This window comes from Hemiscyllium ocellatum, chromosome 20 (genome assembly GCF_020745735.1).
Source record: "Hemiscyllium ocellatum isolate sHemOce1 chromosome 20, sHemOce1.pat.X.cur, whole genome shotgun sequence".
Taxonomy (NCBI): Eukaryota; Metazoa; Chordata; class Chondrichthyes; order Orectolobiformes; family Hemiscylliidae; genus Hemiscyllium; species Hemiscyllium ocellatum.
In genome coordinates, this window is record NC_083420.1 from 75,281,164 (window position 1) to 75,353,252 (window position 72,089).

A 72,089-nucleotide genomic window follows, 5' to 3' on the forward strand; every position below is an offset into this window, starting at 1 on the left:
CACTCATTCCGTCAGCGTCACCCTGAACCCCTCACAATCACTCCATCACCATCACACTGAACCCATCACACTCACTCCATCACCGCCGTCCTGACCCCCTCACACTCACTCCATCAACATCACCCAGACCCCCTCACACTACTCCATCACCATCACATTGATCGTCTCACACTCACTCTATCACTGTCTCCCCGACCCCCTCGCACTCATGCTACCACCGTCACCCTAACCCCCTCACACTCACGCCATCTCAGTCACCCTGACCCCCTCACGTTCACTCCATCACGGTCACCCTGACCACCTCACACTCACTCCATCACTATCACCCTGACCCCCTCACACTAACTCGGTCACCGTCACCCTGACCCCATCGCACTCACTCCATCACCGTCACAGTGATCACCTCACAATCACTACCTACCTATCAAACAGATACCCTTACACTCACTCCATCACTAATACTCTGACCCCCTCACACTCACTTCATCACCATCACCCTGACCCCCACACACTCACTCAATCAATGACACCCTGACCCCCTCACACTCACTCCATCACCTTCAAACTGATCCCCTCACTCTCACTCCATCACAGTCTCCCTGACTCCCTCACACTCACTCCATCACCGTCACCCTGAACCCTTCACACTCACACCATCAATGTCACCCTGACCCCCTCACGCTCACTCCATCCCCAACACCTTGACCCCCTCACACTCACTCTATCACCATCACACTGAACCACTCACACTCAATCCATTACCCTCACCCTCATCCTGACCGCCTCACACTCACTCCATCATCGTCACCCTGACCGCCTCAAACTCACTCCATGACACTCACCCTGAACCCATCACACTCGCTCCATCACCATCACAATGAACTCCTCACACTCACTCCATCACTGTCACAGTGACCCCCTCACACTCACTCAATCATTACCACCCTGACTCCCGCACAGTCACTTCATCACCATCTTCCCGACCCCCTCACACTCACTCCATTTCCCTCACCCTGACTGCCTCACACTCCCTCTGTCACCATCACACTTTCCCCCTCACACTCACAACATCACTGTCACCCTGATACCCTCACACTCACTCCATCACTGCCACCCTGACCCACTCACAGTCACTCCATGACACTCACCCTAAACCCCTCACACTCACTCTATCACCGTCACCCTGACCCCCTCACACTCACTACATCACCGTCACACTGATCGCCTCACACTCACGCCATCACCGTCAACCTGACCCACTCACATTCACTCCATCTCCATCACACTAAACCCCTCACACACTCTCCATCGCTGTCACACTGATTCCCCTCACATTCACTCCATCATTGCCACCATGACCCCCTCACTCTCACTCCATCTCCGTCACCCTGACTCCCTCACACTCACTCCATCATAGTCACTCTGACCTTCTCGCACTCACTTTCATACTGACCCCCTCACATCTACTATGTAACACACTGCCCCGCACACTCCACCACCATCACACACATTGCCCCACCACACCCCCACCGTCATGCTCACCACCATACAATTCTCCATCACACCCACACTGCACCACACCACCCCCACCGTCACGCTCGCCCCCACACACTCCACCACCATCACACACACTGCCCCATACCAACCTCACCATCACGCTCACCCCCACACACTCCACCACCATCACACACTGACCCACACCACCATCACCATCACACTCACCACCACACACTCCACCACCATCACACACTGCCCCACACTACCCCCACTGTCATGCTCACCATCACACACTCCACTACCATCACACACACTGACCCACAACACCCCCACCGTCACCCTGACCCCCCACACTCCACCACCCTCACACACACTGCCTCAAACCACCCTTAACATCACTCACACACCCACACATTCCAACATCATCATGCACACTACCCCAAACCACCGTCATCGCCACGCTCACCTCCACACACAACCACTCTCACACGCACTGCCGCACACCACCCTCACCATCACGCTCACCCCCACACACTCCACCACCCTCACACACAGTGCCCCACAACACCCTCATCGCCAAGCTCACCCCCCCACACACACCACCCTCACACGCACTGCCCCACACCACCACTGCCATCACGCTCACCTGGACACACGCCACCACCATCACACACACACTGCCCCACACCACCCCCAACATCACGCTCACCCCGACACGCTCCAGCTTCCTCACACACAATATCCCACACCACCCTCACAGTCACGCTCACACCCACACACTCAACCACCCTCACACACACTGACCCACACCACCACCATTGTCTGGCTGACCCCCACGCTCTCCACCACCATCACACACACTGCCCCATTCCACCCCCACGGTCACACTCACCCCACACAATCCACCACGTTGTCACACAAATCACCACACCACTCTCACCGTCATGCTCACCCCCACAAACTCCACAACCCTCACACGCACTGCGCCACACTACCCCCAAACACTCTACCATAACACTCTCACACACTGCCCCTCACCACCCACACGGTCACGCTCACCCCCACACATTGCACCAAACCCTCACACATTGCTCCACACCACCCACACCTTTCCGCTCACCCCCACACAGTCCACCACCCTCACACACACTGCTCCACACCTACCTACCGTCACGCTCACACCCACGCACTCCACCACCATCTCGCACACACTGCCTCACACCACCTCCAGTGTCACGCTCACCCCAACAAACTCCATGACCCTCACACACAGTGCCCTGCACAACCGCTACTGTCACGCTGACCCCCACGCTCTCCACCACCATCACACACACTGCCCCACACAACCCCCACACTCACGCTCACCCCCACACAATCCACCAAACTGTCACACAGTTCCCACACTCCCTCCACAGTCACACTCATCCCCACACACTCCACCACCCTCACACTCACTGCCCCACACCACCCCCACAGTCACACTCACCCCCACACACTTCACCACACTGTCACACAGTTCCCCACACTACCCCCACCATCACACTCACCCCCACATACTCCAACACCATCACACACACTGCCCCACACCACCCCCACAGTCACACTCACCCCCACATACTCCACCACCAACACACACACTGCCCCACGCGACCCCCACGGTCACGCTCACCCCCACACATTCCACCACCATCACACACAGTTCCCCACACCACCACCACCGTCATGCTCACCCCCACACTCTCCACTAAACCCTCCCACATTGCCCCACACCACCCCCACTGTCACGCTCACCACCACACAATCCACCACACTGTCACACAGTTTCCCACACTACCCTCACAGTCACACTTACCCCCACACACTCCACCATACTCTCTCACACTTCCCTACACCACGCCCAATGTCACACTCACCCCCACACACTCCACCACCCTCACGCACATTGCCCCACAACACCCCCACCGTCACACTCACACCTACAAACTCCACCACCCTCACATGCACTGCTCCACACCACCCCCACTGTCATGCTCACCCCCGCGCTCTCCACCACCATAACACAAACAGTGTCCCACACTACACTCACCCTCATGCTCTCAACCACCATCACACACCGTACCCCACACCACCCTCACCTTCACGCTCACCCCCACAGATTCCATGACCCCCACACACTGTGCCCCACACTATCCCCACTGTCACGCTCACCCCCACACAATCCACCACCATCACACACACTGCCCCACACCACCCCCACAGTTCCACTCACCCCCAAAATACCACCATCATCACAAACACTGCACCACACAACGCCACAGTCACACTCACCCCCTCACACTCCATCACACTCACATACACTGCCCCACACCACCCTCACAGCCACGCTCATACTCACGATCTCCACCACCATCACACACACGGCCTCTCACCACCCCCACGGTCAGGCTCAGCACCACACATTCCACCACCATCACACCCAGTGCCCCACACCACCCTCACTGTCACATTCACACCCATACACTTCATGACCCAAACACACTGTGCCCCACACTGCCCCCACTGTCACGCTCACCCCCACACACTCCACCACCATCACACACAGTGCCCCACACAATCCCCATCGTCACACTCACCCCTCCACACTCCACCATCATCACACACTTCCCCACACCATCCACCCTGTCGTGTTCACCCCCACACAATCCACCACACTGTCACACAGTTCGCCACACTACCCCCACAGCCACAGTCACCCCCACACACTCCACCACACTCTCACACACTGCCCCACACCACCCCCACAGTTCCACTCACCCGCACACACTGCACCACCATCACCCTCACCCTCACCCCCACACACTCCACCACAGTCACTCTCACACCCATACACTCAACCACCATCACACGCACTGCCCCTCACCACCCCCACGGTCAGGCTCACCCCAACACACTCCACCACCCTCACACACTATGCCCCACTCTACCCCCACCGTGACCCTCACCCCCACACACTTCACCAACATCATACACACTGGTCCACACCACCCTCACAGTCACGCTCAGCCACACACACTACACCACTCCATCATCACGCTCACCCCCACACACTCCACCACCCTCACACACCGTGCCCCACACTACCCTCATCGTCACACTCACCCCCATGCACTCCACCACCCTCACACACACTGCCCCACAACACCCCCACCGTCACGCTCACCCGCACACAATCCAGCACACTGTCACACAGTTCCCCACACTACCCCCACATTCACACTCACCCCCACACACTCCACCACCCTCACACTCACAGCCCCACACCACCCACACCGACACACTCCCCCTCACGTACTCCAGCACATACTCACACACTGCCCCTCACCACCCACACCATCGCACTCACCCCAACGCACTCCACCACCCTCAGATTCACTGCCCCGCACCACCCACACCGACAATCTCCCCCTCACACACTCCACCACACACTCACACACTGACCCTTACCACCCCCATCGTGACACTCACCCACACACTCCACCACCCAAACACTCACTGCCCCACACCACCCCCACCATCACACTCACCCCCACACACTCCACCATCATCACACACACTGCCACACACCACAGCCACACTCAAGCTCATCCCCACATACTCCACCATAATCTCACACACTGTCCCATGCCAACTCCAGTGTCACACTCTCCCCTATACACTGCACCACCATCACACACACTGCCCCACACCACCCCCACCATCAGGCTCAACCCCACATACTCCACCACGCACATACACACTGCCCCACACCACCCGCACTGTCACACTCACACCCACACACTCCACCACCATCACACGCACTCACCCACACCACCCTCACCATCACGCTCAACCCTACACACTCCGCCACCCACACACACACTGCCCCACACCACCCTCACATACACTTCCCAACCCCATCAACACCGTTACGCTCACCCCCACACACTCCACCATCACCATATACTACCCCACACCACACTCCTCGTCACACTCACCCCCACACACTCCACCACAATCACACATACTGCCCCACACCACCCCTACCTTCCTGCTCACACCCACACACTACACCACTCTCACACATACTGCCCCCGAACACGCCCACCGTCACGCTCACCCCACCCACTCCACCACCATCACAGACACTGCTCCACACCACCCACACTGTCACATTCACACCCATACACTTCATGACCCAAACACACTGTGCCCCACACTGCCCCCACTGTCACACTCACCCCCACACACTCCACCACCATCACACACAGTGCCCCACACAATCCCCATCGTCACACTCACCCCTCCACACTCCACCATCATCACACACTTCCCCACACCATCCACCCTGTCATGTTCACCCCCACACAATCCACCACACTGTCACACAGTTCGCCACACTACCCCCACAGCCACAGTCACCCCCACACACTCCACCACACTCTCACACACTGCCCCACACCACCCCCACAGTTCCACTCACCCGCACACACTGCACCACCATCACCCTCACCCTCACCCCCACACACTCCACCACAGTCACTCTCACACCCATACACTCAACCACCATCACACGCACTGCCCCTCACCACCCCCACGGTCAGGCTCACCCCAACACACTCCACCACCCTCACACACTATGCCCCACTCTACCCCCACCGTGACCCTCACCCCCACACACTTCACCAACATCATACACACTGGTCCACACCACCCTCACAGTCACGCTCAGCCACACACACTCCACCACTCCATCATCACGCTCACCCCCACACACTCCACCACCCTCACACACCGTGTCCCACACTACCCTCATCGTCACACTCACCCCCATGCACTCCACCACCCTCACACACACTGCCTCACACCACTCCCATTGTCACACCCACTCCCACACACTCCACCACCCCCACACACACTGCCCCACAACACCCCCACCGTCACGCTCACCCGCACACAATCCAGCACACTGTCACACAGTTCCCCACACTACCCCCACATTCACACTCACCCCCACACACTCCACCACCCTCACACTCACAGCCCCACTCCACCCACACCGACACACTCCCCCTCACGTACTCCACCACATACTCACACACTGCCCCTCACCACCCACACCATCGCACTCACCCCCACGCACTCCACCACCCTCAGACTCACTGCCCCACACCACCCACACCGACAATCTCCCCCTCACACACTCCACCATCATCACACACTGCCACACACCACAGCCACACTCAAGCTCATCCCCACATACTCCACCATTATCTCACACACTGTCCCATGCCAACTCCAGTGTCACACTCACCCCTATACACTGCACCACCATCACACACACTGCCCCACACCACCCCCACCATCACGCTCAACCCCACATACTCCACCACGCACATACACACTGCCCCACACCACCTGCACTGTCACACTCACACCCACACACTCCACCACCATCACACACACTCACCCACACCACCCTCACCATCACGCTCAACCCTACACACTCCGCCACCCACACACACACTGCCCCACACCCCCCTCACATACACTGCCCAACCCCATCCCCACCATTACGCTCACCCCCACACACTCTACCATCACCATATACTACCCCACACCACACTCCTCGTCACACTCACCCCCACACACTCCACCACAATCACACATACTGCCCCACACCACCCCTACCTTCCTGCTCACACCCACACACTACACCACTCTCACACATACTGCCCCCGAACACGCCCACCGTCACGCTCACCCCACACACTCCACCACCATCACAGACACTGCTCCACACCACCCACACTGTCACGCACACTCCACCACCATCACACACACTACTCCACACCACCCTCACTGTCAGTTTCACACCCACACTCCACCACCATCGTCACACATACTGCCCCACACCACCCCTACCTTCCTGCTCACACCCACACACTACACCACTCTCACACACACTGCCCCAGAACATCGTCACGCTCACCCCCACATACTCCACCACCATCACACACACTGCCCCACACCATCCCCAATGTCATGCTCACACCCACACACTCCAACACCATCACACACACTGTCCCATACTGTCCCCACCGTCACGCTCACCCCCACAGACTCCACCACCATACCCAAACTATCCCACACCACCACCACCGTCACGTTCACTCCCACACACATTCCCCTACCATCAGACTCACTCGCCCACACATTCCCCCACCATCACGCTCACTCCCTCGCACACTCCCCTAGAATCACGCTCACACGCCCACGCAGTCTCCCACCATCACACTCCTCACGCACCTTAAACTGAGCTCCTGCCTGTGAACACCGACCCAGCTGATCCCCTCTAAATGGCCTTTAACCCCATCCCCGTTCGATTCCCTGAGTAAGAGACAGTCTGTCCCACACAATATGTTCTGTTTGTGATATCCTGTTGTACCAGTCTCAGCCACAGCCGATGGTGCCATTCCACCTGTTACCCCCTAGTAATGGCTGGTGTTCTCACACCCACTATGTCCCCGAGCAATGGCGTTTGGACCTAGCTCCATACTGTTGCCCTGGCAATGGCCAGACATTTCTTCCCAATCTCTGTTCCCTAACATCGGCCTGAAGATCGACAGCCCTCTTCTGTTCCTCCAGCACCAAAGGATTCCAGGAAGGCAGTAACATTGGGAGGTTATGATCGCAAGATGGAGAGAGAGTGAATGAGATTGGGGAAGGCAAGGACAGTGGAATTGAGTGTGTAAATGGGAAAAGGAGAGAGAAATAGCAGTGCAGAGTGAGAGTGGGAGGGATATATGGTGGGAGAGGGACAAGGGGAGCAAGCTGAATTCTGCTAAGAGCCAAGTTGGAGTGGGAGACACAGAAGGGAAACTAAGGACAGAGGGAGTTAAACCCAGCTCCTGAGCTCAGAGTGCGTAGCCCTCCCTTTCCCTGAGGACCAGGATTTGGGGCTGAGTCTGTCTCTCTCCAGCTCAGCTTCTCCAACACAAAGGCACACAACAACATCGGTCACTCTTCTGCTCGGCACGCTTTAATCAACATTTTTATTGGTAACAAATGGAAGTGATGGATACAATCAGTGGGATGGTGCCTTTTCTCACTGGCCCCTGAATTGTGAGAAACATTGAAATATTTCCCTGTAACCCCGCTGTGGGATAAGGAGGGACAAACCAGCGCTACCCTCAGTCTGTTACCATAGCGACAGGCTGCTCCATCGCTGAAACACTGAACTGAAATGAGAAAATCCCGGATGGATTGATTAATGAGGGAATTTGATTGATGGATGGATCTGGGTGAAGGTATATTTCAGCACATTCTTCAGCTGCTGCCTGAACTTAGTCTGGGTCACGGCATAAATCGCGGTGTTTGTGCAGCAACTGAGGAGCTGCAGCATGAAGCCCAATTCCCGCACAAAGTAATCGAGATACACAGACCGATACTTAATCAACCACATCCGTCTCCATATAGAAAACAGCATTAATGTTGACCATAACAGGATGAAATTGGCCGAGATCACAAACAGTAAAATGATGGATTTTTTTCGGTTTCTCATTTCAGTGTCAGACTGAGCGTCCCCATTGGTGTGAGCGCGGAGTCTCCTGCGGGCTCTGCTGGTCATTAAAATGTGTCTGACGGTGAGAACATTGAGCAGCAGAATCAGGAGAAATGGGACACACGGGGTTAGAATGTGGTGGAGGAACTCGATTGTGACCCAGAATCTGGACAATTGAACAGCCTCTGTTACATCACAAAACCAGGGGGTGTGCTCCAGCGAATACCGAGCCGTTAGCATAAAATACCAGGAAATGTTCTTTAAACAGTTCAGCACAGTCACTGCTCCCAGAACCACAGCCGCCGTTTTCTCACTGCAATATTTCCTTTTCAGCTTCTGGCAACAAATGGCCACAAACCGATCAAAAGTGAAAGTGACGGTGAACCAGACAGAGCAGTCAGTGGCTGCATAAAGCAGGATGGCGTGGATATTACACACGGGGACGGAGTCCATCAGGAAATAAAACTGTTCCCGATAAACAATGGGAATGTGTCTCAGGATCAGGTCGAGGATAATGACTAGGAGATCCGCCGCTGCCATGGCCCCCAGGTAACGTCTGACACATGGAGACAATCCACAATCTTTATAAAGCAGGATGTAGATGGTCACTACGTTAACTGTGAGGAAGGAAAACAAACCCATTATCCATCAGCCTGGAGGCCAAGGCACCCGTTTTATTGTGGACCAATGGGATTTTCAAATATGTCCCTGTATTCCGGGATTTATTAAAATAACTGGAGCTGGAATAACAAATGGGAAGGTCAGAATTATTGAAAAAATGTGACAGAAACCACAAGAAACCCTCCCTCCCCAAACACACAGAGATACATCCATAAGGACAGATGGTTTCTAGAACATTCCCAATCACTCGATCACACGAGGGCAGACACAGGTCACTCCTTCCCAGTTCTTAATATGGAGGATGGAAACGTTGCTGTCCTAAAGGATTCTCTCCCAGTTTCCTGAAGACAAACAGAGTTCGGGAATTTCTGTATTTTGGTCTAAATTGTGGTCGATCCTGTGTCGTGAAGAAATGTAAACGCAGGGAAAATGTATTCACCCCTTTAACTGCCTGAGGGGTCTTCGGAACCATGTCTTCTTCTCCCTGGAACGGGATCTCGTCCCTCGGGATCTTATCGTTTGTTCAATTCACTGACGTCCGGCCGTTCAACAAACAATGTCAGGGACAGAACATTCCGGGGAACCCCTTGATCTGTCCATCACCTTTCTCCCCCTACCCACCCCACCAACATGATGTACTGTGCCTGGGCACACTGTAACATTAATGTGGCGAGAGACAGAGTTTCCAGTGACAGGAATGGGAACTAAAGGCATTGCCAGTTCAGCTGAAATGGTTAGATATACCAGATTCTCAATGCACCTCACAGAACCAGCTCAGACACTATCAACCCAGGGGAGATATATGTTCACAGTGCAACACTGTGTAGACCAGGCCAGTGTACTGCTCATTACAACCCAGAAATCTGTACAGTTTCATCCATTGCACTTATCAATACAACCCGGCAATCTGTACAGATTGAAGCACAGCACAGATCATATCATCGCACTTATCTTCAAACGCAGACTAGACATCTGTCCAATTTGTGAAGCTGGGATAGAGACTGAAAAGGTGCAGATGCTGAAGTCCAAAGTAGACAGTCAGGCAGCTGGGAGAACACAGCAAGCTAGGGAGTATCAGGAAGTGGAGAAGTCGACATTTCGGGTGTTACCCTTCTGCAAGAGTCCTGAAGAAGGGTTACACCTGAAACATCCAATTCTATTTGCTGTGTTCCTCCAGCAAGTATTCAGCATGGGAAGCAGTGCAGACCACACCCGTGCATTGATCTCTAAACTCGGACTTCATATCTGTCCAGCACGGAGAGCTGTGCAGATCACAACAGTGCATTGATATATAAACCCAGACTAAACATCTGTCCTGCACTGGGGGCTATGCAGATCACAGCAGCGCATTGATCTATAAACCCGGACTAGATATCTGTCCAGCGCGGGGAGCTATGCAGTTCAAGCAGTACATTGATCTATAAACCCGGACTAGATATCTGTCCAGCACCGGGAGCTGTGCAAACCACAGCAGGACATTGATCTATAACCCCGGACTAGATATCTGTCCAGCACCGGGAGCTGTGCAAACCACAGCAGGACATTGATCTATAAACACGGACTAGATATCTTTCCAGCACGGGGAGATATGCATGTCAAACTGTGCATTGATCTATCAACCCAGACTCGATATCTGTCCAGCACCAGGAGCTATGCAGAACACAGCAGTGCATTGATCTATAAACACGGACTAGATATCTGTCCAGCATCGGGAGCTGTGCAGAACAAAGCAGAGCACTAATGTGTGAACCAGAAACAAATATCCATCAAGCACTTGGGAGCTGCACATCCCGCATCATTGCATTATCTATAATCCTCTACAAGATAGTCTGACCAGCACAGCAAACTGTGCAGTGATCACCCGTGAATTAATCAGTAAACTAGGAGCTGTTACCCTCCCAGCATGTAGTACTGTGTACACCACCCCAGTGCATTGATCTGTAAACTAGGAGGAGTTACCCTCCCAGTATGTAGGATGTATTCACCACCCCAGTGCATTGCTCAGTAACACTATGTTAGATCCCTGCCCAGTGAGGGGAAACTTCCAGCCCATGCTGGAAGTGAGAGGATGTACAGCTCCCACCCATTTACAAATCCATATCTATATTGTGCCATGACAAGGGGGTGCTATCACTGCCAGAGAGAGATGGCGGGGGAATCAGTTTAAATATCACCACATGGGAGGGTTTGGGGTATAGACGGAGAGGGAGAGACTGGATGAAAGGATGTTTTCCCAGGTTTCAGAATGCTGAAATGTAGACACTTCAATAGCATTCGGTAACATGAACCTGTCTTCCCAGGAAATGTGGGAAAAATGGATATTGGTGTGAAGTCAGATGAGCATTTGTTCTGTATCTTTGTAACTGGAATTAGTTTCAACAGAATCTCTGACTCGTAATTTATCTTCGTTGGATTTTCCTTGAGGGTGACAGAGGGATCGTCCGCACGAGGCTGAGCTAGTTCCCTGGTGTTATCATATCGAACTCACCTCATTAACTACCCACCCCAACCCATGGTGCCCCTCTCATTCAATACCAGCCATATTCTCCCACCCATCATGGCTAGAGGGACTCACCATCGCCCGGATGTCCCTGGATATTCCATGATCCATTACAATGGTGTCATGTTTTATGAGCCAATGGGCACATGTCTGAGCTTTCTCCGTTAGGAGCTGCCCTGCACAGTTTACCCCGAGCATGGCAGATAAGGGACAATTACACCACGGTTTGTTGACAGGTGCACAGAGGTCCTGGTTGTTGGGCTACTACAGAGGGTGACCATTCCCTTCCCAGAGGGGGCCACACCACCAGACCCACCGAGCATGATCTGAGCTCACCACCCAGCTCAATGCAGTATCTGCGGTCTGAAGAAATGCCGAGCGATACAGGACAAGCATCAATAACCTTCCCCGCTCTGCCAGGATAAGGGTCACTGTATTCTGTCTGCTCCTTCACACTCACTGTATATCTGTTATAGCACCCCCCCAAAAAAAAATACAAGGCTCCGAAAGACCTTCTCATGTCTCTGTGCGTGTCTCTCTCTCTCCCTCCCTCCACTTTACCCACCTTCACTAATAACATTGCATGCATACAACGCTATGGGCTGACTCCCTCCGGAAATCTAACCATGACTCTGTCCCCCACCTCCACCAGCACTAACAGCGGGGCCAGCCACTCTAAACCTCCCTCCCTTTCTCCCATTCCAGGAGAAACAGCCTGGAATAGAACAGAAAGGGCCAAGCTGAGTGGTGGAGTGCCCGATATATGTTCCCTACCCCCCCTACCCGCACCATGTGGGGAGGACCCTGGTTGGAACCGGAGAGAACCAGGATGTCTCCTGTGGAGATTCTGAAACATCTGCGTCCCACAAACCGAGTATGGAGCAATGTTCAGTGAAGGGCAATTCTCACTTTAAACCCACTGGCAGCTCCGTGTCCACCCGGCACAACTTAGAAGCTGTGGCCCTGATGCCATCTCCCTTCTGTGTCGAGCTGGTACAAATGGAATCCCCATGGTCTCGGTGGGCAGGAGGGTGGGCTCACAGCACATCGTCACCACCACCACCTCCCAGGAAGGGAGCACGGAGACTCCCTCCTACACCTCCCCCTGTAAACAGCTCAGATACTGAAACTAATCTGTAATAGTTACTGCTCTCCCCACTTGTCCTGACATCTTCAACAATCTAAGCTCATATACACCCAGGGCACTCTACTCCTGCACCCCCTTTATAACGGCACAGCCTGTTTTAAAATGTCTTTCAATGTCCTTCCTACCAAAGTGCATCACCTCACACTGCTCTACATTGGTCTACATCTGCCATACATCTGAACACTGCACCAGCGTGTAACTGCCTCCATAGACTTTAAAATTCTTCCAGGTTTGGTGCCATCTACAAACATTAAGATTGTCATAGTGCCACAGTCCCCATGACACAACTGAAATCCTGCCCCACACTCACGAGTGTGAGCAAGTGAAATACTGATATATTCCTACAGAGGGAGTCAAATAATGACTTGCTGTCAATGGAGCAATAAAATTCCTGATAAAAACCAGACAGAGTGAATGAAATATTGACGAACCATAGAGCAAGAGAAATCCGGATTGGCTCCAAGTATCCGTATTGACATCAGGGTATTACTGTAATGAAGTTGAAAGTGTTACTGTACCTTTAAGAGACAGGGAAAGCGGTTCTGAACTGAGAGCTTCCAAGCGCCTGTGTATGTGGGAGGATGGCAGACCCAGACTGTCAAGGACAACTGAAAGTATGTCACATTTGTCTGTGAAGTAGATCCCTGAGATGGTTGCTGTTTGGACAACAATTCGAATTTTACCAATCAGTTTCAATTATACACCAGGATGTCAAAACAAATCAAGTTTGAATTTATTGGTTTTCGAAAATTGAACCAATGAGATGATCCGACGTCGTGGAAAAATAAAAATGTAGGCATTTTGAAAATTGCAGACACAGCAAATGCCATCAACACAGATCCAAGAGATTAAGAAACACTCTCTATCAAAGGCACCTTCTCATATGAAACATATCCACAGTAAACAGAAAGAAGATGACCCAGGGAGATGTATAGCCGCAAGAAGACACACAAACAACAGCTGCTGTGTGATTTTGATATTAAATTAGTGCAATTTTACTAAGTGTCTTATTGAAAGAGTATATCGTTATAGAGTTGGAGTGGGGTAAAAAAGCAGATAAGAGAAAGGTGGTCTCAGAGTTCAGAATGCTTGCTGTAAAATGTTCAATTTCAGAGTTAAAAAATAAATTGATGTTATTATTTAAACAGCGGAATTTGGGAGTTCTCTGTCACTCACATTTTAACAGTGTACAAGGTGAATTGAGCATTTCTTTATGTTTAGTTTAAATTACCAGATGAGCTCAATGCTGTGTGCTAACCATTCCCGTGTGTGTATAGTGTATCTCTATGTGGGGCAGGTCTGGCAGTTTCTGTGGTGTTTAACGTGATGCAATGCCACCCTCTGCTGGCCTCCCCACGCCACTGCACAGGCATTGGCAGATGGTGAAAACCAACATGGATTCATTCAGAGAGGGGGAGGGATAGGGCAGCTGCTCACCGCACCATCCAAACTGATATCTAACCCATGTACTGATCTAAATGTCCTTTAAACGTTGTTACTGTCCCTGCTTTCAGTTTTCTCTGGAAATTCATTCCACACAGAAGCCAGATTCTGTCTAAAATATTTACCTCTCCTGATTTCTGCAAATCTTTTTCCTCGCACCTTAAAATATCCCTCTGTTTTGAATCCCCAACGCTAGGGAAAAGACATTAGCTTATTTGTACCTCTCATGATTTCATAAACCTCTCTAAAGTTACCCCTTAATCACATACTCTCCAGAGCCCCAGACTATCCATATCGCCCCCTCCCTCCATTCCCAGAAACATCCAGGTTAATCTCCTCTGAACCCTCTCCAGCTTAATAATATCAAGGTCAGTAATATCAAAGTGAATAGTCAAGGTGTTTTCTAAGGGCAGGGGAGACCAAAACTAGACGGTACAGGTTTAAGGTGAGAGGGGACAAATTTAAAAGTGACCTAAGAAGCATCTTTTTCACCCAGAGGGTGGTGTGCCTATGGAATGAGTGGGCAGGATGACCAGACTGGACACAGTATTCCAGAAGAGGTCTCACCAATGTCCAATACAACCTCAACATGATGTCCCAATTCCGATACTCAAAGGTCTGACCAATGAAGGCAAGTGTATTAAACAACTTCTTAACCATCCAATTTATATTTTAAATTTTGAACAATTATACCTGACGGACTAGGCCTCTGTTCTACAACACTGCCAAAGTTCCTGCTTTTAATTGTATAGGTCCTGCTCTTGTTTGATTTACCAAACCCAATATCTCGCATTAATCCAAACTAAACTCCATCTGCCACCTCTCAGCCCAGTGTGTGATATTACCACCTCCCCCCCCCCCCCCCCCCCCCCCCTTAAAATATCCTCCCCGTCTCCAGAAGGCCTGCACACTTCGGACTTGATTTTCACAAAGATTCTGAGCTTGGTTTGCCTTGTCTGGTTAGGGGGAGGAAGGACAGATTGCAGACACAGTCAGTGATGAGGAGACTCTGGACAGTAATCAGCGGCCTGGTATCATTCAAGGTTTCAGGAAGAGGGTAGTCACACGTGAGAGTTGGTTAAGTGTGATCAGTGTTTTGTGGGCAGAAATTATGCTTTTTCTTCAGCTGCGGTGTTCAGTGATAAAAATCTATTTGAGACCCTTCATTGGGCTGAGTGTGTCTGCCGGATTTCTTTCCATAATATTGCAGACTACAGATAATAGCGATGAAAGGCGTTCATAGTTAATTTCGATGGCGCAGCACGTGCACTCAACATCCTACAGTTGAGACAAATATCTTGCATTTATTTAACAATGCAAAGTGTTTTGTGTAGTTCAGTAATGGTAACCTGATTAAAATAAATCCACACCGAGCTGAAAGCTGGCACTTAAAATATGACCCAACTTCTGAGTATGGTAGTTTAGTGAGTAGTGTCCCTGCCTCTGAGCCAGAACTCTGGATTTGATTCCAATTCCTGAACTTGTCTGGTAGTGTTCTTAGCTCTGGACTAGGAGGACTGGATTCAAGTTCTGCCTGTTGCAGAGGTATGTCACGGCATGTCATAACAGGCTGATGAACAAACACACAGGAGAATACTTTTACTGCTTTTTGTGTATTGCTGAGTGATGCTAGTATCCCTACCTCCGGGCACAAAAGTCTAGGTGTAAATCCCACAGAGGTCTTTCATAATACATCTGAACAAACTGATTAAAATGGATTTAGAATTGTGACTTGATGGAGAAGGAAGAGGTGCCAGTATGGCATTTCAGAATTTAGGCCCGCGATTACTGAAAGCACAGCCATTCGTGTTGATTGGAGTCACATTTCGCAGCAGTAAAGGTTTATAAAATGAGATCAGTCATAGATAGAGTGAGTAGTCAGGGTTTTTCCCCAGGGTAGGAGTGTCCAAAACTAGAGGCCATTGGATGAAATTGAGAGAGGAAAGGTTTTGAAGAGACCTAAGAGGCACCTTTTCACGTAGTGGGTGGTATGCGTATGGAATGAGCCACGAGAGGAAGTGGTGGAGGCTTGTACAACTACTGTATGTAAAAGGCATCTGGATGCTGACAGACCTGCCGAGCTTTTCCAGCAATTTCTGTATTTGTTAAAAAATGCACTCATTTTAAACCAGGTATTCTGAATACATTAAATATTTTATTTTAAATGACGCAGGGACATATAAACATATCTTCAAATTGACCGAGAACATTTTCTGCTAAGGGTTTGGCTCTGTGCATGACAGCAACAATGATGCACCAACATGGAACAGGGAATGTGATGGAAACATAGTTTGGACAATGTACAAGGAGACCTCACATAGTCCAGTGGGAGAGGATGACATTATTGTGTGATTCAACTCAGAGAGGGAGAAAATGTTATCTGCCTGAGAAGGAATGGCCTATTGCACTCTCTCTCCCTCATTATTCCTCATCAGAGCAATGCGTGTGAGCTAAAAAAAAAACTTCTACGGTCATCATTACCATTCTCATTTTTTAAGAATTCACGCAGTGTGGAAACAGGCCCTTCGGCTCAACAAGTCCATACCAAACTTCCAAAAAGTAACCTTCCCAGGCTCATTACCAGAGATTTACCCCTGGCTAACCTATAAATCCCTCAACACTACGGACAATTTAGCATGACCAATCCACCTAACGTACACAATTTGAGCTGTGGGAGGATACTGGAGTACCCATTAGAAGCTCACGCAGACAAAGGGAGAATGCACAAACCCCACACAGATAATCTCCCATGGCTGGAATCACTCCCCCGTTCTTGGTGCTGTGAGGCAGCAGTGCTAATCACTGAGTTAACGTCCTATCCTTTGGGTGATCCCTGACCAAAATTCATTGGAATCTCCTCCCTGCCTAATGCAAAGGGAACTCAGTCAAATCCAACTTTTACAGGATGAAATCCCATTGCTTGCAGCTTGTGTGAGTAGAATATCTTCAGAAGCAGAATAACATTTTGAACGATCTTACAATTTTTTTTTTGTCATGAGTTACATTAATATCTGGACAACGTTCTTTCAACTTCAAATTGCAGAGATTTTGTGTATTGATTTTGTCTGTGTGTGTGTGTGTGTGTGTGTGTGTGTGTGTGTGTGTGTGTGTGTGTGTGTGTGTGTGTGTGTGTGTGTGTGTGTGTGTGTGTGTGTGTATGCGCGCGCCAGTGTTCTTATAAAGGGAAATATCGATTATTTATTTGCAATATCCAAATACTTTGCCTTTCATCATTCCATCATAGTTTGAGTCACATTGCTCTGAATCATAAACGTGCGATTTTAGCAGATTAAAGAAACTAGCCTGATTTTTTCCTACAACTGACCCTGACCCAGTCTGACACCGATATCATCGACCATATCACCGACCTGGTTACATTTAACATTTGTTGTGAGCAGCGGAGGAGTGGGACTAGAAAAAAGGAGTGGGACTAGAAAAAGAAACAGTGATCCAAAAAGTAGCGTAACTATAGACCGGTGAGCCTGATGTCAATGGTGGGTAAGTTGTTGGAGGGGATTCTGATGGACAGGATTTACATATACCTGGGAAGTCAAGGGCTGATCGGGGTAGTCAATGTGGCTCTCTGCATGGGAAATGATGTCTAATTAATTTGATTGAGGTTTATGAAGAGGTGAGAAAGAAGATTGATGGCGGCAGTTTGGTAGACATTGTCTATATGGACCTCAGCAAGGTGTCCATAACATTCCAATTGGTAGATAGAATAGTAAGGTTCGGGCACATGGGAAGAAGTTATTCACAATTGGCTTGAAGGAAGAAGACTATTTTTCAGATTGGAGGCTTATGAGCAGCAGTGTGCTGTAAGAATCAGTACTGAGTTCACTGCATATCATCATTTATATCAAGGATTTGGATGTGAACATTGGGGCTATAGTTAGTAAGTTTATAGATTACATCAGAAAGTTGATGTAGTAGAATACCTCAGAGTACAACGAGACCACAATTAGATGGGACAAAGGGGCAAGGAGTGAGATATTAAATGTAATTTAGATAAATAAGAAGTTTTGCATTTTGGCAACGCAAATCAGAGCAGAAATTATACACTTAATGGCAATGTCCTGGGGCGTGCTGTAGAACAAAGGGACCTAGGACTGCAGGTGCATTGTTTCATGAAAGTAGTGTCGCAGGTAGACAGAGTGGGACAGAACACATTTGGCATATTTGCCTTAATCAGTCAGAGCATTGAGTATAGGCGTTGGGGTGGTATGTTGCATCTGTATATGATACTGGTGAGGCCACTTTATGAAGACTGCGTACAACTCGGTAGGCTGCACAAAAGATTGACACAAATGGTGCAGGACTGAAGGGTTTGAGTTTTAGGGAGAGGCTGATTTGGTTCAGGTGTGTCTCCCTGGAGTGCCAGAGGCTGAGGGGTGGCACTGCAGAGGTTAATAAAACCATCAGGGGCATGTATGTTCTGAACAGCCACGTTCTGCTCCCCAGGATAGGGGAGTCCAGAACAAGAGGATATAGGTTGAAGGCGAGAGAGCGAATAATTTAAAAGGGACCTGAAGGTAAATGTTTTATACAGAGAGTGATGTGTGTACAGAAAGTGCTGTCAGAGGAAGTGGTGAAGGCGGTTACAATCGCACATTTGAAAAGTATCTGAAAGAGCAGGGATATTGGCCAAATGCTGGCAAATGGGACTGGATCAGATTAGATACCTGATCGGAATGAACAGATTGGACTAACGGGTCTGTTCCTGATCTTCATGACTCTCTGATTCTGTGAGAGGCATGACGAAAAATTCTAAAAGGACCTTTCAAGTCGAAATACTGTTCACTGGAAGTTTATCGTGCCTCTATGTTCACATTGATTGAAAGCTGCATTAGTTAAATATTTGACAGAGAAGTGAATCACAGATAATGGGTTACAGACAGGAAAGTGGGGCTGAGTCCACAACTTGATCAGCCACAGTCTTAATGCTTCGTGGAGAAGGCTCAAAGTATCTAATGACCCACTCTGCTCCTCAGTCCCTTGTCTCTTTGTTCCATTCAGCCACTCAAAGCTGCGAGAGAGGAGCAGTGGAAGCTATTTATTGCTATAACCTGGTGCACAGAAACAGAGGAGACCATTCGGCCCTTCAAGACTGTCCCACATGCTTTGTGAAATGTAATTGGAAAATCCAGGCTGGGTATGAAAGAGGTCCCTCATCTCTCTTTACAGAGCTTCCCCTATCTGCAACTTGTGCTTCATTTGTTGGTCATGTTGTAGACCCAAATTCACTGAGAATACAGCCCATGTACCTCACCAAGAGATGGCTCACAAAATCCTCTCTCTTCCTGACTGCAATATTCAATAACATATCATTCATGAAAATAACACCAACTAACTTTCCAGTAACAGAATGGGAGAACATCAAAAACAGGAGCAGGTCGTTCACTCCCCAAACCTGCCTTGCCGTTCACTAAGCTCATGATTGATTCCTCAAATCCTCTTTCATACCCAATTCTTCTTAGCCCTCAACTCTCCCACAGGTCAATATCCATCTACCTCCTCTCCAAATCCTTTCAGTCATCTAGCTCCCCGAACACTCTTAAGAAGAGAAATCCCGACATTCAGTACCACCTGATTGAAGAAAACACTTGCTGCTCCTATATCAGCGCCTATTGATGTGAACAAAAGAGGTTGACACAAGGGTTCTGATAAGCGGGACTGGCACAAATGTCAAGGCAATGGTTGATTTTTGTTGGCATCAAGGAGCTTAACAAAACTGGACTTAATGTGAATCAGAGTAAACTCTCCAGTGTTTGGAGTCAAACATGACACAAAGGAAGATGTTCACCATCTCAGTCCTGGGTCATCTCTGTGGGAGATCATCGGGGTAGCTTTCTCTTCACAAATACCTTCAGCTGCTTCGTCAATGTCTCCCTGCTCCCATCTGTACCATCCCCATCATACGATCAGAGGTGGGGATGGTCACCGAAGATTCCACAATGTTCACAACATTTTGTCCCCCCTCAGCTCCTGAACTGGTCTGTGTCCAAGTGCAGCAAGACCCAGACTCCATTGAGGCGTGTGCTGTTAACATGTCTGTAACATTCATGTAACAGCACTGCCTGGCACTGCACATTGCCACAGTAAAACAAGAGTTCATTCAGCACCTCACGTTGTTTTCACAGGAATATGAGGAAGTCATTCAGCCCATTGACACTCTTGGAGAAGAACAGGGACAGCCCATGCAGTGCCTCCAGCCTATTACTCAGGAAGAGAAGGAGTCTAGTGTGATGGACAACACCAGAGCCCCTCGAAAATATTTGAAGATGGTAACCTAGATTCTAATGTTTTCTCATTTTAAAGGAAACGTAAAGTGTCTGTACCAGATGCAATGTGACTGGTCAAACCACTCAGTGTGAAGGAAAACATCATTAATTTAAACACGAAAGATAAAATGAAAGCAAAGGAAGAGGAATTTAGGATAACTCAATTCTGTTTGACAAGTTAACAGAATAATAGATCGTGGAGCTATTACTAATGAACTGTTCCAATATAGGAAAATCGCATAAACACAGTCCCTGGCAAAAAGAAATATTCAGACACAGAATGTCACAAACATTTCTCCAATCCAGGAATTAAAAACAACATCAAGAGAAAATTCAGAAGATTCCAACTCTGTGGTGACTCCAGTAGTTTCTGATGTTGCTGACAAACCATTGTTAACAACATGACGTTCAGTACAGGTTCACACCCCAACTGCACAATAACTTGGGTATAGTTAATTAAGGCAAATAAAATATAAGGAAAGCCACGCTGGACTGATGAATGGACTGCCTAAGTTCAAATAATGCTGCTTGTGTTCATATTGATCTTGTCTTGTGCAGTGTAACCTGTATGCCTTACTCTGTTCAAGTCTATTTCTAACCTATGATCTGCCTCCACTTGTCATAAATAAAGTGTTTCCCTGTACTGAGTTACACGTGACAATAAATCAAACCAATCAATCCTGGGTAAAGTATCAACGTCTCTTTTGGAAATAAGTGATCGCTGCCACTCCGCATGTTTCAGCGTCACCATTTCTTTGTTTCTCACAGTTCTACAGATTAAACACTATGCTTCTTTACTCTATCCTCATGTTACCATCATACGTGTCTGTGGTAAGGAGATAATTCCTTACAAAGGAGATCAAATCTGTACAGAGTGCCCCAAATGCTTTCTCAGCAAGGCTCTACAACAGCAGGAAGATGGCTTTACGTATGTACTCGAATTATCTTACAATGAAGGACAGCATGCCATTGACGGCATCCATTACTTACACAGGGTTTGATTTGGAGCAGTCAGCATAGACTTGTGAGTGGGAGATCATGCTTCCCAAATTTGTTCGAATTCTTTGATGCAGTGACCAAGAAGGTTGACGAGGGCAGAGTGATAGACGTAGTCTCTATGGATTTCAGTAAGGCCTTTGATAAGGTCCCACACAGCAGGCTGCTCTCGAAGGTTACATCACGTGGAATGCTGGGGGCACTGGCCAATTGGATACACAGTTGGCTTGATGGTAGGAAGCAGAGGGTTTAGTGGAAGGATGATGGTCAGACTGGAAGCTGGGTCCATTGCTGTTTGTTAACTATAATTTGATTGAAGGTATGACTCGTAAGTTTGCAGATGACACTAAAATAAGTGGGAGCGTGATCATTGAGGAAGTTTAACAGAAATTGCAGTAGGAGCTTACTCAGGTGGGGAAGTGGGCCGAGAAATGGCAAATGGAATTTAATATAGATGTGTGAGGAATTTTTGAAAGTAAAATAAAGAGTGGGCGTGTCTTAAGGGGTGTAGTGAGCAGAGAGACCTCGGTGTTCAGGTACGTGGTTCTCTGAGAGTGCAGTCACAGATAGACAGATCAGTAAAAAAGGCATTTGACACACTGCCCATCGTCAATCAGGGCATTGAGCATAAATTAGATTACTTACAGTGTAGAAACAGGCCCTTCGGCCCAACAAGTCCACACTGAGGAGCAACCCACCCAGACCCATTCCCCTACATTTATCCCTTCACCTAACGCTACGGGGAATTTAGCATGGCCAATTCACCTAATCTGCACATCTTCGGATTGTGGAAGGAAACCCAAGCATACAAAGGGAGAATGTGCAAACCCCGTACGGACAGTTGCCTGAGGCAGGAATTGAATTCTGGTCTCTGGTGCTGTGAGTCAGCAGTGCTAACCGCTGTGACAGAAGTTGAGAATTTTTGTTGCAGTTACACAGGAGTTTGTTAAGGCCGCACTTGGAGTATTTGTCACTTGGAGTTTTTGTCACCTTGTTATAGGGAGGATGTTATGAAATTAGAAAGAGTGCAGAATAAATTTACAAGGACGTTGCCAGGACCCAATGGTCTGAGTTATAGGGAGAGGTTGGACAAGCTAAGACCTTTTCTTTAGAGTGTAGGAGACTGAGTGGGGAGCTTATAGAGCTGTATAAGATCATGAGGGGTATGCATAGGGTGAGTGTGTTTTTCCAAGGTTAAGAGAATCAAGGACAAGAGTGGATCAGTTTAAGTTAAAAGGGAAAGAATTAAAAGGGAACCTGAGGGGCCACTTCTTTACACAGAGGGCTGGTATGTGGATGAGCTGCCAATAGATGTGGTTGAGGGAGGTACATTAACAACATTTCAAAAGCATTTGGATAAATATGTGGCTAGGAAAGGACTAGAAGGATATGGGCCAACACTAGACAAATGGGGTTAGCGTGGATGGAAATTTACAGTGTGGAGTCGAACCCTTCTGTTAATTAAAACCTAACATCCAGAAAAGCTCGCCTCACATTGTAATCTGTTAAAATATGAGTAACACAGATCTCCTACATTCCACTATTTAAACAAAAATTCACAAGTTAGTTTCTTAACTTTAACAGTGACCACTAAACAACAACTATTCACAAATACAAGCCATTCTTTTCTTAACTACTTACTATCTGTCTCCAACTCTGTAAAAATATGCTGTTCCAAAAACCCACATATTAAAAATTACAATCTCAAGATCACACAGTCTCCATCTTCTCCGCTGTGTTCACTCTTCCAGCTGCTGATCTCCCTGGGTCATTTTTTTTATTGCAAGTAGGCTTGACATGAACATGTATCTTTGATAGAGATACATGGCCAGTTAGCACTATTGCTCTACAACAGCTACTCTTCTGTTGCATAGCAGGGCCGCTCCCTCTAGTGCTCAAAATGCTGGGTTTATATACTTCCCATGATACAATAATTCTCATAATTTGATTGCTATCCAGGTGTCCAAACAAAAATATTGAAATTCCGATGGTTTCTGGTATCATGAGCATTGTTCAAAATCTTTGGTTGTATGTTAGTTGTTGTCAAAACAGCAAGCAAAACTCCGGTATCCATTTCCCAGCTAATGGTGACATGTGGAACAGCCTGACCTTTCGCTGCCATTTGTGGCTGTACTTTCTATTCAGCAAAACAGCTTCTGTCTTAAAGTGACCAGACATGCTTTCGGCTTCATAACACCTCCCCCTTCAGAAAAAAATATATCAGAATGAAAACGTGGTTTCATTTCTTTTCCTCTAATTCTTTATCCTATTATAACGAAATACAAAAGTATTAATCTCAGTTAAACCATTCATATTAATTGTGAACATGTATATAACACTTGAATAAGTCAAATCTTATCTACACTTTTTTCTTTAAATCCATGATGATACATCTGCTATCACGTTTTTAGGACCGACAGCATGTACATTTTGTAAGTTTAAAGTCGGTAACATAAGACTCCAATGAAATAGTCTCATATTCTGGTCTTTAAATATTCCAAAAAATGTGACAGAATTGTCGTTTTTGTACACAACCATCTCCGACAATTTGTTTGTCATGCAAACACTAATTGTTTTCAGGTCAGTACCAAACTCAGCCTTTTTTTCAATAATGCAGATGTTGTACTTTTTTCTTGTGGATATTGAGTTTTTTTTCGACAAGTAGTCAATTGGCCATTCAATTCCATCATCCTCTTTCTGTATCAATATATCTCCGACCCCTATATCTCTAGCATCAAACACAATTTTAAAAGTGTTTCAAAATATTTGGTGTAGCTAAAACTGGTGAGGTGATTAATCATGCTTTACAATTCTTAAATGCCTCCACATTTCTGAGATCTTCTTTAGTAAATCCATCAGTCGTGCCAATGCACTGCTGAAATTTGGAACTAACTTCTAATAGAATCCACTCAGTTCCTAAAATCGAAGCACCTCTTTCTTCGAGGGTGGAAATACCTCAAAGCCCTTCATCTTTGTGTTCCATGGGGTCAACCTTCCATGTCCAATGTAATGTCCCAAGAACGTCACCTCTGCCTTCGTGAATTCTATTTTCTTTAAGTTTATTACCAAGTTTGTTTCTTGTAATTGTTCAACATGCTCTGCCAACTGTAACATGTGAGCTTTGAATCACTTGTGAAAGATCAGTACATCATATAGATAAAATTCACCATTTGTTCATCTGACCGCAAATCTGTTCCGGACTCTTAAATGTGGCTGGCGCATTATTCATTCACATGACAAACACGATAACGTTATTGTCAAATCCGGTATCTTTACCAGATAGTTTAACTGACTCAATTTTTTTTAAATTTCAGAAGGGCTACTAAACCTGGCTTTGAAGAGATTTCTTACCACTGGTGACAATACTAATACCTCATCCCCATGGGAAATCGTCAAAGTTTCAAAGCTTTTATCTGCCACCTGCTTCACTCTATGCCGTGCCCTCTTCAGGTGCTATTTAGCTAACTCACCTACTCCATCTAATCTCTCTTTTATTTCACATACATAATCCAATTTTGAGATCTCTGACTTCGGCCGATCAGTTTATATTTAATTAATTTCGAAGAACATCTCACTTCATGCACGGATATTAGCTCAAAGGAAGTAAATTGAGTCGATTTATTTGGGACATTTCTGATATCCAGCAATTCAATGGCGCACGGTGGCACTGTGGTTAGCACTGCTGTCTCGCAGTGCTGGAGATCTGGGTTTAATTCCTGCCTCAGGCGACTGACTGTGTGGAACTTGCTCCAATTTCGTCCCCCAGTTCAGAAGTGTGCAAGTTAGTTGAATTGGCCACGCTAAATTGCCCGTACTGTGAGGGAATGGGGGTGGGTTGGTTTGAACTTATTGGGCCGAAAGACCTGTTTTCACACTATCAGTCATCGAGCATTTATCCCAATTATTCAGGCAATATTGACAGTATGCGGTTAACATGGTTTTCAGCATCTGATGCTAACTTCCCAAGGCTCCATGGGATTCAGGAAGGGACACACTTGATTTGAAGTGCTGTATGCCTAAGCTATTCCTTAAACAGTTGAGCAGTAAAATGAGACCCTTGGTCTGACTGAATCTCTCTGCGTATCCCGCAGTGAGTAAAGAAAGCTAACAACTCCTCCACCTCCCTTTTTGCCTGAACACTCCATAATGGAATTATGTCTGGAAATCTTGTAGACACCTCCATTATGGTCAGCAAATTTTGGTTCCACTTTTATTTTAGAAAGGAGAGGTCCACAATTAACCATAACCCACGTTACAAATTCTTTGAATACAGGAATTGGCAACAAACGTGCTGTCTGTTTTTATTACTGCCTGTGACTTACCTACCATTTGGCATGAATGACATGTACAGCAAAAAGAAAATAACCACATGCTTGTGCATTCCAGGCCACTAGAAATGGTTCTGTACCTTAGCCTGAGTCTTCCATACACCTATCTGACAGCCTGCAGTTACTTCATGTACTACCTGTAACACTGTATGCTACCAGTAACACAGTACGGTGCACTTCGGCCCATTTCCCTTCTGCACTAACCTGTCATGGTCTCCATTTTAATTTCATGATTCTACATTTGGCTTTTCCTTTCATTTTTCCTTCCTGCTGCAACTTATGACAGTGGGACCTTGTTACTACAGAGTCTGGAAAATTCCTGGGCATTTTTCTTTTAACTCACCAGTTCCCTAGTATTCCTTTGACTTCTTCACCATAAGGACTGCCTCTCCCACCCTGGATCCTGCTAAATCATTTCCCAGAATAAACTGTATTCCTGGAACTGACACTCTGTCGCTCACTCTCACTGTTACTTCCCCAACCTTGATTTGGCACTCTAACCTGATGTTACACAAGGGAATGCTTAATATCTGCCCCCATTCCACAAATAATCACGATCTTGAGCAACACGTCAGAAAAAGTGAAAACACTTCCATCTATTAGAGGCCGGAAGAAAGTGGCGGCTGCAGATGCTGGAGATCAGAGTTGAAAAGTGTGAGGCTGGAAAAGCACAGCAGGTCAGAAAGCATCCGAGGAAGAGGAGAGTTGATGTTTCAGGCATAAGCTCATCATCAGGAAAGAGAGGGGAGATGGTGAGGAAGGGGCTGAGAAATAAATAGGAAGGTGGGGGTGTAGCTGGGGGGAGGGTAGCTTGGAAGGCGATAGGAAGATGCCGGTGGGGGCTGGTGGTGATAGGTTTGAGAGGAGGGTGAAGAGGCTATGTGGTAGGACAGCTGGAACATTAAAACTATGCAAAATCAACATCGACTTCACCAATTTCCAAATCTCCCCTCCCCCAACCTCATCCCAGATCCAACTCTCCAACTTAGCACCGCCCTCTTGAACTGTCTTAACTGTGCATTTTCCTTCCCACCTATCAACTCCATCCTACCCTTCGACGTATCACTATCTGTCCTCCATGCATCTTCCTATCGCCTTCCCAGTGATCCTCCCGCCAGCCCAACTCCTACCCTCCGAGTTATCTTTCAGCCCCCTTGTCCCCCCGCCACATTCTTGACGATGGGTTTATGCCTGATATGTCGAATGTCCTGCTCTTCGGATGCTGCCTGATCTGTTGTGCCTTTCCAGCTGCTTGCTTCTCAACTATTAGAGACTGAGCAGATTCGGCATCTTGCAAAATTATTACTTCTTGTCCGTCTCCCCCTATTCTTTCTGAGTAAACTTTATCCACACATGTGAAATCATTATAGAGATAAGGCACTGACTCCATATCCAAATCCCGCCTCGGCTGTACGCTCTCCTGCAGCTCCTCAGCTGTACTTGGGGTTCCATATTCCAGTTTCACTAATGACAGTGACTTCGTCTCTTCTACATATCGTTTTCCAAAGTGCCTTCCTTCAATGACCAGGAATGTGCATCCCAGACTATTGTTGAAAATGTGTTGCTGGTTAAAGCACAGCAGGTTAGGCAGCATCCAAGGAATAGGAAATTCGACGTTTCGGGCATAAGCCCTTCATCGGGAATAATCATCCCAGATTATTGCAGTGAAAACATCTCTTCCCTGTGCCCTCCTTAAACCACTGGCACTGTAATTTCATGTGTACCACTCCCTTATAGTGAGAACACCTGAAGCATTTCACTTAATTTCGACCCCCTTGGGCATCTTTTTTCACCTGTGGTAAATTATTGTGCTCTACTGTTCAGGCTAATTTCGTGCCACAAAGCATATTTACCTGCCATTTCTGGGGCCCTTCTCAATTCTTGAATGTTCTGTTCATTCACATGAATTCTTACCATCTCTGGAAGTGAGTCTATAAGGAAGTGAGTCTATAAACTCCTCCAGCAGAATAATCTCCCTTAAAGCCTCACAGTTCTTATCCATTTTTAAGGTCTGCACCCATCTATCAAAATGTTTTCAAACAAAACATAAGTCTGACCTGGTTCTGTGTCTATGTTTCTGAACCTCTGTCTATATGCCTCTAGTACCAATTCATAAGCACTCAAAATAGCCTGTTTGACATCTGCATAATCTCTTGATCCCTCATCTTACAGCATTGCTCATACCTCACTAGCTGTCCCAACCAGCTTAGTCTGAACTACCATGACCCACAAGGTCACTAGACACACCATCTTCTGAACGCTCTCACTGAAATATGGCAATATGTTAACATAGTTGCATGCATCCCTACATTATCCATTCATCTTCATCCTGTTAATTTAACTTTCTTATCTAATTCCCAACTTCTGATTTTCAAATTCTCTCTCTTTTTCCTCTCTTTCTCTTTCTTCTCTCTATCTTTCTGTCTCTTTCTTTATTTTCTAACATCCGTTGCCACATTTGTAATTTAAGTTTTTCTAACTCTACTGCAGTTGCCTCTTTTTCCGATAAACCAAAGTGCTTGACCAATTCCATTACACTTTCAGGTTCCCTTTTGTCTGTGGTTGAACACAATTCTAATCTATTTGTTAACTCTAAAAGTATGTCCTTCCTCTGTCTTTCTAAGCTTTCTTGGCAAATTTGGGAATCATCTTCAAACCCCAGAATCTCTTTAGTAATGTTAGAAGTCGCTTATTTTAATTTAACTAACCACAAGGAAACAAAATTAAATGAATTTTCTCACCTGTTTTATTTGAAGATCTAGGTCACTAACTGAAAAGTGATGGAATCTGCTGGGACCTGTTGTACCTCAAATATGTTCAAATCTGTCCAAATCCCATATGACAAGCCTTCAAACTGTTATGATGTCAATGTCGAACCTCATTGTTAATTTAAACCACACACCCAGAAAAGTTCACCTCGTCTCGTACTGTGTTAAAACATGAGTGACAGAGAGTCCTAAATTCCACTATTAAAAGAAAAATAGCAATTTATAAAACTGTAAGTTAACTCACAGAGCTTGAATGTTTGATTTAAAATGTTTCGTTACCATGACTAGATGACATAATCATTGAGAGTCTCCATTGACACACTGATGGTATGTCCCGCCTCTCTGTTTATAGGTTTTGGTTTCTTAAATTGAGTGATGCCATTTCGAGTTTTTTTTTCCAAGGGAAGGGAGATACAATCTAAATTGATGTGTTTATTAATGTACTTCTGATTAGAATGACATGCCTCTACGAACGTTTGTGCGTGTCTTTGCTTCGCCTGTCCTAGGATGTGTGTAGTCCCAGTCAAAGTGATGTCCTTCTTTGTCTGTACGAATGGAAACTAGTGGTAGTGAGTCATGTCTTTTGGTGGCCAGTTGGTGTTCATGTATCCTGGTAGCAGGACAACAGGACAGTTTGAAATAGAGGAAAAATGATTTTATATACACTGTTTAATCTGTGTGTGTGTTCAGATAAGGAAGATTGTTCATATGTGTACAACACATTCTGAATGAACAACGGAGACAGCGTTAACGAAAAATGATGCACATGATGTATAACATTTATAAACGCATTAAATCATTATTTGGTTCTCATCTGAAGGGATTTGTTCCCATTCTCTCGACCTTCCCCCTTTTCTGGCAATCCTACACTCTCATTCTTATCATGATATGTGTTATAAATTCTTGCTTCAATTATTTCAGTTAATTCCCTTTCTACCGGGACTAAAGTATATTGACCTGCTGGGTTCTTTCCAAAGCTAGTGTCTGTCATATTATTGGAGATAAAAATTCTGACATCAGACCCAGCATTTGAACAAATTACTCTGTTGTCCATGCACTGTACAAAGGAGCAGAGCACAAAGGAATTGCCAAAACATTGAGCATCGTACACTTACGTTTTCGATAATCTAGTTTTCTCATTTTTGTTTTACGTCTCTACATCTACATCGTCTTTCTCATTCCCTCTTTCTATCTAGTTAGGAAACCCCAAATTATTCTTCGTATACCATCTCCCAAAACTCCTTCTTTTGGTTTATATCTATTGCTCTCTTCTTGATGTAAAGTGATTATAATTGAGCAATGTCACTACAAAGACATGTGGGAGGAGCTGGCGGGAGTTAATTGGAAGGGGAACGAAGCAGGAAAGACCATGGAGCAGCAATGACAGGAGTTTCTGTGGATAATTCGGAAGATCATAAAATTCATTCGAAAGAAGATGAAACATACTCATGGGAGGACAAGGCAGCCATGAGCAATAAGACATCAAACCAAAAGAGGAAACATACAATGTGGTGAAGATGATTAGGTATCCAGAGAATTCACTGGCTCTGAAACTACATAAGGCTGGCATCACTGACTCTAAATCATGGTCAGGAAGAGAAACAGAGGGAAATACATTCACTTCAAACTCAGAAGGTGGCATTACTCAAGGACAAAGATTCAGATTAATTAAACAATTGAATTAAAATCAGTTAAATATTTTTGTGGAATGTGTCAGATTGAAAGCATGGCCCGGGGAGAGATCCTCAGCAGAATGAGAATTTGCAAATGGAAGTATTACCATATCAGAAACCAGGTTAGGTCACTGAGTACAGGGCTGATGGGTGAATGGGTCTCGGTCTGAACTTGAGGACAGACAGCAGAATTGCATTGCAGATACTGCAGCTCAAAACTGCATATTTATGAAGTGCTGTAGACCACAGCAGCAGCAGATGGAGACCTGCATTCAACCACAACCTGTAACGTTTTTGCCCAGGGTAATACTTCAGTCTGCCATTTCCATAAACACGATCTCTGGCTCAGTGACAAATGTGGTTGAACATCTCAAGGTCAGAACCACGTGAACCTAAATCTGATGCTAATCCATTAAAGCTACCGCACTTGACCAACAGATCTGATTGAAGCTCCGAAATCATTCTACATTTAGTCACAAATGGTGATGGACGATTAGACAAATAATGCAGGAAAGGGCTCCACAAACATCCCCATCCTAAATAATGGAACAGCACTGCACATCAGTACAAATGACAAGAATGTAGTATCTGCAACATCCTCAGCCAGAAATGTTGATTCGTTGATCCACCTCACCCTCGTCTTGATGTCAGCCTTCAACCAACTGGACTCGCTGCACGTGACAGGAAGAAACAGCTGAACACAGTAGATATGACAAAGGCAATGGTCCCTGACACCATTCCTGCAATGGGACTGAAGACTTGTGCTGCACAACAAAACGTGTCCATGGGGAAGCTGTTTCATTGCAGCTCCAACTCTGACATCTCCCTGACAATGAGGAAAATTACTCAGATATATCCAGTCCACTAAGAGAGGAATAATTAAAATCTGGCCAATTACCATCCCCTCTGTCCCATCACGATAGTCAAATTGATGGGAATTATTTTTGACAGAGCTGTCCAGCAGCACAGAAATAAACTGCTTAGTGTGGTTTCTGACAGGTCCCCGTGTGGAGATGGTGCTGTTGTGGAAATGTCACTGGATTAATAATCCAAACCAAGATAATGCTCTGGCAGCTGCTGGAAGTTAAAAACAATTAATAAAATATCGAGATCTAAAATCTGGTGTCAGCAGTAGTTACCCTGGAGCCAATGTCGATTGCAAACAGCAGTTTGCTTCCCCAGTGTAGTTTCAGGAAATAAATCACCCGTGCTTTCCTGGTAAGGCATAAAAGTGACTCCAGACGCACAGACATGCATTAAACTCTTCAATGGTCTCTGAAATGGCTCCAAAATTACCATCCCTGATTCTAATCTGTCTTGGCCTGTCAGAGTTTTATATATTTAACTGAGGTTTCCACTCATATTGCGAAAGCACATTGAATATAGGTTCAGTCGACCCAAACTCTGTTCCTACAACAAGCCTGTCTTTGCGGAGATCAGTCTGGTCATCCTTCGCTGCTCTCCCACAATGTCTTTTATTAGGCAAGGAAACCAAAACTGCACACAATATTGCACGATGTTCGAGACGGGGTCTCACCAATGCCCTGTCCAGCTGCAGTAATGTTCCTTTACTCCTGAACTCAAATCCCCCTGAAATGAAGGTCAACACACCTTTACCTTCCTACCTGCTTTCTGTTCCTGCAAAAAGGTACTTTCAATGACTAGTGTACAGGGAGATTGAGATCATTTTCAATGTTACAGCTACCCAACTGATAGGTCTATGTACACTGGTAAGTGTCCCAGTGCCATTCCTGTATTTTCTTCTGGCTTCAGAACTCACTGCCCTGTATGGACGGCGGAGGTCGATGGAGAATGAAACAAAAGAAGCATAATTTCCTTTTATAGAGTAATATTTTCCAACCTGTTCAAATGGTAGGCTGGAATTCTCCTTTTCCCCTCAAATGGCACAACGTTACATCTACCCACATTGTTCTTCGTTGCCCCGTATTTGCACAGACATTTCACTTGCCTCAGTCACCTTGGAGCTTTTTTTTACATCTTCCTCACCCACTCACAGTCCGACATTGATTAGTGCCATCAGCAGAATTGGAAATATTGCATTTGATTCCCTCTAACAAAAGTTTGGTGTGTATTTGAAATAGCTAGGGTCCAAGCACTGAATACTGCTATACCCCCGAGTCCTCCACTTTAAAAAAAACATTGATTTATTCCTACTCACCGTTTCCTGTTAGCTCCCCCATTCTAAAACCATGCCCTTCTGTTAGCCTCAGTCGCAGACGTATCAAATTTGCATAGTAGGCTTGGGACTTTATCAAAAATCTCTCTGTAAATCCAATCATATTGCATTTATTGCTTCTCCGTAATTTTGCTAAATGTCAGTTTCTCAAATATAATTGCCCTTTGATAAATCTCAGTTGATTTTGGCTCAGCCCACTTTCGGCTAAAACACTTTCTCCATAACGTTTATTTGCTAATTTCATTCTCTTCCCTTTTTCTCTCTCTCACCAGATTAAAGTTCCCGAGTATTGCTGGGAAGATTGTTGTTTTTTATTTTGTTTTCTTCTGTGAAGACATATCTGAAATATTTGCTGCATAGTTCTGCCATTCCCTGTTCTCCATTCTCCATTCACTGGTTTCAGACTGTAAAGAAGCTACAAGGTTTTATCCTTAGTTTTGTAATTGACATAGTTTTTTGATGATATTACAAGTTCACTCTTAATACCCTTGTGCATATTGAGTGTTCTGAAACTCATCAATTCCTGTCTTAAGATTCACTGTCATTGACCTTGCACAACCATGCACTTGTAAAAGCAGAGAGTCTGCGCCGTCAGAAATACAGCACGATCTACGTTAGACCCATTTATCTACACAAGCCCCATAGCTGGGAATGTTATGACACTTCAAGAGGTCGTACGAGTATTTTGTAACAACTGTGAGGTTACCGTGACAATTCCCTCTCCGGTAGTACATTCCAGACCCCAAAATCCTCTGGGTGAAAAACGATCCTAAACTCCTCTCTAAAACTCAAGCTCTTCACTTTAAGACAGTGCTCCCCCTGTTCTTCTCCCTCTCACCAAATGGAACAGCTGCTGTCTATTCACCCGGTCCATGCTCCTCGAAATCTTGTTTTTGGACGCCGGTGTTGGACTGGGTCTTAAAATGATTTTAAAAATCACACAACGCCAGGTTATAGTCCATCAGTTTTAATTGGAAGCACTAGCTTTCGGAATGCCGCTCCTTTATCAGGTGATTGTGGAGGACACAATTGTAAGACACAGAATTTCAAGCAAAAGTTTACAGTGTGATGTAACTGAAATTGTACATTGAAAAATACCTTGATTGTTTGTTGAATCTTTCATCTGTTCGAATACCATGATAGTTTCATTTCTTTCATATGTATATCACAAAACATTTTTTTAAAAGTTACATTCTCAGGTTAACTGTAACAATTGGTGTTAGCCACGTAATAATTTGAAGATTTTAGTCCCCTGTGTTCTCTGTCTGTGCCATCATGTTTAGACTGATTTTAATCTAAAAGGTGAGTAAACAGAATTACGTGAATTCATGCAGTTTTTGAGCAAAGTACACTGTAACTCTGCAAGTACAAATTCATCTTACAAATGAATATGCATGTGTTCCTGTAGGTTTGTGCGTGTTTGCATGTGTCTGTCTTTCTGTCTGGGGTGGGGGTTGTGAATGTGTGAGAGAGGGTGTGTATATATGTGTATATGTGACAGTAGAGTGACTAAGTCTTTGAGGGGGTGCATGCGTGAGTGTGGCAGTGTGTGTTTCTGTAGGGATGTGTGTGTGCGTGTGTCTGCCATGGGGTTTGTGAGTGTCTGTGAGAGAGAGAGTGTACATGAGTGTGTGTGTGAGTATAGAGTGGTCTATGTCTGTGAGAGGATGCTTGTGAGTGTGGGAGTGCGTGTGTGTCTGTAGGTGTTTGTGTTAGTGTCTATGTGTCTGTCTGTGTATGCATTTGTGTGGGTGCATGTGTGTTTTGTGTGTGTGTGTGTATGTGTGTGTGTGTGTGTGTGTGTTTGTGTAGGAGTGTCTGTTTATGCGTATAGTGCAATAGCGGTCACCTGTACTGTGAGATGAGCCCAAGGTCCCGTTTCAGACCCTCCCTACGGGTACAGAACTTATCTATCAGCCACTGAGCTTCTGCGTGGCCACTTTTCACCGCTGCCTGTCACGAAGTCTGCCTTAGAGGATGGTCACCCGAAGGTCCGAGGTCAAAACTTCTGGCCCGCTGATGTGTTCTCCAACTGAGATGGAACACGCCTGTCTTTTGGTTGTTGTGCGGTGCCCATTCATCCTTTGCCATAGCCTTTGCTCGGTTTCCCCAACGTACCATGCCTCAGGGCATCCTTGCCTGCAACTAGAAGATAGATAACGTCAGCTGAGTCACGTGACTACCTGGCATGTACATGGTGGGAGGTGTCCCAACGTGTAATGGTGGTATCCATGTCCACACTCTGACCCGTTTTGCAGCGCCGACCTTGACAGGGTTCTATAGAGTTGTCCTGAAGTCCAGGCAGCTTTCTACAAACAATGATCTGTTTGAGATTTGGTGGTTGTTTAAATGCGAGCAGTGGAGGTGCGGGGAAGGTCTTGGCGAGGTGCTCATCCACATTGATAATGTGTTGCAGGTCACGAAGAACATGGCGTAATTTTTCAGATCCTGGGAAGTACTAGACAAGGAAGCGTACCCTGTCAGTTTCAGCACGTGTCTGTCTCCAGAGGAGGTCATTCCATTTCCTTGCTGTGGCACCTCGGAACCGGCGGTCGATGAGTTGAGCATTGCCCCCATTCTTGTGAGGGCATCCCTGAGTACTTCCAGGTGTCCGTCACGTTCGTCCTCATCTGAGCAGATCCGGTGTACACGTAGGGCTTGTCCATAGGGGATGGCTGTTTCACTATGTTTTATGTGGAAGCTCGAGAAGTGTAGTATTGTGAGGTTGTCTGTGGGTTTGCGGTACAGTGTGGTGCTGAGGTGTCCATCCTTCATGGAGACGCATAGATCCAAGAATGAGACAGATAGTCAAGAGTAGTCCATAGTGAGTTTGATGGTGGGATGAAACTTCTTGACACCACTGTGTAGTTTCATCAGTGACTCCTTGCCTTGGGTCCAGAGGAAGACAATGTGGGCAATGTACCTGGTCTATGGTATTGGTTGGAGATCATGCGGACAGAAAACGTCTTGTTCGAATCTGTGCCTGGAGATGTTGGCATATTGGGGTGCAAATTTGGTCCCCATGGCTGTTCAATGTATTTGGATGAAGAACTGGTTGTTAAAGGTGAAGAGGTTGTGATCGAGGATAAAACAGATGAATTGGTGTTCGGAGATTGGCAGTTGTTAGTGTTGAGTACTGAGACTGTTGCCGAGATACCGTCATTGTGAGGGATGCTGGTGTACAGTGCTGAAACTTCAAATGTGACGAGGAATGTTCCCGGGTCGACTGGTCCGTGTGTGCTGTAAGAAATCCGTAGTGTCGCAACAGAAGCTGGAGATCCCCTGTACAATAGGTTTCAATATGCCTTCAATTTAGCCGGATAGATTCTCACACAGTGTCCCATTGCGTGATACGATGGGACGTCCTGGTGTGTACCTTCCAAAGGTTTTGTGTACCTTTGGAAGGCAGTAGAAGTCGCCTACATGAGAAATACGTGGGATGAGGTCATGTAGAGAACTCTGAAGGACTGGATCGAAAGCCCTGCTTAATGTGTTTGATTCCCAAAGTCCCACACTCACCCATGCACCCCCCTCACAGGCGTAGACCATCTACACTCACATACACACACATATACACTCTCACTCACTCTCTCAACCCCCACCCCAGACAGACACACACACACAAGCCTACAGGCACACATATACATATACATATGTGGGGTGAATTTTTGTGTAATTTTTAACTCTGCACACCTCAGTCCAACACCGGCATCTCCAAATCATGACTACTATCGACACCACTAACTACCGGCTTAAAGTGGAGAGGATCTCCAAGAAGATCGCACTTATTGGCACAGACATCAAGTTTCTACAGACGTACAGGCAAGTAGGAAAGATCCGAAAATTATTGTGGATCATGAACCTAATCAAGTCGAACTACAACAACACAGACTATGCAGAGAAACTTTGCCACCGCACCTCTCGCAAACTCCTCAATCATCTCGTGCACCAACTCTACAGCAGGCGCCACAACTTAAAATTCAGATGGAGTCCAAACTGTCAGCCTGCACTCAGGCTACAGCAGTACAATTATGCGACATTGTCAAACAGACAAGGGAACAAAACTACACCACTTAAATGCACTCCAAGTATAAAAAAAACTGGGGAAACGTGACATTCTCACCAGTAGCAACAAAGCCCAAACTGGCGCCACAGTGCATAATGTTATCACTGCGGGGAAGGCTATTATCAACTTATTGGAGCATACCCTTCGACTGGAAGAGATTGAAGTCCTAATCAGGTGTCTCAACTTCTGCACCACCACCAAAATAGACAAGATGGTTCTTGCAGCAGACACAGAGGACTTCATCAGAGAAATGAGACTCCGGAAAATCTTTCAAGCTGCCAGCAGTGATCCAAACGAACCCACTGATGATTTGGAACAGCCATCACAGGGATCTTTGGAGGTGCGACCAAGGAATGTGTCAAGTTGGACCCACCAGAGGGCTGCTGCCCTGGGCTGCCCTGTCACGATAGAAGCTATAAGACGTGTCAGAGTGTAGACATGGATACCACCATTACATGTGGGGACACCTCTCACCATGTACATGGCAGTTACTCATGTGACTTTGCCAACGTTGTCTATCATATACTCTGAAGGCAAGGAAAGCCTAATGCATGGTACATTGGGGAAACCGAGAAAAGACTACTGCAATGGATGAATGGGCACTGCACAACAATCAACAGACATGAATGTTCCCTACAAGTTGGGGAACACTTCAGCGGTCCAAGAGATTCAACCTCAAACCTTCGGGTGACCATCATCCAAGGCGGACTTCGGGACAGGCAGCAGCAAACAGAGGCTGATAGCTAAGTTCTGTATCCAGAGGGAGGACCTCGATCGGAACTTTCCGTTCATGTCACACTATAGGTGACCACTATTACGCTATATTCTCACACAGACACTCCTTCGCATGCACACAGTCACTCACACATATCTCTACAGATACACACTCCCACATTCACAATGCATCCTCTCATAGACTTATACTACTCTGCACTCACATACACACGTACAGACTTTCTCTCACAGACCCTCACAAACCCCCACCCCAGACACAGGCACACACACACACTCAAACATGCACCCTCTCACAGATTTAGACACTATATTCTCACATACACATACATCACACATATGCACGCTTTCTCACACTCACAACCCCCCACTCCAGACAATAGACACATGCAAAAAAACCCACATGTACACATATACATATACGTTTGTGGGGATTTGTACTTGCAGAGTCACAGTGCACTTTGCTCAAAAACTGCATGAATTCATGTAAGACTCTGTTTACTCCATTTTTAGATTGAAATCAGTCTGAAAGTTATGGCACAGCCAGAGAACACCTTCAACTTATTATCTGGCTAACACCAATTGTTACATTTCAACTGAGAATGTAACTTTTTTAAAAATGCTTTGTGATTTACACATGAAAGAAGTGAAACTATCATAGTATTCGAACAGATGAAAGACTCAACAACAATCAAGATACTTTTCAATGTATAATTTCAGTTACATCACACTGTAAACTTTTGCTCAAAATTCTGTGTCGTACAATTGTGTCCTCCACAATCACCTGATGGAGGAGCGACACGTCGAACGCTAGTGCTTCCAATTAAACCTGATGGACTATAACCTGTTGTTGTGTAATTACTAATCTCGTAATCTTATCCTTCTTAATCACGTCCCCCTCAGCCTTCTCTGCCCCAATGTAAACATCCCGAGCTTATCCAGCCTTTCTCAATAGCTGATATGCTCCATTCCAGGAAACATCCTGGTGAATAACCTCTGCACCCCCTCCAGTACAATCACATCCTTCCTGTAATGTGGCTCCCAGTACTACATACAGTATTCCATCTTGGCCGAACCACAGTTCCACATAGCTCTGAAAATCTATGCATCTATGAGTCAAGGCTATGTTTACGATTCCCTATGTGTTTACAGATTGTGTATTAACGTGTCCAGTCACTTTCAGTGATGTGTAGACAAGCACCCTCTGAGTTTCCTAGTGTGCTGACATTCATTGAGTACTCCCCTGTCTTGTTCCTTCTTCCGAATTCTATCACCTCATATTTATCAGGGTTCCATTCCATCTGCCATTGATCTGTCCATCTGATCATTCCATCTGTATCTTCCTGTAACATAAGACCTTCTGCCTCACTGCCAACCACCCGGCCAAACTTTGTGTCCAACACAAACTTGCTTATCACACTCTCCCCCACCCCGCCCATATTCACAGATGCACCATTTATGAACACCACAAATAATAACTTGAAAATCACACAGCAACAGGATATCGTCCAACAGGTTTATTCGGAGGCACTAGCTTTCAAAGCGCTAATTCTTTATCAGGTGATTGTTTGCTTTGAAAACTCGTGCCTCCGAAAAAGCCTGTTGGTCTATAAACTGCTGTTGGGTAATTCTTAATTTTGTCCACCTCAGTCCAACGCTCCGAATCACAAATAATAAGGGACACAGCACTGATCCCCGTGGTACAACATTGGACACCGACCTCCAGTCACGCAAACAGCATCCTCTGTCTCCTAACATTAAATTAATTTTGATGCAACTTGGCAAGTCATTAATGGGTCCTACCTGTTCCTTGGTTATTCTTTTCTGCTTGACACACTTGTAGATTACCGGGGGATTCTCCGTACTCTTGCCCTGCCAACAGGTTTCCATGGCCCTGCATGCGCCAGCCCCCTCCAAGTGAAGAATTTCCTCCATTTGGCCTGTGCCATACCCTGCCATTATTTGCCTTAAATGTAGAGTAGACAGCCAGAAGAAACATCCTGTTTATTTCCACCTTGTCAAATGTTTAGAGAATTCCTTGAAGCTCTAGAGAACACAGGCTGAGTTTCCGCATCATACAACCTCGCCATCTGAGGCGTTAATCTGGAGAATGTCCATTGCACTTTCTTTGTAGTCAGTATATTCATTCTCAGATTAGGTCACCAACTCTGTACACAACAGTCCAGGTACAGTCTCACCAATATAATATGAAACTACTTCAGCATGTTATTGCATCGATATTCTGACTCCTTTAATTGAAGGTGAACCCAACTTTAACTTTCCACTTAAATATATTCTTCCAAATACCCTTAAAAAATCTCCGTAGTAATCAAGTATGATTTCCCTTTCAAAAATGCATACTGATTCTCTCCAATGTTGCTGTTAATTCTAAATATCCAATATCGCATCCTGTCTCATAAATTCCAAAAGTTTCTCTACAGATGTTAATGAAATTGGTCTGCATTTCTTTACGCTATCACTTTTTCCCTTGCTAAAAGCCTGGATCCATTTCATTCATCTACCTACCATGCTTGGATCACGTCTATAATCTTCTTTTTTTATCTAGAATGGCTTTCCAGCCTCTTTGGAATGTTCAGGATAATAAAGCACAGTCATCAACAGTGCAATTAAAATTTCTATTGCTGATTTATTTCTGACATTTTGAAATGAATTACATCTGTTTCATAAGACTTACCAATGTTCCATCCAGCTACATGTTCAACTGCTACCTTGTTACTGATATGAATTGACTTTGTACCTTTAGTTCCACAAGCCCTATATGATCACTTGGTATTTCTGCGTGATTTTCTGGGTGTTCCACCATGAAGATAGATGCAAAGTAACTGGTTATTTTCTCAGCCATTTCCCTGTTCTCCACAGTAAGCAGTCCTCTCCTGATTAAACGTTTCCACATTTGATCATGCTTTTATTTTGTTTCCTTTGAAATATAGATCGTAGATTTATGTAATCTTTGTGTTCCTGTTTGTTAGCAGGCATGTTCGCTTTTTGATTTCCTTATCAGTTTCATGGCCTTCCTTTTCTGGATCGTTAATTTCTGAGAATTCTCAGCTTTCCACCATGTCTGGATTTCCTCTGAAGTCACTGTTTATGGTTAATATAATTTTAAATTTGTTATGTTAACCATTATTAAGTCACTTTCTCTCTCGCTCCTGGGTGTTTTACCTTAAAGAAATTGACTTTTGTTTCAGACTTCGCAGTATTTCTATAAAACAGATATATCCAAGAACATTGCCAGAAGACAGAAAAGAGATTGCGGGGCCTGGCTGATATTTTTACATAATCGCTGGCCATGGGTGAGGTCCCGGATGACTGGAGGACAGAGATTATTGTGCCTTTATTTAAGAAGGGCTACAGAGAAAAACCTGGGAACTATAGACCAGTAAACCGAACATCTGTAGTAGGAAGCTACTTGAAAAGATTCTGAGAGATAAGATATGCATACATTTGAAAAGGCAGGGTGTGATTACGAGCAGTCAGCACAGCTTTGTGTATGGGAGAGCATGGCTAACAAATCTTTTAGATTTCTTTGATGAAGTGGCCAGCAACGTTGACGAGTGCAGGGCGGTATACGTAGTTCATATGATTTTACAATGGCCTTCAATAAGGGTTCACATAGTACGCTGCTCTGGAAGGTTAGATTACATGGAATTGAGTAGGAACAGGGCAAATTAGATACGAAATTGTCTTGATGGTAGGAAGCAGAGTGTAATAGTGGAAGGATGCTAGTCGGACTGGAGGCCTGTCACTAGTGGAGTGACTCAGCATTCGTTGCTGGGACTATTACGTTTTTTTAATGTATAATGATTTAGTTTAGAATGTACAAGGCAGGATTGAATTTGGAAAATCCAAGAACTCACATTTATCCACATTCAACTCCATTTGCCATTTCTTGGCTCACTTCCCCAGCTGATCAAGTTCCTGCTGCAATATTTGACAACCCACCTCACTGTCAACGATACCACATTATATATTGTCATCTACAATCTTACCAATCCTTGCATGCAGACAGTATGTAAAATCAACATTCTAATGTCACAATTCCTCTCCTCAAAACTGCTTCAGAGCAAGGTTATTAATTAGTCTTTCTGACCACACAACACCAAATCTAAAATAATTTGGTTCACAACGTTCTCTTCAACCTACCTGATACACACATTAGGAATTTATTTTTCACAACTCTAGCATTCATTTAGTTAACCCAGTGTAGTTGCAACTTGATGCCATTATTACTGCAGCACTCACGATTATTTGTTACTCGTTCATAGGATGAGGGCATCGCTGGATAACCAACATTTATTGCACATGCCAGACAGCAGTGAAGAGTCAACAGCATTGCCTTGGGTCTGGAGTGACATGCGGACCAGACTTGGCAAGGACAGCAGTTTCCTTCCCTGAAGGCCATCAGTGAACCAGATGAGTTTTTCCAACAATCGACAATGGGTTACTGGCCATCATAAATCCTTAATTCCAGATACTTATTGAATTCATATTCCACCATCTTCCATGACAGAATTCAAACTTGGGTACTCAGAACATTCCCTGGGTCTCTGCGTTAAAAAAACAGTGGTAATATCACTATGTCATTCCTTCCCCTTGCGTACTTGCATATCCAATTTCCAGAGCAATTGATGCAAAGTATTTGCACAACAGTTTTGGTTTCGATGTATAACACACCAATGTTTGCTTCTCCTTGCTATTTGTAAGATCCACCTAAACTGATTCTGTGGGATCTGAGGAACAGGGTCGATGGCATTATTGGATACACTTGGACGAGACATTTGGGGAGGCTCACCTCGACGCTGAGATGATCTGAAGAATTGTTCAGCAATAAAGGACAAGGATCAATATCCTTCCCGCTCTTCCAGGATAAGTGTTACCATATTCTCCCTTCTCCCACACACACACTGTTTATCTGTTATAGCACCTACCACCGAAAAAGGCTCACACTCTCTTTAAAAATGAGGCTCAAACACGACCACTCTGACTATTGAATTCAGCACCTTCCCTTCTCCACTTATTCTGTCACTGACGCAACAGCCCTGCGCACTAATAACATTGCATAGATACACAATGTGGTCAGACTCCCTCCGGACAACTCAATACTCACTCTCCACTTATACCAGTATTAACAGCAGGGACACCCACTCCCATCCTCATTCCTTCCCTCCTCTTCCATTCCAGGAGAAACAGCCTGGAATTTAACAGCAAGGGCCAAGCCGGGTGGTGGAGTGGTCGACATCCGTTCCCTCATGCCCCTAACCCGACATGTGGGGAGGATCCTGGAATTGGCTTGAGAGAACCAGGGGGCCTTGTGTGGGGATTCTGAAACATCCACGTCCCACCAATCGAGTAAGAGGCAATATTCACTAAAGAGCAATTCTCAATTTAAACCCACAGTCAGTTCCAACCTCATCTCTCTCACTCGTAAAAGAACAGATACCCCATTGCAGAGATGCAGGCATTGAAATACACAGAAGTATTGGTAAACACCTCAATATCCTAACATGCTCAAAGCATACAAGGAAATAGGAATACACACACTAGAAGCACACAGAGGCATATAAAGTCACAAACAAATAGACAGAAACACAAATATAAACACACAGGCTGATACACAGACAGACAGACGTAGTCACAAAAATACACAGATAACAAGCACCTGGAAACAGACACACATATACATACAGACAAAGACACAGACACTGTGGCATTAACACACAATTAAATAAGATTTTGAATTAGAAAGAGATCAAGGATTCTAGGGTATAGGTAGGAGAATGATGTTGAGGAATATATAAGAAATGATTGAATGGTAGCCAGACTAATTCTGTTCCTTTCTTTAATGCCTGTTTGGCGTTATGTTATCAGGCATTCTCTTCCTGAGACAGCCGCAGAGGTTGGTTTAATACATGTTTGATTGGAAAAAGTCAGTAGAAATGTGGGACAGAGTTGGAGGGCGGAATGGTTTATGTCTTTTCCTAGTTATTGTATCCTTATATCCAAAAAGGGGCTGTGATTTGATGTGAAGTTAACACAGTTTTAAAATAATGGGTCCCACAATGAAATAAGGATGTCCCTTTCCCTTTAGTGTTGTGATACCTGTGGTTTTCTCATCCTCATGGAGCAATGAAGGCTTGGTTATTGACGATATTCAAGGCTGAGCTCAACTGATCTTTGTTGGACTGGAGAGTAAATGTTTATTGGGAACAGACAGGAGATGGATGATCGGACACAATTGGATCAGCCAGAAGCATTCCGAATGGAGCAGCCGAATGGTCACGTGCCGCCCCTATCCAATTTGTTGTTCCTTCAATCCAGTCCTCGAGGTTATTACAGAGATATACTGTGGCCCCTACCCTAAATGTTGTTCCCTCAATCCACCCTTCGAGTCTGTTACAGGGTAGGGGACCACCCCAATCAGCCACACAGAATCGTTACAATGAGATGGGAGGAGACCATTCTGCCCCTCTAAAGCGTTGCATAGGAATATAGAATTCAGCTCGTTGAGTACATTACACAGCCCACGAGGAGGCCATTCAATCCGCCTGAACTGCTGCACAGGAACAGGGAAGCTGTAGCTAACAGGAAATAGACAATAGAGATAAATGCATATTTTTACAAAACTATAGCTAGTTTTGCCTCAGAGGTCATCAATGATCAATAATCTATGTGAAATATCTGGATGAAGGGACTGAATGGATCAAAGCTGAATTACTTTGTACACCAATATGATCATTCAATATATCTTCAAATGGAGGTAGTGAATCTGCATTGCGATATAGACTGGGAAGGTTAGTGAGCAAACTTTCAACAGAAATAATGTAACGTAAGTTGTCTATTGTGGTAGGAAGAATAGATTAGCAGGAGACTATTTAAATGGAGGGAGATCACATAATTCTATGATGTAGATGTTTATCATACTCCTGGTACAACAATCATTTGAAGTCTGTCTGCAGATGCAGCAAGTGATCTGGAAGGTAAGTGGAATGATGCTGTTTGTTGTAACGGATATTGGGTTTAATGAGGAGTGTTTCACTGCATCTGTACAGGGAATTGCTGAGACCACATCAAATGCACTGGGTGCTGTTTTGATCGTCTAAACTGAAAAAAAGGATATAATTCCTTTCGAAGATGATCAAAGATGCTTCCCTTCATTCATTCCTGAAATGAATCACTTTTGATTTGGGGGATTATCTGTTTAGGTCTTAGATGAGAAATCTGATTGAACCACAATTTTCAGAGAAGTGTTTCAGCTGGATACTTGTTTTCTCTTGTTAACGAGACTAAAGTTAGATAATTTTTTTGTGAATATGATGTATTGATATTAACACAAATATTCTGAAGATATCCACCCATTTTAAAAAATTACTCAGACACATATAAACATGTAATCAAATTATAAAGCGGACACTATTTTTTGGCTAATGAAATGCACTGTGCATAACAACAGCAATGATACACCTGCATACAGCGTACAGTCTATTATTTTCCATTCCAGAGAATGTTTATGGTGATCGCAGAAGGCCCAGTTTGGTGTTCAGTTGACATTATTGTATTTTTCCACACAGAGAGGGAGAAAAATATTACTTGCCTCAGAAGCAGCAGCGATTTGGTCTCTTCATTTTACTTTGTTCTGCCTGAAAACAAGGTGTGAGAGCAGAAAATTCCTGAGTCATCATTACCACTCGTGGAGGATTCCTGGTGAGGATTCATGGGAATCTCTCCACTACCCAAAGCAAATGGAGTTCAACCAAATCCAACCGTTCCAGAAAGAAATCCGCATTCCCTGACATTTGTGTGAGCAGAATAACTTCAAAGGTAGAAAAACATTTGGGACACAGATACTGGTTCAGGGGCATTTTACCATTCGTTCAGAGTTCAATTTCTGTGTCTCACATTTTCTAGGAAATTACCCAGTCTGATACTTATTTCATTGGCCACAGCACTCAACTGGTTACATATAAAATTTGTTTTCTCCAGTAGAGGAGTGGGAAAAGACATTAATGACCCTCGAACATTGGTCAGTATACGATCAAGAGATTCTCAAAGGGCTGCTAAAGTTTGTGATAACTGTATATTTCCATTTATACAAAATTGTGTATGTTAAACGTTTGACAGATAAATGAGAGTAGGAAAATGGTACACAGACAGAAAAGTGCTGCCGAGACCATAATCAGAGCAATGTCCGTGGTGGAGCAGTGTCACAGTGTCTCATGACGCACTCTTGCTCCATAGTCGCATGTTACCATGTTGCATTTAGCCCCTCACAGCTCTGGCACAGGAGCAGATGGAGGCCACTTGCTCCAAATGCCTGGTCCACAGTAACACAGGATCTCATTCAATCCCTCCAGACTGTCACACACGGTTTGATGTGGGTGGGAAAATGTCATTTGGAAATCCACTCTGGGTTCGAAAGTCGCCTCTGTTCTCTTTACAGGGTGCAACCTCTGCAATTTGTGCTTAATTTTTGTGGTCATGGTCTAGACCAAGATTCATTATGAATAAATCCCCCTAACCTCACCCAAAGACGACTCAAACCTGTTTTGCACTCTCTGATTGCAACATTCAATAACAGAACGTCTTGGAACATTACAACCATTAACTTTGTAGTCACAGAAAATATGAACATAAGGAACAGGACCAGGTAATTCGGACGGTCAAGCCATTGTATACAATCATGGCTGATCTACTGTTAGCATTAACTCCTCCTTAATGGCCAGTTATTCACATTCCTCAGCTCTCTGACAGGTCAGAAGTACATCTAAATTCTCTTTAAATACTTGCATTGATTAAGCTCCCTAAACTCTCTAGCCTAGATAATTTCTGACATTGATTCCCCTCTGCAAGAGTAAAAGACTCCCCACACAGACACCATCACCTATTGATATGAACAAGATGTGAACACAGGGACTCAGGAAAGAGTGAATGGTCTTGATATCAAAACAGTATTTGACTGAGGGTGTCATCGCGACCACCGACTTATTTGACATAAATGAGAATCAGGTGTACCCTCCCCACTGGTTGGGTTTTTTCTGAGAACAAAGGAAGATGTTTGTGGGCGGTGACCGACAATCCTCTCAGTCCCTAGACATCTCTTCATGAGATCCTCAGGTTATGTTCCTCAGCACAAACATCTCCAGTTCCTTCATCAACGTCTACGCTCCTGCACGCCTGCACGCCTGACACCCCCCCCCCCCCCATCCACCTTAAGATCAGAAGCGAGGTGATCACTGAAGACCACATAATGTTCAGAACATTTTTCCCCCCAAGCTCCTGAACCAGTATCTGTGTTCATGTCCAGCAAGACCTGGACAGCAGTCAGGTTTGAGCTTAAAGTGTCGGTAACATTCATGTAACAGCACGGCCAGACACTGCACATTTCCACATTTAAAAGAGAGGCTCTTTCAGCATCTCAAGCTGGTTACACGGATATGTGGAAGCCATTGTGCCCATCGAAACGACTGAACAAGAAGAGGGACAACCCATTCAATCGTGCTGCCTGTTCCTCAGGAAGAGGAGGGCTATGGTCAGTACATTGAACAGTTAAACAGGAACAGGCAGAGCCCAATCACACCCTTGAACCTGTTCCATGGGAGCAGGAGGAGGCCATTCAGCCCGTCAAGACATTTTTACAGGAACAAGAGGGTATCAGTGATGCTCTAAACTGAGAAACCAATGGAGCAGGGACTGCACTCATAGACGGCTCCACAATGTTCCTTGTAGCTCCATTGCCTGTGCAACACATGATACATGGTTTGCTGGCAGTGAAGCAGGAAGCCAAATGTTTTGAACCAAGTCTCAAAGAGGCATCTTCTCTCTCTGAAGACAGACCCATGTTCTCCATGGAGGTCAGAAGCTGCAGGGAATTCTTAACTGTTTTAGCATGAAGCTGTTGAGACTCCTGTCGGGATTGTGGATTACATGATGTTCATAATGTGGGGAGAGGTTAGTCAAAGACTGGCCCTCTCTCCCAATTGAAATGGAGAGTGGCGTGGGGTTAGAGGGACGTTCCCAGAGGCTTTTAAATGTCGAGAATCATTTAAACCAAGTAATAAGCAATCCAGGGAACTTATCATCGTAAAGTTGTCTGTTTGGAATAGAATGAGTGACTGTCCATCCCTTTAAGTTTCAATGCAATCACCTCTTATTCCTTCAAAGAGCGACAGATTAATTGTCATGCACTCCCAATGGTACAATCATCCCAACAAATTAATCGGGTAAAACTTCTTTACACTCTTTCTGCCAAGAGAATTAATCCTTATAAAAGAGAGAAAATCTGCCCACAATACCACAAATACTATCTCAACAACGCTCTCAGGGTGGATCGCAATAATTCTGTTCCCTCCCATAGTTGTCTCAGCTTCTTTCTTGTGCTGTAAAATGCCATTCCTTCGCTCTACAATGCAAATGATGTGGAATTTAGACTTTTCTTACATCTGTAGGTCAGCATCAATAAAGTCATCAAGAGAGGTGCCGATGTAGATGAATAACACTCTTGGAGGGAGACTCAATGCGAAATAATTCACTCGAAACGGAATGGTCACCGACCTGAATGATTTGCAGGAACATGGAAATCAGGCAGAGGAAGCGAGCGATTTTTTCTTTTGTTCTGCCCTCACGGAATGTGTGCAGCCCTGGTCAGACCAGCATGTTATGCCAATCCTGAACTGATTAGCTGGTTCAGCTGTTCCACAGAACAGTAGAGAGTAAAACACACTGCTGTGGGTTTGCAGTCACACAGCGACCTGACCAGGGAAGGATGATCCATCGACTTCTCTACAGGACATGAGGCAAACAGATAGGCTTCTGTTTAAAACACGTGGTGATGATTTCATTTACATTCCATCAACTTCCTTCATGAGACACCAAAAGATTATTATTCTGTGCCGCTTGATGATGAGTTAATGACTTGACCACCATGCACTGTCTGTCCATCTGACAGATTCTGTGGAGAGAACAAATTACCCATCTCAAGTGCAAATATTTGGTGAAGTAAGCATAGTTAGAAGAGACTTAAAACAGTTATATCTCGATTTACCAAAGTCACAAATGATGAACTATTCAGGAGTTGCACTGAGGCTGAGAAGGAGGCTGAAATATCTTGGGCAGGATTGGTGAGTGGGGAGAATATGAAAAAAAGTAAATCTGAATAGAGAAAGAAAATCATGGAGTTTAAGAACAGTCCGGCTTCTCCTCATGTATTGGTGAGTAAGTTGTGGATAGTAATTTGCTAGTTATGATTTGTGAGGAATAAAATTTTTCACTGGATCTGAAAATGATGACTTCCAAAGTCTAAAATTTGAATATGAACAGCAATTCAGTTCAACTCAGTTTAATGGTCAGATGGAATGACTTACCAGGAACACCAACTATAGTGAGGATGGGATAGTAACCACCTTGAATAATCCAAAGGACATCTTCGAAATGTGATGCGACTGGTATCCAAGGCTGAGAAAGATAGTACTCCTGTCTGTGAATGTAATATTCCACTCTAATGTTCTCAGATTCTGATGCATTATTGGAACATTCCAGTCGAATGTTCTCAGATTCTGATCCATTGTTAGAACGTTCCAGTCTAATGTTCTCGGATTCTGATCTCTCCTCCCCCTGTCTCTCGAGTTGCTGATCCCTGTTAGTCCAGTCGCTGATGCTCCCACCCATACTGGGATAACAGATTGAATCGAGTCCTTAATTAATAAAAGAGGCAAACCCTCCAGTGACACATTTACGATCCACGGAGACAGACATCAATCACAATCACTGAACAAATAGCTCCAGCTAACGCTTTCAATTCAATATTGTTTTATGAAAAGTCAAAACAATGATTCAAACTTCCGCATTGAAGATGGGATATATGTGGGTGAGTGATGGAACAAATCTTGAGGCTGGTAGATCAAGTAAGTGCAACCATTCAATCTGCCTTGGCTTAGGTGCAATGCCATAAGTTTATCAGAACGTAAACATGCTTCTCTGTTTATAAACGGAAACACACATTCTGTAACTAGTGTAAGCATTGTAATTTCAATAAAATATTGAGACAATTTTTATAGTTCATGATCTGTGGGGAATGTGTGTCTGAGACAACGTGGGGTTATAACAGAAAAATAACATGGATATATTAACAGAGAATATTACGTGACAAGTCCAATTTGGATTGTTATACCAGGATCAGAGTGAGCAGATGAGGATTGTGCTACTGATGTCATCGATATTAATGAACGGTGATGAAGTGTCATTTACTGGAGTTCAATTACAATGTGATTATGGCATTGTGGAGGAGGCAGAAAACAGAGACAACTGGGGGACATGGCAGTTCAGAATGGAGGGAGGGACAATAACATTCCCCAGTCATCAGTATTGGCATGTTACACTTTATAACTGATACGCTTTAGTACAGATTCAAGGGTACATCTATAGTGAGGAATGAGGACTGAGATCTGTTTATTGTACACAAAATACAGGGACAAAATGATTTTCTGTCCATATAAGCTGTAGAAAGTACAAAGAGATAAGGTATCTCATGATATAGAGCTACATAAATTGAAATGTGCCTTACAAAACCACGGAAGTGCTGTGCAATCTTTATTAATCATTATATGGCCATTATATGGCATGAGATGATGATTTCCCCTCCGTGAGTGATCCACCTCATTGAGATTTTCTGGCGCAGTATCTCAGCATCGAGGGATGTTCTCAGTTCCTGTTTCTGTTCACCCTGTCCATTTAAAATAAACCACCTTCTCACTCTAAAAAAAAAATCGTTTGGCCTTTTGGACTCTGTTTAACTGTCAGCAACTCAGCTCTATGATATTATTGAAGGTAAATGCTCTCGGACTACAGCCAGTATCCGCAGTGCTTACATGATATGGCACCAGATAAAGGCCCTGCAGTCTGTGAGAATTTCTGAATAAAACTTCCATTTTCTGTTTATTTCTATCTATCTCCACTTATGCTGTCTTCTGATCTATCCAACGCACCCTCGTTTAACATCCCTCCAATCACTCCCTGTTTCCAAGCTGTGCAGTTGGACAGCTTGATGTTGTGGCCATTTTGGAGAAATGGATAGAGCAGGGACAGGAATGATTGTTTTAGGTTCTGAGGTTTAGATGCTTCATTAAGAACAAGGAAGGTACTAAATGGGGCGAGGGTGGCATTGTTAATCAAAGACAGCATTACATTGGCAGAAATGATGTTGATGACGACTCGTCTACTGAGGTAGTATGGGAAGAGGTTAGAAACAAAAACGGAGAGATCACCCTGTTGAAGTTCTCTATAAGCCTCTCAAAAGTTCCAGAGATGTACAGGAAAGGATTACAAAGATGACACTGGATAGGAGCGCAAGGAGAAAAGTTATTGTTATTGAGGACTTTAACTTTCCAATATTGACAGGAAACGCTACAGTTCAATTACTTTATATGGGTCAGTTTTGTCCAATGCGTGCTGAATGGTTTCCTGACACAGAATGTAGATAGGCCAACAAGGGACGAGGCCAAATTGGATTTGGTACTGGGTAATGATCCAGACCAGGTGTTAGATTTGGAGGTAGCTGAACACTTTGGTGGTAGTGATACAATTCAGTTATGTTTACCATCGCGATGGAAAGGGACAGGGCAAGAGTTATAGCTGGGAGAAAAGCAATTATGATGCAATTAGGAAAGTTTTTAAGTTGCAGAGGATGGGGAAGAAAACTGCAGGGCATGGGCACAATTCAAATGAGGAGCTTTTTCAAACAACAGCTACTGTATATCCTTGATAAGTTTATACCTGTCAGGAAAGAAGGAAGTGATCGAGAGAGGGTGCTGTGGTTTATGGAAGAAGTTGAATCTCTAGTCAAGAGGAAGAAGGAGGCTTATGTAAAAATGAAACGTGAAGGCTCAGTTTGAATGCTTGAGAGTTACAAGTTAGTTTGGAAGAACTTAAAGAAAGAGCTAAGAAGAGCCAGGAGAGAGTATGAGAAGTCTTTGGCAAGTAGGATCCTGGAAAACGCTTAAGCTTTCTATCGGTATGTCACGAATAAAAGAATGAAACAATTAAAATTAGGGCCAATCAAGGACAGTAGTGTGAAGTAATTACATACCAGGCTTACTTTGATTATGGGTAAACCTCACAAATCTTACTGAGTTCATTGTGAAGGTTGCCAAACAGGTGGATGAGGGTAAAGTGGAGTATATGGATTTCAGTAATGCATTTGATAAGGGCCCCCATGTTAGCCCATTGCAAAAAATATGGAGCGTGTGGTGTTGGAAAAGCAGTACAGATGAGGCAGCGTCCAAGAAGTAGGAGAGTCGATGTTTCGGTTGTAAGCCCTTCATTAGGTATCATTATCCGGACTCCAGCATCCGCAGTCTTCACTTTCTCCTAGATCCTCGGATGCTGCCTGACCTGCTGTGCTTTTCCAGCACGACATTCTCGACTCTGATCTCAAACATCTTCAGTCCTTACATTCTCCCAGAAAATACGGAGACGTGGAATTGAGGGTGATTTAGCGGTTTGGATCAGAAATTGACTAGCTGAAAGAAGACAGAGGGTGGTAGTTGATGGGGAATGTTCATCCTCGAGTTCAGTTGCTAATGGCATACTGTAAAAGTCTGTTTTGGGGCGACTGTTGTTTGTCCTTTTGAAAATGACCTTAATGACGGCATAGAACGACGGGTAAGTAAATTTACGATTGACAGTAAGATCGGTGGAGCTGTGGGCAGTGCAGAAGGGTGTTGCAGGCACTGAGTGTAATGTTCTATTTTCACGGACCTACAATGGGCTGAATAGCTTCCTTCTGTGATGTAACAATTCTGAGGTAATCTGACCCACAATAAAAGCTTTAGGTGCCTGGAGAGACAAGCTGTTCCAGGAAAGGACACACACTGCACAAACATCCATCATCTCTTCCTGTTCTCTGATATGCAGCGGCCTCAAAATATCTGCCCAAACAAAATAGATTGATTTAAATTAAAGCAGTCAGGAGGACATTCAAAAGAGGGGATTGCGATCAGAGGATTTCATGAATAATAAGATTTCTGAGTAACACAAATAATAAAATAATATCACAGCAGCATAATAATTGGCAGCAGAGTAAAATTTACAGTTCCAAGTTCAACATGGTGTTCAGTTTTTGTCACCTTGCTCTAGGAAGGATGTAATTATACTGGAACTTTAAAGGTTGTTGCCAGGACTCAAGGGTCTGAGTCATAGGCAGAGGTTGGATATGCCGAATCATAGGCAGAGGTTGGATACGCCGGGATATTTCTCTTCAGAGCGCATGAGACTAAGAAGGGTATGTAGTGCTTCGAGAGGCTAATCATGGCCCACATCAGTTCCAGTCTCCCAGCCTGCGTCGATCCCCAACAATTTTCCTAACAGGTTAATGGGTCCGTAATGGATGCCATATCCCGGGAATATATGGAGAACAAGGGCACCCACATTAGATTCCTGCTCATTGATTATAGCTCCACCTTCAACACCATTATTCCCTTCAGACTGATCACAAAACTCCATGACCTCAGTCTCGGCTCCGCCCTCTGCAACTGGATCCTCAGCTTTCTGACCCACAGTCCGCAATCAGTGAAGATAGGTAACTGTGCCTCTTCCACAATAACATTCAACACTGATATCCCATATGATGTGTCCTCAGCCCCTGCTATACTCCCTGTACACCCACGGCTGCATTGCCAAATTCAGAACGAACGCCATCTACAAGTTCACTGATGACACCATCATAGTTGGACAGATATGTGATGATGGTAAGTCAAAATACTGAATGGAAATAGAGGGCTTGGTGATGTGGATCAATGAGAGCAAACTCTCTTTCAACGTCAGCAAAACTAACCAACTGATTAATGACTTCAGAAAGAAAGGAGGCGAACATGCCCCATCTACATCAATGGCACTGAAGTTGAAAGGGTGGAAAGCATAAAGTTCATCAGAGTGACGATAACTGACATCCTGTCCTGGACTTGCCGTGTAGATGTGACAGTCGAGGTGGCACAGCAACAACTCTTCTTTCCCCGGCAGCTCAGGACATTTGGCATGCCCACAAGTATCCTCACCAATTTCTACAAATGCACTACTGAGAGCAAACCATCCGGTGCATAATGGCCTGGTGTGGCAACAGCCCTGCCCAGAACAGTAAGAGAAATGACAGAAGGTTGTGTGCACAGCCAATGCCATCACAGAAGCCAACCTTCTATCCATTGACTCAATTTACATAGCCTGAAAGGATGAAAACATTATCAGAGACCCATCACACCCTGGATCTCCTATAATCTCTTCCATCAGGCAGACAACACAGAACAGTCTGATTTTCCTTTACCCTCTGATCTGTATGTCATTGCTTATTGTAGCTATGAGACTCCTCAGCTACGGACAAAGGCACTGGAGGCAGCAGGACACAGGCACTGATTGGACTTCAATTCACTCAAAAATCGGTTAATGCAGGGAAAGTACCAAAGGATCTTCCTCGAATCTAGCTTTGACATGAGAAGACAATGGTTTTCTTAATCTTCAGCCCAGATCAGAAATGAGATCAATGATACACTTCGAGTTTACAGCAAAAGTACAGTATTTTTATACGTTCTGTATTGCGATGATCGTACACAACCTTGTCAGTGTATCCTCCACTCCCCTTCTGCAGAACCAATCTTGCAAAACAACTGATCAATGTTGGACACTCACATGGACAGCCCGAGGTTCTTATTTGTTTCGGATGCTTAACGATTTTTGTTATCTCTAGTCCTTGGGATCTTTATATGTTGAATTCCAAAGTTAGTGACTGTGCTCTTTTTAGTCATACCCCTCACTGTTTATCTTGAAGGATTGCAGAAATTCTATTCTCCATTGGGCAGACTATCTCTTACCAAATTGCATTACCACATTTTACATTAAAACGTTGATTCTGTTGCAAAATTCGCAATATTATTATTATTTCTACTGTTAACCCTTTGTTTTAGCTAATTAGACAAGACATGCCAGGCATCCATTTAAGTTTTATAATTACATTGAAATCCGTTTCCAGGATTATTTACCAAATCTTTAACTGGAATTTGTTACTATTATTTATAATTTCAAAGGCACAGCTAGCTTCTTAAAGATAATTTGAGTTGCTGTTTTTTGTGGCTGAACACATCCTTAATGAGATCAGAATAAGTTATCTTTTGTAGTGATTCTTCAAGGTTTTTGTGCTACAATTTAATTAATTCATCTGTGTTCTCTAACAAATGATCAACCAAAAAAAAGAACCATTTTTATACCCATGTTAGCATGTTTCAGAATCTTGTGATCATATTATCCTTTCTTTTGCCTTGGAATTATTCCATGCTCAAAGGCAATTTTTTTTCACTTATGCTGAAGCAATCTATTTTAAATGCTGGCTATTTTGTGGATCCTTAAAAACAGGCAGTTGAAGTAGACTTTTAAAATTCGGCCAATCCATGTCTCTAAACATATAGGCAGCACCAACACTTACTCTGATCTGCCAGAACTGTGCATAAACATAGAGTTTCTCTCTACTTAAATACATGCGACAATAAATCCTATCAAATCAAATGAAATCATATGATAGAGAGGGAGAAATTTTCACAAGGTCAACAGATCCAGACTGAAGCTCTGCAGCCTGCCGCATGTGGAAAAAGTCGTGAATTACAATTAAACAACTAACTGGAGGGGAGGGCTCCACAATTATCCTCACCCTATCAATGGATCAACTCTGAACATCAATGTAAAAAACAAGGAAATACTACTTGTACCATCCTCAGCCAGGAGTGTTGAGTCGATGATCCAACTCATCCTCATCATGATGCTCACAGAATCACAGACGCCAGTCTTCAACTAATTTAATTCGCTGCACGTGACATGCAGAAACAATTGAACACTCTGTGATTCCCGATAGACGCCCATGTGGAGATGGTGCTGTTGTGAAAATGCCACTGGATTAATAATCCAGACCAGGCTTATGCTCTGAGCTGGCAGAAGATAGAAACAATTAATAAAGTATTGAGATCTCAAATCTGGTCTCAATAACAGTGATCTTGTGTCCAATGTTGATTGTAAATGTCTATCTCCTTACCCAATGTACTTTCAGGAAGTGAATCTCCCGTGCTTTCCTGGTCTGGCCTAAAAGTGACTCCAGACACACAGACATCTGATAAACTCTTCAATAGTCTCTGAAATGGCCAGCAAGGCACTCAATTGGATCAAACAAATCCGCGATCTTAAAGGATTAACCCGGACAGAACAGTGGCAATAGCCTCGGTGTCGGAAGAGGGAATGGGAAACACAGTCCTGTCCACCTTGCAGAGACCTTCTTCCTAACATCTGAGAGCTTGTGACAACATTTACAGAGCTTTCCCATAGACTTCACAGAAACATCGGGAATGGAGTCAGCCATACAGCACATTGAGCCTCTCCCATTCTAGCTCATGTCTGAACATCTCCTCAATGCACTTTCCCCATACACTGTACAAATCACTTAATGTGATTAACCTTGTGAAGCTATAAAATAGGAACTGCAGTAGTCCTTTTGGTCTGTCGAGTTTGATGCCCAATTCAACATAATGATGGCTGACCCTTTATTTCCACACCGTACTCCTGCTCTCTCCCCCATCCTTTCAGTGTCTAGACATCCTTATTAGTCTTTGGTGCCGTGTCTTCCACAGACTTATGTGGGAAAGAATTCCCCAGGTTTAACAGTGTCTCAGTGCAGACATTTTTTCTCATCTCAATGCAGTGTGACCTGCCTGTACCTAATACTGTGATCCCTGGTTTTAGTCGCCCCAGTCAGAGGTATTATCATCGTTGCTTCTAATCTGTCTCCCCTTTCGGTGTTTTACATATCTCACTGAAATTTCCACTCATTTTCCTAAACCCCATGGAATACAGGCCCAGTCGCCCTAAACCCTGCTCCCACAACAAGCCTGTCATCCCAAAGATTAGTCTGGACATCCTTCGCTGCACTCCCTCTATGTCAGGTTTACTCTTTATTTGGTAAGGAGACCAAAACTACACACAATACTGCAGAACGTTCGAGATGACGTCTCACCAAGGCCCTGTACAGCTGCAGTAAGATACCCTTACTCCTGGACTCAAATCCTCCTAAAATGAAAGTCAATACATCATTGATCTTCCCACCTCCTTTCTACTCTTGCAATATTGCTTTCAGTGACTGGTGTGCAGGGCGATCCAGATTCTTTTCAATGTTACAACTACCCATTTGGTCTATTTGCCAATGTATTCCCAGAATTGGCTTCTGTCTTCAGAACGCACTGTCCTGCATGGAACTCGGAGGTCTGTCCAAACAAAAACAAAAACATGTGTAGTTCCCTTTATAGATTGACATTTCTCAAACACTCCCTTTTTAAATGGTCGGCTGGCGTTCTATTGTTCCCAACAAAGTAGACAACATCACATCTACCCACAGTGCTCTTCATCTGCCACATATTTACTCATTCATTCCATGTGTCTCAATCACCTTGAAGTTTTTTCACATCCTCCTCACCTTTCAAAATCCTAGTTCCGTCAGCAGACATGGAAACTTTGTATTTGATTCCATTAATCAGATGTTTGAGATGCATTTTGAATATCTGGTGCCCAAGCACCAATCATTGCGATGCCACACGAGCCTTCCAAACTGAAAAACATCTATTTATTCCTACTCACTGTTTCCTGCCAGCTCTCCCATTGTAACACCATGTCCATATATTATCCCCTATCTCATGTGCTTTTACTTTGCACACTAGGCTTGGGTCTCTATTATTTACTAATTTCATTCTATAACCTTTTCTCATCTGACCCAGGTTTTGTGCTATTGGTGGAACGGCTTTGTTTATGTTTTTCTCTGTGAAGACGGAAGTGAAGGGGCAGCATGGTGGCACAGTGGTTAGCACTGCTGCCTCACTGCGCAAGAGACCCGGGTTCAATTCCCGCCTCAGGTGACTGACTGTGCAGAGTTTGCACATTCTCCCTGTGTCTGCGTGGGTTTCCTTTGGGTGCTCCGGTTTCCTCTTACTGTCCAAATATGTGCAGGTCAGGGTAAGTGGCTATGCTAAATTGCCCGTAGTGTTAGGTGAAGCGGTAAATGTATGGGTGGGTTGTGCTTCAGGGGGTCAGTGTGTACTTGTTGGGCCGAAGGGCCTGTTTCCACACTGTAAGTAATCTAAAAAAAGTAGTTGTGTCATGTTTCTCCATTCCTTGGTTTGTGATTGTAAGGAAGCTGACACTTTGACTAAAAAGAACAGCTGTCTTCTATTCACCATGCCCATGCCCCTTTTAATCTTTAACCTGAATTATTTAACCACTCAACGTCCTCTACTCCAAAGTAAATAACTCAAGCTTAGCCAGCCTCTCTCCACAGCTCATATGCTCTATCCCAGTGAATCTCCTCTGCACCTTATCTCGTACAATCACATCCTTCCTGTCATGTGGCTCCCAGAACTGCACGCAGCATTTAATTTGGCCTTACCAAAATGCTATATAATTCTTACAATCTTTGGGTCAATGAATAAAGGTTTTTTTTTCTATGGTCCTTCTTAACTCATCAATGATCATATTCAGTCACATTCAGGGATGTGTGGGAAAGCATCCTCTGAGCTTCCCAATGTAGTCATTCATTGAGTACTCTGCTGTCTGTTTCCTCCTACTAAAGTGCATCACGTCATACTAATCAGGGTTACATTCCATCTGCCATTGATCTACCCATCTGACCATTCCATGTATATCTTCCTGTAACCTCCCGCCTCATTGCCAACCACCCGGTCAATCTTTGTGTCAAACACGAACTTGCTTATCAACGCCCCCCCGCACCTCCCCCCCCCCTCCCCAAACACGCACAGTTCACATTCGTCACATTCATATCACTTATGAATACTACAAATAATAAGGGACACAACACTGATCTCTGCGGTACACCAGGGGGCATTGGTCTCCAGTCACACAAACAGCCTTCTCCCACGAAGTGGAGTTTGGATTCAACTTGGTAAGTCACTAATATGTCCTACCTGTTCCCTGGTTGTTCTGTTCCACTTGAAATAGCTGTAGAATATCTGGGGATTCTTCCTAATCTTGCCCTGCCAGCAGGTTTCCATGGCCTTGTGTTAGTCAGTCCCCTCCGAATGAAGAATTTCCTTCTTATTACGGTATTAAATGGCCTGTCCCGTATCCTGTCATTGTTTGCCCCAAATGTAGAATAGACAGCCTGATAAACATCCTGTTTATTTACACTTGTCACATGTTTCAGAGATTTTCAAAATTTCACTGTGATTACCTCTCTGAAACTGGAGAGGTTATAAGACAAGTAATCCCATCAGAAAATCTTGTCATCTGAGGGATTAATCTGGAGAATGTCCATTGCACGTCCTCTGTGATCAATGTACTCTTTCTCAGATTAGGTCATCCACACTATACACAATACTCAAGGTACACTCTCAACAACAGACTATGCAATTGTTTCATGATGTCTTTACATCTATATTCCAATTCCCTTAAACGAACTTCAACCTCACTTCTACATTCTAATTACATGTATTCCTTAAAATGCTATTCACATTAATTGCATTTACGAACTCACTGTGTGATTCCTTACAGGAAGACTTCGGAAAATCCAAACACTTCACTTCCACTGGTTGTCCATTGTCTATGCTGCAAGTAAAAACCCTCAAACAATTCTGAAGTTTATCACATGTGATTTCTCCGTTATAAATGCATAGTGATTCTCTGCAATGTTGCTGGTAATTTCTAAATCCCCAATATCACATTTTATATAATAGATTTCAAGTGTTTCCCTACAGATGTCAAATTAACTAGTCTGCAGTCCTCCATATTATCTCTTCTTCTCTGCGTACATAGATGGATCATGTGTACTACCTTCCAGTTATCTATAAGGGCTTATGGTCTTTGCTGATCTCCAGGAAAACAGAACACAGTCACCGACAGTTCAATTAATATGCTGTTTTATTTCTGACATCTTGATATGAAGTACATATGGCCCATCAGACATAGAAATGATCAATCCAGCTGTTTTCAATTACTACGTTGTTGCTGATATGAATTGACTTTATGTCTTTAGTTCCACAAGCCTCACGTGATTACTTGCTTTACATGGAGATTTCCTGGATCTTTCTCCCTGAAGACAGATGCAGAGTAACTGGGTAGTTTCTCTGCCATTTCCTTGTTCCACACAATAGATTCTCCTATACCTTACAAATTTCGACATTTGACCTTGCTTTTGTTTTCTTTGGTTTTTGGATCATAAATTTAAGCAGTCTGTGTGTTTCCTGTTTGTTTGTTTTCATGGTCGTTTTAATTTCCTTGAGACTTTCTTCATCCTTATTATCGGAAAAGTAAATATCTCAGAATGTTCCACAATATCTGGAATCTTCTGAAGCTGCTTCTTTTGGTTTAATGCAATCTTTAATGTCTTATGTTAACCTCATTGAGTTACCTCCCCTTTCTTTGATGTTTGTAACTTAGTGATATATACATATTTTTCAGACTTTGCCGTATTTCTATCAATCACAACCATTGTTTTTCTCACACTAAACGTCATATTTTATTTTTCCAATTCACGTGACATTCTAACCTCCGACCTTCCGTGATAATTGAGTGTAATATCCAAAAATTGTATATTGCATGCAGACGCCGTGTAAAATGAAACATATTAATGTTATTATTCCTTCAATGCTGCTTCAGAGCACGGTGAGCAATTAGTCCTCCTGACCACACAACACCATGCCCGAAATAACCTGCTCTCTAGCTTGGTTCACAATATACTCTTCAACCTACCTCATATACAATTATGAAATTTACTTTTCATAGCATTAGCAATCATTTAGTTAACGCAGTTTAGATGCAATTTTACATCATCCGGTATTACCGCAGCACCCACAATATTTGCATATCTAATTTCCAGAGCATAGGATGCGCACAATTTGCAAAACAGTTTTGATTTAGATATGTGAGGCACCAATGCTTGTTCCTCCTGGTTGTTTGCAAGATTCACACAAACTGATTCTGGAGAAGCTGTGGGATGTGCTCTGTGGTGTTATTAGTGGATAGGACATTGGGGAGGCTCACCCCAATGCTGAGATTATCTGAAGAAATGCCCATCAATACAGAACAAACATCAATAGCCTTCCCCGCTCTGTCAGGACAAGTGTCTCCGTATTCTCTCTACTCCCTCACACTGTCTGCATATCTGTTATAGCACTAAACCCTGAACAAGGCTCTAGCTCCACCACTCTCAATACTCCATGCAACACTCTCCTTCCTTCAATCTCTTTGTGCTGAAAACACATTGAGTTTGAACTTATTGTTTTACCAACATTGAACAAGTGAGATGATCTGATGCTTGGGATATAAAAATGCAGACATTTTGAGAATTGGAGAGAGAGCAGATGCCATCGAGATGGAAGAAACCTGGGGATCAACCATCCTGCTCTGCAAGAAAATAGGAAATACTCTGTATCAAAGGTATTTGCCGACAGGAGGCTACTGAGTTAGGCAAGGGTCCATGGTGTTAATGGCAAGATGCGAGCATGGATAGACATTTTGCTACCTGGCAGGAAGCAGAGAGTGTCGATAAAAGTGTCCTTCTCAGGTTGACAGTCGGTGACAAGTGGTGTTCCTTATGGCTCAGTTCTGGGACCACAACTATTCACTTTATATATTAACGATCCAGATAAAGGAACTGAAGGCATTCTGGCTATTTTTGAAGATAATACAAAGATATGTATAGGGACAGGTAACATCGAAGAGTCAGGGAGGCTCAAGAAGGATTTGGACAGCTTAGGATAATGGGAAAAGTGGCAGATGGAATACAAAGTGGGAAATTGTGGGAACATGCACTTTGTTAGGACGAATAAAAGCAAGGACTGCTGAGAAATTTCAGATGTCTGGAGTGGAAAGCGACTTGGGAGTTCTAATCCAGAATTCTCTCAATGTAAACTTGTAGGTTGAGTCAGTAGTTGGGAAGGCAAATGCAGTGATGGCATTTATTTTGAAAGGATTTGAATGTAAAAGCAGGGATGTACTTTTGAGGTCTTATAAGGCTCTAGTCAGACCACATTTGGAGTATTGTGCACTGTTTTGAGCCCCGTATCTCTGAAAGGATGATCTGTCCTTGGAATGGGTTCACAGGAGGTGCATGAGAATGGATCCAGGAATGAAAAGCTTAGCATATAAGAACGTTTGAGGACTATGGGTTTGTTCTGATGGGGTCCAGTGGGATGAGGGGGGATCTAATTGAAACATACAGAATGCTGAATGGCCTGGACAGTGTGCATGTTGAGAAGATTTCCATTGGTAGGAAACTCTAAGTCCCAAGGATACAGCCTTCGAGTAAAGGAAGACCTTTTAGAATGGACATAAGGAAAAAAGATTTCAGCCAGAGAGTGGAGAACCTATGGAATTCATTTTCACAGAAGGCAATGGAGGTCTGGTCAGTGAGTATATTTAAGACAGAGATAGTTAGGTCCTTGGGTAACAAAGGGATCAAGGGTTACGGGGAGAAAGCAGAAGAATGTTGTTGAGAAACTTGTCAGCCATAATTGAATGGTGGATCAGACTCGATGGGCTGAATGGCCTAATTTCTGTTCCTCTGTCCAATGATCTTATGGTCGTAAACTGCAGTCTATTGCTCCCCTCTCTCTTACTTTGACCCTCCTGACAGCAAAATGCGAGAGTAACAAATCGCTGAGACATCTTTTCCAAACGTTGAGGATTCCTGTTGAGGATTCATGGGAATCACTCCATGCTTAAAGGAAAGGAAATTTTGCCAAATCCAACTGTTCCAGGAAGAAATCTCGTACCAGCAGCTTGTTTAAGAGAATACTGTTGGAGATAAAATAACAGTTGGGACACATATTTCTTTTCATTTGATATGAGTTTAACTACTATGAAACTCTGAAAATATTTCCTTATTCTTTTTCACCTTAAAATATGTGCGTTGGTGTATGTGTCTGTATGTGTGACTCTGTTTCTCACATTTTTCTAGAAAATGACCTAGGTTATACTTCAAATCTGTTATAACCAGTGGAGAAGTGAGTCTGGAAAAGGAAACAGTGACCCTCCAACATTGGTCGGAGCTGGAATGAGAAATTCTCACGGGCTGTTCAAATGGGACTTCTCTTCCACAGAAGTTTCATTCACAAGAAGGCAGCTCAACACCACTACTTCCAGCGTAATTAGACGTGGTCCATAAATGTTGGTCTGTCAACAACATCCACATTCCATGAACAAATCAAAAATGATAAACAGCAGCAGAATTAATTGAATGAGAGAAAAAAACAGATTAATAAAAGTCTGTTGCCTTCCAGAATTGTGCTGCCTGTGTACTTTGGCTTCGTGCAGTTCCCTAGTATTGTGCCTGGGTGTTTGCATTTGTGTCAATGAGTTAAGCAGTGTCTGCCTGTCTGACAGATACTTTGCAGTCAACAAGTTCAACATACTCAAGCCCAATTATTCTGTACTTGCCACGTGGTTAGAATGGACGTGATAAGTTGTATCCATATTTCACAATTGATGGTTTATTCAGAAGTTGCACTGAGGCTGAGGAAGAGACTGGGATTTTATGGTGATATTGGACAGGATTAGAGAGTTGGGAGGACGTGGAAATGTTAAACTGTATAGGGCTGAAAGGATTATGGAGTTTGAGAACAGTCTGATTCCTCCTCGCATATTCGTGAGTAATTTGCTCATTATAAGTTGTGAGGAATGTAATATTTCATTGGAATTGAAAATGTTGACATCCACCTTTCTAAATTTTAAATAATATGAGCAGCAATTCAGTTTAACCTGGCTTAATAACAGACAGAATGACTTACCAGGAACACCAACAATAGCAAGGATGGGATGGGAACCACCTTGCATAATCAACAGTACATCTTCGATCTGACATGCTAATGATATCCAAGGCTGAGAAAGCCAGTAAAAACTATCGGATATATTCCTGTCCATTGTTGGAACAATCCAGTCTAATGTTCTCAGATTCTGATCCATGGATGGAACATTCCAGTCTAATGTTCTCAGATTCTGATCTATTGTTAGAACATTTCAGTCTAATGATCTCAGATTCTGATCTACTGTGAGAACATTCCAGTTTAATGTTCTCAGATTCTGATCTATTGTGAGAACATTCCAGTCTAATGTTCTCAGATTCTGATCTATTGTGAAAACATTCCAGTCCAATGTTCTCAGATTCTGATCTATTGTTGGACCATTCCAGTCTACTGTTCCCAGATTCTGATTTCTTCTCCCCCTCTCCCTGGAGCTGATGATCCCTGTTAGTGCGGTCGCTGATGTTCCCCCTGATACTATGGCATAACACATTGAACCGAGTCCCTAATTAATAGAAGAGGAAAACCCTCCAGTGACACATTTAGGATCCACGGAGACTGACATCAAGCACAGTTGCTGACCAAATAGTCCAGCTAAGCCCTTTTAATGCGATACTTCTATTGAAATTCAAAATAATGATTAAAATTTACATATCCTGATAGGATATGTGGGGCTGACTGAGGGAACAAACGTTGGGGCTGGTAGATCAATCGTGTGTAACCATTCAATCTGCTTTGCATATAAGAGCAATGCGAGGGTTTTATTCGAACATAAACATGCTTCTCTGCTTATAAACTGAAACATACATTCTGTGACGACTGATCAGGCATTACAATATGAGTAACACGTTGAGAGAACTTTTATCATCCATATCTGAGAAGAAAATATCCCAAAGACTACGTGCGGTTATAGCAGATAACGACATTGATATATTAACAGAGAGTTGTAACTAAGACAAAATGGGTAGTGCAGATGCTGGAGAATTCAGTGTACATAAAGCATGGTGGTGGAAAATGCATGTAGGTCAGGCAGCATCCGAGGTGCAAGAGAGTCAACGTTTCAGGCAGGACCCTTCTTCAGGACTGGGGAGGAGGAAGGTGCCTGCGAGAAAAGGGGTGATCGGGTGAGGCTGGGGGAAAGGTGATAGGTAAGTGATGGTAGGAGGTGATAGTGATAGGTCAGTGGGTAGTGTGGAGCGGATGGTGGGAAGGAAATTGGACAGGTAGGTTCCCTCGAGAGCACGGACCTGAGCAGGAGGGTTGGATCTGGGAACTGGGTAGGCGAGGGGAGATTTGTAAATCAGCGAATCAAATGTTCATGCTGTGTGTTTGTAGTCTACTGAGGCAGAAGATAAGGTGTCCCTGGTAACATGCTGGTAAATCTCTTTTGAACACTCTTCAGGTTAATAATCTCCTTCCTATAACAGAACTGCACACAATACGACAGAAGAGGCTTCATCAATGTCCTGCACAATTTCAGCATGACTTCTCAACTTCTAATCTGAAAGATCTGAGCAATGAAGTAACCTTAAACACCCTGCACCATAAACCTCAAAGAATTTAACTGCGCCCCGGGTCCCTCTTTGCTATATAACTACCAAAGCCCAGCATTGATTGTATAAGCCCGCTCTTGTTGGTTTTACCTCGCATTTATCTAAGTTAAACTCCATCTGGCACACTTCAGCCCAGTGAGTTATATAAATGCCCCCACTACCGACCCTCTTCAGATTAAAACGGCAGTCACCTCTCCAGAAGGCCTACAACAGCAGCCTTGACTTTCCCTTGGTTTGCCTTGTGCAGGCAGAGGGATGAGTGGGTAAGGAGAATTTTGAAAGGAAACAATAGCCGTCTATCACTTAATGATTTTAGAAAGAGGGAAGTCACACCTTAGAGGTTTAAAATAGTGACGGGTGTTTTGGGCCCAGAATTGGGCTCTTTCCTCGTCTCTGGTGTTCAGTATCGGTATCTACTCGAGATCCTTCACAGTGCAGAGTGTATTTCAGGATTTCTTTCCCTCGCACAGCAGACTCCTGGTCATAGAGATTTAAACCAGAAATCATAGCGAAGCAATTAAAGATGTTCATAGTTTATCTCAATGGCACAGCAAATGCACTCATCATCGGTTAGTTGAGGTTAATAACTTGTACTTTTTTTTCAATGAGAAATGTCCCCTGTATAATTTGGTAATGTTAATCAGAATTTAATAATTCCATATACTTAAAATAAGACCCAAACTCTGGGCATGGTTTAGGCTTTGTGTAGTGGGTGTTGCCCACATTTCTAATCCCGAACTCTGGATTCGATTCCAGTCAATGAATGTATGGTAGTGCACCTATTTCTGGAGAAGGTGGTGCGTATTCATGTCCTGTGGAGGTGTGTCACAGCATGTTAGAACAGGCTGAGGAAGAAACAGACAGGAGCATCATATTGCAGCTTTACGAGCAAATGTTGAATGATGGTAGTGTCCCTGTCACTGCGCCGAAAATTCTAGCTTCAAATCCCACAACGCTGTTTCATAATATGTCTGAACAAGTTGATAAACCTTTTTTGGAATCGTGTCTTGATGGAGAAGGAAGAGGTACGACTACTGAATTTGAGAATTTAGATCCAGGATGATTGAAAGCACAGCCAATAGTCTTGATTAGAGTCGCATTTACACTTTCTAGAGTTTATAAAATTATGAAGGGCATGGATAGGGTGAGTGGTCAAGGTTCTTTCTCCCAGGGTAGGAGAGCATAAAACTAGAAGGCATAGATTTAAGATGGGAAGAGAAAAAATTGAAAGACAATGAAGAGCAACATTTTTTCCAGCAGAGCGTGGCGTTCCTATAGAATAAACTGCTAGAGGAACAGGTCGGGGCTGGAGCAATTACAGCATTTAAAAGGCAACTGGGTGGCTATATGAATCGTGGGATATGGGCCAAATGTTGACAAATGACACTAGATTAATTTAGAATATTTGGATGGCATGAACGAGTTGAAGCGTCTGTTTCCCTGTTGTACATCTCTATGAATCATCGATTGAAATAAGGATGATCACTTTGTAATCTTCAGTTGTTCATCATTATACAGACAGTGTCCACTATACAGCCAAACTTGATGTCATCCGCAAAGTTGCTAAAATACTCTGATTTTATAATTCTCATCTAAATCATTTATATAAATGACAAACAAAAGTCGAACCAACAATTTTGCCTGTGGACAATCGCTACTCACAGGCTTCCAGTTCCACGATTACCCTGTCTCCTGCCATTAAACAGGCATAAACAGAAACAAACACACACACACACACACACACACAATCACACACACATACATATAGAGACACAGAAGCATGTCTTTAAAACAAAGGTTAGATTAAAACAATGAACAAGAGTTACAGTGAGAAGGTGGGAAAATTGTGTTCAGAAACACACTAGACAGGATCAAACAGCAAAGTAGAGTTGATGGGCCAAATGGCCTAATTCTAATTTCCTATGCTGTGTGGCCTTCAGGTGTCGGGATTATTTTCCCAAAGGTGCAGTAGAAGCTAAGTTTGATAAATGCATGACTGAACAGTCAATTGGGCTGTGGGATAGATTTGAGGGGCTGAATGGTCTATGTTTGTTCCTGTTTGCTGTGCCGTTGTTGCTGAAAAGAGGAGGTGACTTGCTGTGAGGTTAACACAGTTTAAAATGAAAGAGGTCTCCCATTTCCATTTGAGATAACGTTATTCTTTTCTCCTTTGGGTTGTGCGATCTGTGGTGTTCTCCTCCCCCGGGAAGAGTGAAGACTGGGTCATTGAGGATATTCAAGGCTGACCTTGACTGACCTTTGATGGACAGGGGAGACAATGTTTATTGGGAACAGACAGGAAAGAGGTGCTCAGCTACAATCAGACCAGCCATGATGATTCTAAATCGAGCAGCAGGCTGGAGGGGCCAATGGCCAACTGCTGCTCCTATTTCACACGTTGTTCTGTCAATTCACCCCTCGAGTTGATACAGAAGGAGAGAAAGATCGCATTCAGCCAATCAGCATCGTGACAATACAGCAGGGAAAGACCCTAATGCATCTCTATGGGGTTAGACAGGAATAGAATGAAGTATTCAAATCATTTCAGTAAATTACACAGCACAGGAGGAAGCCATATAACCATCCCAGTCTGTTACGCAGGAGCAGGGGCGCACTGGGTAGTGTCAGGAAATACAGAGTAGAGATCATTACTCATTTTGTGTTTGGAAAGCTGTAACTAATGGAATTCTTCAGGGATCTGTGTGAGGTCATCAACAAATTACAATTAATACCAATGAAGTGGATGAAAGGGATGGAGCTCAGTTTGCTCATGCACCAGGATAGACATTCAATAAGATGTCAAATGGAGACAGATCGTCTGCAATGGGATGCAGACAGGGGAGGGCAGATCATCTGCAATGAGGTAGAGACAGGGGAAGGGCAGAGCATCTGCAATGGGATACAGACAGGGGGAGGGCAGAGCATCTGCAATGGGATAGACACAGTGGAGGGAAGACCGTCTGCAATGGGATACAGACAGGGGGAAGGTAGGGCGTCTGCAGTGGAATACAGACTGGAGATGGCAAAGTGTCTGCAATGGGATAGAGATGGGGGAAGACAGAGCGTCTGCATTGGAATACAGGCAGAGGGAGGCAGAGCTTCTGCAATGGGATACAGACATTAGAGCGCAGAACGTCTGCAATGGGATACAGACATGGGGATGGAAGAGCGTCTGCAATGGAATACAGAGAGGGGAGGGCATAGAATCTGCAATGGGGAACAGACAGAGGGAGGGCAGAGCGTCTGCAATGGAATACAGAGAAGGGAGGGCATAGAATCTGCAATGGGGAACAGACAGAGGGAGGGCAGAGCGTCTGAATGGGATACGGAGAAGGGGTGGGCATAGAATCTGTAAAGGTATACAGACAGTGAGAGGGCAGAGAGTCTGCAATGGGATACAGAAAATGGGAGTGCAGAATGTTTGCAATGGGGCACAGACTGGGGAGGTCAGAACGTCAGGTAATGGCATGCAGACAGAGGACGGTTGTGATCATACTTTCAGCAGAAAAAAAATAACAGGATTATATATGTGATGGGAATTTTCTTATTTGGGGAAAAGACAAAACAACAGAAAATTAGTTAAGTGCAAGGAGAATGCAGAACTCAGTGGTACAGAGAGATCTGTATGTCTTAGTACATGAATGACATCAAATTACTCCAAAGATGCAGCAAGTGATTTGGCAGGTAAATTGAATGATTCTGATTCCTGCAAGGGGGGTTGGGTATGATCTTAGCGATGTTTTTCTGCATCAGTACAGGGCATTGCTGAGATCACATCTGAGGCATTATGTGTAGTTATTATTGCCTAAACTGGAAAAAAATGTTTCGAAAAGTTTCAAAGATTTTCCTCTTCACTCATTCTTGGCATGAAGGCATTGCGTTATGAAGAATTAACAGTTCAGCCTGAGAATGAGGGTTGTTTTATTGACCATATAAGATCTTGAGAAGAGTATAGTTGGTGAACACCGGATGGATATTTCTTCTTGTGTGGGAGAATAAAACTGGGGAAATATTTTAAGAATCAGTTAATTTCAAAGGAAAGGTCATTGGACCGAAAACTTGAACATTGATTTCTCTTCATACATGCAGCAAGACAGGCTGAGCTTTTCAGCAATTTCTGTATTTGTTCAAGAATAAAACATATCCATCTTAACACAGATATTGGAAGAGCATGAAATGCTTAATTTTACATTATGCAGGCACATATTAACACATCTTCAAAACAATTAGGGCCATTTATTGTTAATGAATTGATTCTGTGCATGACAACAGCAATAATGCACTGACCTGGACTCGAGAAAGTGATGGAGTCATATAGTTCGGACAATGTTCAAGCAGAGTTCACATGGACCAGTTTGGGCACTGATAACGTAACTGATTTAACTTACAGATGGATAATGTAGTCTATCTGTGAAGGAACAGCCTATTCCTCCTTTTCTGTTTCACTGTCGCTCATCACAGCAATGTGTGGGAGTGAGAAAAACGTCCAGTCGTCTTTCTCACTCATGGAAGATTCCTGATGAGGATTCATTGGAATTTCTCCACTGCCTGAAGCAAAACAATTCAGCTAAATCCAACTGTTTCAGGAAGAAATTCCAATGTCAGGAGATTGTGCGAGCAGAATAACTTCATAAGTAATTATGCAAACTCGATAGTGAGAGGAACAGACAGAAGATTCTGTGGCTGCAAACGGAAATCCAGGATGATATGTAGCCTCCCACATGTAGCATCCCTCTAGGATCCAGGATGTCTCAGAGCGGCTGCAGAACGTTCTCACCTGGGCGGGGTTAGCAGCCAGACGTCATTGTGCATATTGGCACAAATTACACAGCTAGAAATAGTGATGAGGTCCTGTAGAGTGATTATAGAGAGCTAGGAAAAATGATAAAAGACCGGACCACGACAGTGGTAATATTCGGTTTACTTCCAGTGAGGGGAAAAACAGAAGGATATGGCAGATGAATGTGTGGCTAAAGAATTGGTGAGGGGGCTGAGTTTTGGATCGCTGGGATCTTTGTGGGGCTGCGGTGATCTGTTCAGGAAGGACGGCTTGTACCTGAACTGGAAGTGGACCAATATCTTGGCAGACAGCTTTGCTCGTTCTTCAAGGGAGGATTTCAACTCGATTGACTGGGATTGGGGAGGAATGGAATCCTCAACAACAGGAAGGCAAGTGCAAGGCTGGAAAGAGATACAGTAATCAGAAACAGTAAAGTGAAGGTCAGGTTGGAACACGACAGGGAGCAAGGAATGCCTATTGGATTAAATTGCAACAGTTTCAATGCAAGATAGCTGACAGGTAAGGCTGATGAACTCAGGGCGTGGATAGGTAGTTGGGACTGGGATTTTATAGCCATTACGTAAACATGAGTAAGGGAGGGACAGGTCTGGCAGCTTAATGTACCAGGGTACAGGTGCTTTATGCGGAGCAGAGATGTTGGAAGGAGGGGACGGGGAGTTTCATTTTTGATTAAGGCGAGTATCACAGCAGTAATCAGGGATCAAATAACTGATGGATCATCCAGTGACGATTTGTCGGGCGAGCTAATAAATAAGAAGATAATGGTGATAGTATTTGGATTGAACTATAGGCCCCAAAATAGGTACGAGGAATTAGGGGAACAAAGATATGTAGGCAGACTAGGGAGACTCGCAGGGCCAATAGGATTGCATTAGTAGGAGATTTTAATTTTCCAAACATAGACTGGGCATGACATAGAATTAAAGACTGAGATGGGGTGTATCTATTAAGTGTGTTCAGAATAGTTTCCTCAAGTTGCAAGTAGAGGGTGCAACTCAGGAAGGGAAGAAACGTGACCTATTCTAAGATCTAGGGCAGGACAGGTGACTGAGGAGACAGTGGAGGAGCATCTGGGACCAGTGACCATTGTTCTATTAACTTTTAAATAGTTATGGAGAAGGACAAAACTGGTCAACACGTTCAAGTTCAAAATTGGGGCAAGGCGAATTTTGATGGAATTAGACAGGAGCTTGTAGGGGTTAGTTGGAGGAGTTTGTTTGCAGGCGAAGGGACCTCCTGCAAGTGGGAGGCCTTTAAAAGTGAACTGTCTACAGTTTAAGGTCTATATGTTTCTGTGAGGGTAAAAGGCAAGGTTGGTAGGGAGAGGGAACCTTGGATTTCAGGAGATATTGAGGCTTTGACCAGCAAAAAGGAGGCGAGGCTCAGGTCCAGGGAGCTGGGATCGAGGGAATCCCTGCGTATGTACAGGGGGGGTACAGTAGTTTAGTGAAGAAGGAAATCAGGAGGGCGAAAAGGGGCCACAAGATAGCCTTGGCTGAGAAGATTAGGGTGAATCCAAAGAGGTTCTTTAAGTATATTAAAGTAAAAAGAATAACTAAATGAGAATATGATCCCAAAGTGGACATACATGTGTAGAACCAGAGGAGATTTGCAAGATTCTCAATGAATATTTCTCCTCTGCCTTTACTGTGGATAAATACATGAAGACTTGGGAGGTTAACAAAGGTCGTGGTGTTATCTTGGGATGAGTCAATATCACAGGAGAAGACATGGTGGATGCATTAGAATGTATGAAGGTTGATACATCTCCTGATCCTAAACAGATGCATCCAAGAACACTGCAAGAGGTTACAGAAGAAACTACGGGGACCCAGGTTGATACTTTTGCATTATCGTTAGCCACAGGTTAGTTTATAGAATATTGAAGAGTAGCAAATGTTGTGCCATTATTCAAGAAGGGAAGCAAAGAAAAATCTGGGATCTATAGACCAGGAAACCGAACATCTGTGGTAGGTAGGTTACTTGAGAGAACTCTGAGAGATGAGATAGACATGCATTTGGAAAGATAGGATTTGTTTAGAAATAGT